The following is a 70,504-nucleotide window of genomic DNA, read 5'->3' on the forward strand; positions in this document are numbered from 1 at the left end:
CTATACCGAAAAGGTAACGACACCTCTTTTTTCATGCCGGCTTCGTACTCAAGCCTGAGAGCTCGTCACTGCATGAGAGTTCCTCCGAATGGCTCCAAACTTGTCAGCGTATATAAAAAAAGCGAAGATTTTCCCCTGGTTTACTCCTGAATTATAATCAGATTAAGAGGGCAAACTAGATTTACCTCAATAAGTGATCAATCGTTCGTGTAATCGTCTTCGATGTGGCAGTGCTTGGCGCTGGTGCTGATGTTTTCACTCTTTTTAGAAGCAAAATTAAAACCTGTGTCAGCCATGCGATGGACCACGTGACCACGTTGTGCCAATCACAGATGCGCAAGAGAGAGAAACTTGACAGTGGATGGCGACAAAATGAAAGACACTGCCTTCTCAGCACAAAGCAACCTTAAAGAGACCCTGACATAAATTCTCCACGCAATTCTCGTTCTGAGTAAAAATCAATTCAACGGCTCTTTCTAGGCATGTTGATGTTTTTCCGCCAACAAAAGACGCAGTTACTGCTGAGACAATTGGACGTTTAAAATTTCCCTCCACTTGATACAAAATCGTGACGTCATGAACAAAAAGGACTCCGTGATCAGCGACTGGAAATGACAAGTGGTGTAGCTAGCTTCAGAGATCCGCGCTAAATCTCTCTGGACGTGACTGCAGTTAGCCTGCCAAAACAGAAGATGGCGACCACTGTATTTCATTTTTTTTTTAGACCTTTTGCCTATGAAAGTTTTGTTTTCAGTGAAGTGGCGTGGCATATCGAGATAATGTGGCGATCTATCGATGCATTTGTCCTCAGTGTCTGTTTGAATAGTTCATATAGAGCAAGCGATCGCTCTACGAACGTGAATTTAGGGATAAAACAGGCGACGGCAGCATCTGGCAGCTTCGCGACGAGTGTTCGAGACCGACGAAGTGGAGAGACTGTGTTTGCCGATCGGGAAGAGAGAGGAGGAGGTGGATGTGAACGAAGTGAGAACGCCACGCGTGTTGCATAATACGTGTGTTCCGCTCGAGACACCGCACGCATGCTGCTGCGGAACCATTCCGCCTTTCTTTGCCCCCCACCCCCTCCGAGAGGCACTGCGGACGGATGGTTGTGTCCTTCCGATAGGAGATCTGGCAAGGAGGTTCAGACTGTAAATGATGCTACGCCGGTATACTGAAAAGCATTTCGTGCTTACGTCTACTATATATCGCTCACTAAAGAGGACATATTTTATTCTTTTTTTCTCGCAGAAACCCGTCACAGGATGCTAGAAGGAGGCTTCACTAGCCAGTTTAACAAATATATAGAGCCTAATGATGTTTATGGAGCGTTTAACCACTAAGAAGGGTGAAAGCACCCTGATTGGTCCATATGCTCATATGATGTTCATATGATTGGTTCCTGACCTACATTGACACGTGCGGAAATTTCCTTAACCTTGACGGAGAACTGGCAGGTTTCTTTGCTGAGTCCTAATATCAGAGGACGATCAGGTTTTACGAAACGACGGGGAGTATTCGTATCATAGAATTGTTGGGCGGTATAAAAAAGTTTTGAAACATGCTGTGTTACGATGCACCTCGCCCCCCCCCCCCCCCCACCCCCCCTTCCGTACCCATTAAATCCAGCCTTGCCCCTGGACTGCCGTCATACTGGCGCGGGTATTACGCAGCTGGTCTGGACGACAACACAGAAGCCCATCGCGACGAGTCATGGCGGGAAAGGTCGCAAACCGGAGCTTTCCCCATCTCTCTTACTCTCTTTCTTTACGAGATAACGCGGAACGATAGAAGCTTTGTATGGAGAGGTATAAGGCGAGAACGCAACAACAAACAAGCTGTAAGCACGTCAGCACCTGCGCTGTTTAACGCAATTTCACGGCGGCGGAGAGGCTGGCTGCACGTAAAGAATTTATTGCTTTCACAGAGGCCTTAGCAGTTAAATGACGTCCGACCGTGTCAATGGCGATTCGCTTGTTTTATCATCTCCGGGCTCTGTTTCTGCGCGTTTTTCAAGAAAACGTGTTGCATCGTCGTCTGGTGCGCGAAATCTTCTCAAGAACAATAGCGGCTCTTCCCCCAGTTTCGTGATGCACGTCATAAGGGACATAACTATTTTGCAAAACAAAAGTGGTTGTGGCTGATGGCTTGACCTATTTTATATTCAGTTTAAAAGCGAAACTAATGAGAACCCGCTGGTGGTGCATAGCGCAGATGCCGAGAAAAACGCTGACGTGTCCGGCAGAATGTGATAACTACAGCAAATGTAAATGTCTGGTTGGTTGGTTGGTTGGTTTATGGGGTTTAACGTCCCAAAGCGACTAAGGCTATGAGAGACGCCGTAGTGGAGGGCTCCGGAAATTTCGACCACCTGGTAAATGTCTGTTGTCTGCGATTACGAACGCTATGTTCAGTCATGGATTGGGCAAGTTTACGTAATTTCAAATAGATTAATGATAGCAGCAACGACGACATACCCGCTTTCCACACCTAGCTCAGGGTTAATGCTTCACTCATTGGTTGAATGAAAAACGCTCTTTCTTGTATGCCTTTTACATACATTTTGCAAAAAGCATCAGCGGTAGCGTGGCCCCACCGTTGCCACGGCTGCCAAGAGCACCTCCCATCATCTTCCACTTGAGAAGCGAGGAAGCGTCGAATCAGCCTGAAGCCCTCAGACATCTCCTTAAGCTCGGAATAATCTCGACCGCAATAAACTACCCATTTTCCCCCTGAGCCCAGCTATACTCCTAAAAAAGAAGAAAAAGTTACCAGGAGATCAAAGGTACAACAGCTTCCGAAATCATCTGAACAATGCTGCTAATCCGCTTCGTTAAGCATCATCGTTTTACAGCGAACCAACTTTCCTGGTGAGCAGCCAAAGTAGTTCGACGCAAATATTTATCTGTATTCCTAAGTACCAGTCTGGCTGCTATACGACCAGCGCTATGGCTATGGGCCCACACAATGATGTGGTTTCTGTGTATTCAAAGGAAAAAGGAGCTAGTGTTCTTTTTTTTTCTGGAAAGGGGGGGGGGGGGGGGGGGGAGAAGGATTACTTTGACCTTAAGCCCTGCGGACAGCCCTGTTCAACCTGTGATGCAAGTTCAGGTTCAATATTACATGTCTGGAACTGTCTTCGAGGCTGCCAGAGGAGGAGCGGCATACGCCGCGGTAATGCAGCTCATTTCGAGACAGTGATGAGCGCATGTTTGCAGCCCTACTCCTTTCTGTAAGTGGTTTGGATCTGGAAAAATGAAGAGGTGAAGAAATATGTGCATGAAGACCTTGCGCGAGTACTCGCGATGATGAAGTCCAGCACCAGGATCGGTAAGGCACTTCGTGCTTCCCATAACTCCGCGCGAAGGCCTTTCGAGCCCACCAGTTCGCACAAAAACGCGAAGAACGCGATCGGTCATCGCAGTTTAGACGAGATAGCTTCACGGGGCATTCAGTATATGGCAGGATGACGGCGGTGCGGGAGGGCAGTTTGCAGAGATAACGGCACCAGACGCGACTCTGTGGAACGCAAGGGAGATAGGGGGCCTGCGCACAGAATCCTTGTCTTGTGGAAAAGCGGAGGATCGTCGCACTCGCAACAGAAGGGTTCCGCTACTTCTTAGGACGCTTCTCATTTCGGGGCTCGGACAAGCGGCAGACAACGACAATGGGCACGCTGAAGGAAATCTGCTCGGGACTGCCCCTGGACCCTCTGCCCGCGCCCAGGAAGAGGAACCCTGAGCTCCCTCACGCTCCGAACAGGAACGTGCCGCTTACTGCGGAGGAGACCGAGGTAGGTCGTGACCGCGCGACTTTCATTTGTCATTGCGGCAGCCGGTCTACCCGAGCACACCCGCCCAATATGCTTCGAACTTTGTCATCTCGGACGATTAGTTAATCTAGGTAGCACAGTCTGCACTTACGTTGAGTCATTAAAAGAAAACAGAAAACAAAATAACAACGGGGTCGATCACGGGCTTTTATATTATGGGCTGGATAATATGAATGGTGAAAGACAAAGATATAGGAAAGCATTTATGAAAAGAATGGGTTTTCATCTACTAAAAACGCAGCCATTTGTTCAAGCAGTTTTCTGTTAGAATAGCAAATCAAATAAGCACATTTTGGTGCTGGAAGGATTATATTATGCCCGATCAAACACAAGTAAAAGAATAACTCCCAAGTTACATGAAACTCAAGATATGTAAGAGTTAACGCCGAAGGGAATAGAATGTGGTGGCGTAGTATTCAGCTATAAATTCAGCTATTCAGCTATTAGAGATTAGACAGAGAGAATTCAGCTGTTAGAGATTCACTTAATGAATGATCAAGAACTTGAGTTTCAGCGCCATGTCCTGCGATGGACTGGTTAATCGCGCTTTGAATGATGGCTTGGACAAAATCATATGTGTCATCATTTGACCATCAGCAACCTAAGGAATGTTTGTTGTTTCATTTATTTTCAGATAGCCCTCAAGAATGCCCTGAGATATTTCCCAGCGAAACATCACGCCCAGCTTGCGCCGGAGTTCACGCAAGAGCTGTCGGATTACGGCCACATCTACATGTATCGATTTATGCCCTCCATATCTATGAAGTAAGTTCTTGTTTGAAAACGCCGGATAATAGAATGGAACGTGCATTAGAATAGGCGCCACCAACAAAAAAAAAAGAAAAAAAACTAAAAGCATGCTCATTCCTGCGCAAATGATTCTCTAGTCTCGACAAACGTCCTTCGAACTTTCACCGATGCCGTCATTTGGTTGCTAATTTGAAAATGGAACGCGTCTAAATTATCAAATTTAACATATTTCAAACGCCAGGGGCTGAATCGGAACGACGCGAGTTCTCTCTATAGAGCAACCCCATTATAGGATTAGGATTTGCTAAAGATGATATATGAACAGTTAATGTGGGGTGACACTTTGATTTGTCAAAAAAAAAAAACAATCTTTAGATTTTGCGAACTTGTGATAGAGCATTTTTTTAGCATTCACGATTTCAAAAAGGCTTTTTTTTTACCTTTTTTTCTCGTCTCGCCGAGCGAGAAAGTGAGAACTTTCAGAGGCTTTATTTGCAGTTTTGTGACCCCGACCCCTTTTTTTGCTTTGAAATCGTGTTTTATACTTTAAAAACTTCTGATAGAGCATTTCTTTACGATTCAGAATATATACAGCACTTGGGTATTAGCGATTTCAAGCATGCCTTTCCAGACCTTTTTCGTTATGGGAGTGGTAGTTTGGAGTTCTGGAAAGGGGGAGTTTCCAGGGCTCTATTTGCATCTGAAATTGAGGACAACGCAGCGAGCTATGAAAAGGAAAATGATAGGTGTGGCTTTAAAGGTCAAGAGGTGGGCAGAGTGGGTCAGGGCACAAACGCGTGCTAATGACATCCTATTCGAAATAAAGAGGAAGAAGTGGGCTTGGTCCGGGCATGTTATGCGAAGTGACCGGATTCCAACAGAAGGCAGGCGTAGCAGGGGGCAGCAGAAAGTTAGGTGGGTGGGTGAGGTTAAGCAGTTCGCGGAGATAAGATGGATACAGCTGGCACAGGACAGGGTTAACTGGAGAGATATGGAAGAGGTCTCTGCCCTGCAGTGGGTGCATTCAGGCTAATTATGATGATGATGACTCGCATTTTTCTAAAAACACTATTTTTAGAGGTTTATGTACCTTCTTATCAAGAAATATACGGCGTAAGGTAACCAAATTTTCCGCAGATTTCAATCAAATTCATTTTACATGTCTGGGAGTAGAATTAATCATCTAAATCAATTGCATTTTGACAAATAAAGAAAGAACCCTTCCTGGATGGCAATGTTATCAGCCGAATAAAAAACAGAATAAATTTAGTTTTTGCTCAAAGCGCGTAATTTCAGTCTCAGCTGTGCAGTATAAACGAAGGACTTTGCACCTGGTAGACTTTAAGAAAAAGGTAAGAAAGGGTGGAGGTGACAGTTCATTCGTTGGACTATCAAAATGATTTGGTTGCAGTCTGCATTAAAATGGACAACAGCTCATACAGAACCGTGATGATAAATTCATATGTTCGAAGTTTTCCAAAATTAGTGAAATCGGTTACTAGAGAACATGTGAAAGCTTGTCACATTTTTGATGGGGTGCCGTACAGCAAAGCATACGGCGTGATAGTCCAAGTGGAAGTCCGTGACTGCTCAGATTACATGTCTACGCAACACAACGCTTTCGTCATGCGCTATCCCGCTGTCGACTGCGCGTTTCCTGCAGACCTAAGGTGGAGCCGCCCTAACAGGGTTTCCGTTTGTCGGTGCGAAAGCTGCTTTTCTTTGTAAACTTAGCGTGCGATCGAGTTTAACATCGCAACAGAACATGAACAAAGTCGCTCATGACAGCGTCCCATTGTCGAATGCAACCGCTCGGTGGCGCCACCTTCCCACTTTGCAACAACATAGGGTTTCAAGCTTTGCTTCGCCGTTATACTCGGTGAGATGCAGAGAAGCAGCAAGCACTGCCACCACTCACCCTCCTGACAGACGCTGAGGGAAAGCGGACTGAGAAGGAGTAAACATGAACCCCCACTCTGTGATCTCGTGGGCTGCTGTTGAGGAAGATATGCCGACTGGAGAGCAGGAGTCCGTCTGTTTTTGGACGGACAGCACAGACTGCATGTGCAGGGCAAACACCACTATGTACACCGTTTTAAAGAGTCCGTGGTGGTGGTTGCGCTGTTTGTATATACAGCAGGGAGTTTACAGCCTTGCACAGCAACTGCCTGATTTCAATACGCATGTGCCTGCGACGCTACGTAATGATAACCGTTCCTACAATGGGACGTGAAGTCCGAGATTCTCGGAAAGACGAGACGCAAATGAGCCGCTTCGATACCGTCACTCTGTTCGAGAAGCATGCCAAAAGGATTCATTTGCAGCGTTCGCTGCTAGGCATTTCTGTTTCAAGGCGCGAACACTCTTCACGGTGCGCATGAAAGAGCAGAAGGACTCTAAGACTACTTTGATTGCCTGTGAAATTGACGGCTCATAAATGTAGACATCCTTGTCATCGCTCGACTTAGAACGATTGTGGCACACCGAAATGCGGGAGAAACGAAACAGAAAGTACGCTTTAGGTTCGCGTTGTATTCTCTCTTCAGTTCGCCGCGGCTCGTGGGCGATGTTCGCCTGAGCTTGCAGGGAATGGTAGCGAAAGCATTTCATACATAATAGGGTCTATCAAGAAACAGAAAGCGGGCTCAGTCGCGTAGGTGGTCTACTTAATTAGACGTCATGGAGGGCTCTGAGTACCTTATTTCTGATCTGTCACCTCTTCCCAAAGTACTATTCATTACCTGTTCTCCCCACGGTTTCCACAAAGTACAGCGTTCTCTCCCTGTAAGTGTTGTTCTCCAGTATAAAGATCCGATGTGCATGGCTGCCTCTTTGTGTGCAGGGCGTACCCAATCGACGACTATCCGGCCAATTCTAAGCAGGCCGCCGCCGTGATGCTGATGATCATGAACAACCTGGACCCACAGGTGGCCCAGTTTCCCGAGGAGCTGGTCACCTACGGCGGCAACGGACAGGTCTTCTCCAACTGGGCGCAGGTAGGAGACCCTCTGGGAAGCGTGCGCTACAAGCGCTAAGAAGTCAAATAAAAAAAAACGTAGGGAACGAAGGCCGGTTAAGGTTGAACAGGGAGGGTGAAAGTTAATGCAAGGCGTAGATAGCACTACTCCAGTCTGCTAACAATTCTATCAAATTGAGCTAAGAAGCCCGGAAATGAAGGCTGAGAACAAGAACGTGCCGGGGCTTAACGGTTGGGAAAAAAACTCATAATAATCGCCGCTGTCATTCCTTATTCCTCCAATATGTCAGCAGTCAAGTGCTCATCGAACGAATGAAGGAACGAATCAACGAATCAGCGATAACGATTTCGACTTCCTGTTCTTTACTTCCTTATGACCTCATGTTTGGCTATGATCATAAGCAAAATAACACGTCCTCCCCTCCCTACCCGCTCCCTACGTCTGTCCCTGTAAGGCACCAATTTTAATTCAGAAACATTATAAAGTTGATTACCTGACGAACGAGCATATCTCAAAAACGCAATTTTGTATCGATCCTTTTTGAGTTGAAAGCTCCTCCGCTTGAATTCCAATTATATTTAGTAAAAGTAGAATGACAACGTTTTTGTACTATTCAATCACTAATATATCTACTTTATACGCACTGTAAACTGGGTTCATTGCGATGCGGTACGGTTCTGATTTATGAAACGACCACGGTTCTAAACCAGTTTCTTAAAGTAGTACCTGCACTCAAGAGCTGCCAACTCCCTAATAGTCAGCGATTCCTTCTTGCCTTTTACTGACAGTCGCGGGCATGCGCGCTCTTCTGCGAACCTTACTCCTGGCACAGTTCCGGCTGGTGATGCACTACCTGTCCCAGATGTCCGAGAAGCAGACGCTGGTCATGTACTCAGGACACCCGCTCGGCCTGTTCCCCGGACTGCAGCCCAGTCCCCGGGTGGTCATCACCAACGGCATGGTCATCCCGAACCACTCCTCACCCGAGGACTACGACCGGATGTTCGCCATGGGCGTCTCCATGTAAGGGCTGGCCTACTGCAGACTTGGCAGAAGCTGTAGCAGAATTTAGTACCTTAATGGGAAACTGCATAGGTTTTAGAAATCAACGAGCTTAAAAGGCTAGAATGTGTGAAACTTGCAGGTAAAGCATGCGAAGTCTTTTTGGGCTAGCACTTGAAATAATGAAGTAATCGCCGATTAAAATCCGGACGCCCTTCAAGCTTATCCGCAGCGCACAACGCCAAGTGGTGGGGCGCATGATGACGTCATCGAAGGTATCGGTACATTTCCAACGCACAAACGCCTGCTTTGAAGGAAATAAACAACGCCACCGAAGGCGAACCCCGCCGAGAGTTGTTTGGCAGCGTCTAAGGCGTCAGGGCAGGATGTGGCTGACGACAGCGGTAATTTGAAATCATACCTTCCTTGACGTCACGCTGACTTTCCGTGCTCTCCTCCAGTGCATTGAGGAGAAGCGCCAAATTCAATCATCGATTACGTCACTATTTTAAATGCTAGTGCAAAAACACTTGGCATGCTTTACCTACAGCCTACATAGATTTGAATCCTTGAATATCGCTAAATTCTCAAAAAAGTGCTGCAGTTGCCCTTTACTGGTAATTTTTAATGCAATGAATTACTCTTCCGTTCTAATAACTAAGTAACGTAATCAGATACTTTGGTAGTAATTTAGAAACAAAAGTAATCAGTAACTGTCGACATAACTTTTATGTAGACGGTTATTTTACGAGCAGTAACTGGTATAATGTAATTTAATTGCATTTTGCGGTTTTCAAGCTCGTAAATATTAACGTAATTTAATTACTTTCTAAAAGTAGCCTCACCACCTAATACCTACCACACCTAAACGGTATGTCACGCATGGAAGAAACACCTAGCTCATTAAGGCTGAACTTAGATGAGAAACCTCGCAGGTAGGCTTTATTCCCTGTGTTTCAGCTAAGATGTTTACAATCATCAAAAATAGGCTTTTTGGCTTAGAACAGCGCTTTTTTCGGCATAGAAATTTCAGCGGTGTAGCCCATCAAAGTACATGTAAGACGTGTTAACTAACAGGACGATTATGTAATACTGAATAGTTAGCTTTTTATCTACATACTGTCAGTTTCCTTCTTTATTGAGAGGTGTGTAGCCCGCCGCAATAATATCCGTATCAGTTTTTAGAATTTCGAAGTGGCAGTTACCCTTGGCGCTGTGGCACAAATATTTTTTGCCTACACTGCGCCAAAATAAATGCGCATTCGAAAAGCATGCAGGCAAAGCAACCCCTCCAGAGCACTTAACTCATTGAAATAACAAATAAGCCTCAACATGGCAGGGGCCTATACATGGGCGTCCGGAGGGGGGGGCAAGGGGGGGCGGTTGCACCCCCCTGGAAAATCACTCACTCGAACCGTGAGTGATGGCCGCACACCAGGGGCGGTGGTGCGCTCAGTCAAAAGGGTAAAAGCAGCCCCGCATGGTCACATCTGCGAAATGCCGCGTCCGGGCGTGCGTCGTTCCGCCGTTTTCAAACCACGCCATCGTTAGCACTACTGAAGGGCGACCTGTTCCAGACATACAGCGGCACCGGCGAGCATGTGTTTCGAGCCGCCTTGAGATGGGTGTCTGTTTCTTTGATCTCTAGAGAGATAGCGACACGGAGACAGACAGTGCGCGGGGCATCTTGTTTTCGCCTATGTCGTTACGCCGGTCACCGATGAATTCTTAAGGAGGGAAGGACAAATCAGCCGTGTCCACCCCCGCTTTGTCGGGCTGCTCAGGGGCAAGCGGGCGACGAGTTGGCGCCGCCGCCGCTCGCTGTCTCCTCCGATCCACGTGTAGCGCAGTTCGGTAGAAGCGCCGCTTTCAGAATCTCCGGCAAAGGGGATTAGCTGCTTTTGTTCACGGCGACGCAGTCTCCCGAGGCGCCCCCACACCAGCGTTCTTTGCGTCTTCTGTGAAAACCAGCGCCTTTGGTCAACGCAGCCCGATGGCGCCTGCCTGGCTCGCCTGTCACCTCTGGCTGGGCCTCAAATCACAACAGCGCCCATGTACTGTGCGTGTCAATGCATGGTAAAGAGACCCAGGTGGTCGACATTACCCGGAACTCTGTACTACTCCATCCCTCATAGCCTGAGTCGTTTTGGGGCTCTGAACCCCATAAAAACACAAAAACAAATTTTCCGACCGGAGTGGCGAGTGTCCCTTCCCCTCGGAAGTTGCGCGGCGTTCCTTTCACCCCCAAAGTGCGCATTCGGGGATACTGCGGCAAGTAAGCCCTCGCACGTGTGCGCGCCTCTGTGTTTGTGCTTGGGTGTTTTTAGTGGCCGGTTGTCAGCGAAGCTGAGAACAACCAAGACAGCGGACGAGAAAACGACGAGCGGCGAGCAGTGTGTGTGGGGTTGCTCGACTGTGCGGATGCGCAAGCAAGATGGAGCGAGGTGTATGAAGCTGCGAGCGTGCATTTATCTTGTAAATAAGTTTTCGTTGTATATATAGTCATCTTTTGTTTTCAACGTACGCGTTCAACAGTTTTTCCAATCAATGTGTATGATGAGTGTGCACCGAGAGCGTGTAATGAAGCACAGAAGTGAATTTATCACACGTGTAATTACGCAATTCGCCCAGAAAAATCCGAGGCGCCTACAGTTGCTGTTCAAGGAAGACTGACTGAGTGACTGTAGTTGCGTGTTTGCGAACATATTGTGCTGTGTGCTGGTCATCAATCCGGGTGAGTCGAGAACCCGTATGCAGGAAGACTGAGCACTCTTCTCCACGAAGTGATATAGCATATTTTTGCATTTTTTATTAATTTTAGTTCTTTCTTCGTTGATAAACTCCAATGTACCTCTCCTAGCCGCGCTTTAATTTGCTGTTTGTAATTTTTCTTTCATGTGTGCATTTTGTTTAATTTTTATTTATATATAAATAAATAAATTTACTCCGCAAATAGCGCCTTTTTGCTACGAACATACCCCCCCCCCCCCCCCCCCCCGGGGCACCAACGGGCCCCCCCCCTGCAAAAAATTCTGCGGACGCCCTTGGGCCTATACCACGATAAAAATTCTAGCAACAAAGCAAACTACTAAGAGGAGTACAGTATGGCAAGCAATGTAAGAGTCAGAAACACAACGTTGGTCCAACATTCATGCTGTCGGTTAACTGATAATGGCGCTTATAGAGCATTTCTGCGCCATTATTTTCTGCGATCTGCAACATGATAAAATTTTGCTTTTGTTCTGGAGCCATTTTCATCAAAGTATGCATGTAGCACGTTGATTCAAGTCTTTTAATACAATTTTCAATGTCAGACTAAAATTATAAACCTTTTTTTTTTCCATTGTATACATATGCCTGATAACGCTAATATGAGGCAAGACCTTTACATTTCCACCAAAACTTTCCCACACGGTGAGGTTAGTTGTCGGTACACTTAGATTTCCTTCAAAGAGGCGAAAAGGAGGCTTCAGAAGTTTGCGCTCCACACAAAGAACAGAAAAGAGAACCATTCAGGACAAAATATATGCAGATAGATTGATTGTAGCTGAGAGATGTGTCGAATATGCTAAGTCTAAGCGGAACATACATTAACAGTGTGTGAACCAGCAGACATTTGATAGATTTAGTGAACATTGTGCAGACGTCAAAGTTAGAACACAAGTTGCAGCTGCATAGCATACACAGCGAGCCTTTGACATCTACCTGGCATTGCCTTACTAATACCCGTGCCAAACGGACAGATTTAATGCCATTAAGTGCTTACTGCCTTAAGTTTTAATGGCATTCGTGCGGCGCCACACGCATAAATTTAATGGCATTAGCCTTACTGCCATTCGCGACCTACTGAGTTCGCCACAACTCATTCGCCCGTGCAATCTGTACTCTCGTTCTCATTCCACACGCAGAAAATCATGCAGCTTTGTTAGTAACAACTTCCTAACCAGTAGGAAATGGTTAATTCTTAACTTTCAGTCAGATTAGGCATCAATACCGCATTTTCGATGCGAAGAGCTGGCATTTTAACCAGCCTTATTGACAGGTACTCTCGACTTATGTGCTGACATGCAAGTTTATGGCTACTTTTTTTACTTATAAAGCAGGAACAGCCGCATTTTCTGGAAAAGCGTTTTTACATTACATTTGAACAACATTCCCGATATATTGCGCTCATTAGGAATGTTTATATTCAGATGAAACTTTTGTCTACCTTACAAGCGTTATCGTCATCGTCACTTTCGATAATGGCATTAAATGTGGACGTGTAGCACCAACTGCGAAAATAATGGCATTAACAAACTTAAGGCCTTAAGCATTTACTACCATTTCTTGTGCGCGTGTGGCATGGGTATTACAGTAAGTGAAGGTTACTTTACCTGTTATCTTAAGTTATCTTGGCTCCGGAATTTATCAGTTTCTGCGTAGGCCAGCTGCGCACATAGACCGGCGGCTGAGGTAATTAATGAAGGAGTGTATTGAGCCTTACGATTGTACCTGTTACCTTTCCAGGTACGGCCAGATGACTGCCGGAAGCTACTGCTACATCGGACCGCAGGGCATCGTTCATGGAACGACGGTAAGCGTTTTGCCATAGCGACGACATGCCTCCCTATTTAACTCCGTCACCCATGGCATTGTGCGACTAGTGGTCTGTCGCCACTGTCGCAGAATTTCTGTAAAACACCCCTGTTAATTTATTTTGCAGATTACTGTGATGAACGCCGGACGGAAGTACCTCAACCTTCAAGACTTGCGCGGAAAAGTGAGTGAGATTGTCCACTAGCATTGCTTAACCCAGAACAGTCAAGGGCGACTGCCGTTTCCACCGTTTAACGGTTTAGTTTGCAAAAAGAAAAGGGCTACGGGTTTTTAAACCGCTTCCATTACAGTAACTAATTTGTGCACTTCAGGAAGCAGGGGTACGAAAACACGAAGTAATATCAAAGAAAAAAGGCTGTGACGCAAAGCGTATTGCTTCTAAAAACTTGCATTGAAGTGCGTCACTTCGATGTGGATTGGAATTGCATTGTGGACATCCATTATCGACACCATATTCTTCCTTCTTATAAGCGGATAAGTTTTCTAGATGTCCCTTTGTCGGCGCTGTGTGTACAACCGGGTTCTGACACCTGACCACACAGCCAAGCTCCATGTTGGCGTCGTTTAGTAAAACTGAAGCTAGGCTTGGTGCTCAAATTTTCAGGTCTTTGTGTCATCCGGTCTCGGAGGAATGAGCGGTGCTCAGGCGAAGGCAGCGGTGATCGCCAACAGCATCGGCGTCATCGCAGAGGTACGTGAAACGCAAGGACACCTCACTCATTTCATCCTTCGCTGTTTGGAAACGTCGCTATCAGGCATGCGCTTACGGGGTCGGAGAGGGGCGAGGTAGCGGGAAACGGAAACGTACAGATGGATGCGAATGATGCTGAACTTACTCACTGTAAGGCCTGAACTTGAGTTTTTCAGTCATGTAATCAGCTAGAAACAAAAAAATGGCATTGGTTTATCTCTGGTTAAACCTGGTTATGTTGCGAAAGCAGCGACTGCCTGGCTACACTTAGGATTCGCTTGTGGTTAGGCGTTTTGGCAAAGCTCTATTGTTTATACACGAAGAATACACATAGTTAAGCATTAGTTACAACTTTATTTACACCAATGATTGCGCTTCGATGGTCAGTAACGGCGTCACACACAAAAAAAATACAAAAAACATTAACTCTATACGACAAAGGCAACTATTGCAGCCATTAATTCTGAACTAGCTGATTTCTGCATGTGGTTTCTCCGAGATATTTCAGCACGATCAATCGAAGATAACTGGTCCCTTTTCAGAAACAAAATGCATCAACTTATAGATAAACATGTCCCTACTATCACCATCACCGAAAAACCATCGTCACCATGGTTCAACAAAGAGCTGAAACGCCTCAGAAACAAAAAGAAAAGACTTTTTCGATCCGCAATACGCTTTGACACCGCATCTGCATGGGAAAGATATTATTCTGCAGAAAAAACATACTCATCTTTAACAGGCAAAACTAAACGTACATGTTTCTCGTCTGTTCTACCTTCCATGTTGCACACTAACCACCGCAAGTTCTGGAAAACTATAAACCCATCACATTCGAAGCCTCTAACATTACATGACGACGAAAACAATCTTATCCCGGAACACGAATCTAGCCGCGCTCTTAATAACTTTTTTTCTTCAGTTTTTACTAAAGAACCTGACGGTGACTTACCGGATTTCGCAGCTCTCGGCCACCCAGCTATGCCACAGATTACAATTGATGCTAATGGAATCGTGAAACTTATTGAATCATTGAAACTTACTTCTTCATCTGGTGTTGACGGCATAAATTCTAAAATCCTAAAAAATACTAAAAACACTGTAAGTGTAATATTGTGCCACCTCTTTCAGCAGTCCATATCAACAGGTGTCCTTCCACAAGATTGGAAAGTTGGTAAGATCATTCCAGTCCCCAAAAAGGGCTCACCTGTTTCATGCAAAAATTACCGCCCTATTTCTCTCACAAGCGTCTGTTCGAAACTAATGGAACATATTATTCATTCGCACACAGTCAAATTCCTTGTCTCCGTAAAATTCTTTCATACAAACCAGCATGGCTTTTTGAAAGGACGCTCATGTGACTCCCAATTGGCTCTCTTTATTAATGACCTAAGCTCCAACCTTGATTTAAACGTTCCTACTGACACTCTCTTCCTTGATTTCGAAAAAGCTTTCGATAAAGTACCGCATAAAAGACTGCTACTAAAGTTATCGTGTCTAAATCTTAATTCGTTAGTATTAGAATGGCTTTCTAACTTTTTGACTAACAGAGAGCAATTTGTCTATGCTAACAATCATTCTTCTCCACGTAACCCGGTCATTTCAGGTGTTCCCCAAGGTACAGTCCTAGGACCTTTGCTTTTCCTCATATATATTAACGATCTTCCTTCCAGTATTTCCTCTACCATCCGTTTATTTGCTGACGATTGTGTAATTTACCGCCCAATCACTAACAGTGCTGATGCTGGCATTCTTCAACAAGATCTTAACCGAATCCAAACTTGGTGCGAACGTTGGTTAATGTCTCTCAATATTTCCAAAACATGTTTAATCTCATTTCATCGTAGGCAGATGCATACTCCTTCTAAATACACTCTTTTCGGTTCAGAAGTATCGTCCGTCTCTTCCTGTAAGTACCTGGGTATTACTGTAACGCAAAACCTAACATGGTCATCTCATATCACGAACATCGCTAACGAAGCTAATCATACCCTTGGTTTCATACGGCGCAATCTACGTTTTGCCACCCCATCCATCAAATCATTAGCATACATAACTTTTGTCCGTCCTAAACTAGAATATGCTTCGGCAATATGGGATCCTCACCAGTCTAACCTCTCTTTAACCTTAGAAAAAATACAAAATCGAGCTATCCGTTTCATTTATTCTGACTATTCGTACTACACTAGTGTGTGTGCCTTAAAAACTAAAGCTAACTTACCCAGCCTTGAAACGCGACGAAAAATTTCTCGATTGTGCCTCTTTCATATGTTTTATCATTCATCTTTAGCAGAATCAGTCATATCACCTACTTATCGCCTCTCAAGCCGTATTAACCACCATAAGGCCGTCTACGCCCCCACCGCAAGAACTACCGCTCATTCTCGATCTTTTTTCGTCACGTCATCCCGGGACTGGAATGATCTACCACAGGACGCCGTGCATCACATCAACGCCATCCATTTTAAGAACACCATCAAGACCATTATTGTTTAACTGTCATGCCCATCCCTCATGTAATGCCCCATACCAGGGGCCTTTGAGGTATAAAAAAAAAAAAAAAGAAGCGCGGCGGCGGAATCTGCTGAGGTTGCTAGGCGACGGCTCAAGGTCGTTCGTGGAGTCGCCGTCACGGCGAAAGTGCGGCCACGCTGAAGAGGCGAAACGGTGGGCGTAGTGTTGCTTTCGCAACAAAAACAGAAATTTGACGACCACATTTCCTAACATGATTTGAGAGCGCAAAATGAGTTAGGCAACGCAGATGAAGCACCCATCAGTGCAAGAGGCATCCAGTGGATCAATCTCGACGACATATGTACTGACTAAGAAGAGACTCCGTACGCTGCATACATATATAGATGTCGAAGCCAAGCGCTATTACCGCTTACACCCATCAGTTATCCATTCCTGAGTCATCAGGACAGGGGTCCAATCACCGCTTGAGGGGGACTGTACAGAATTAAGAGTAACGTCATTATTCATACGGCAGTGCACCCGGTCAATACTAGCGATTCTGCTCTTGAGGGACGCTGGACTTTGAACTCCCTTCTGAGTATTTATTGTTAGCCTTTCAATAGATAACAACAACAACAACAACAACTAATTACTTCTTTCTCTTGCTCTTCCCCACCGTACACGACAGGTGTCCCGGGAGGCGACCTACAAGCGCCACAAGCAGGGATGGCTGGATGAAGTCATTGAAAACATTGATGAACTCATCCAGAGGATAAGGTAAACTACCCGTTTAGAACCAAAAAATGCACACGCGAACATACGATGTGATTTTACAAATATGCCTTAGCTGTATTCGTTGCACATTTCACTTTTACATTGATCGCCGTTCCATTGCCTCTTTAAACTGGGCTTCGGCATTGATTTTTCGTTTTGGTGTTGCGCGGAGGCTTTTAAAAGTTGGAGATGGGTGTACAGTCATGAGCAATATAAGAGGGAACAAAATTTTTGCATAAAATATTGCGAATTAACTGGTTATTTCCCCATTCAATTTGAAAATGACCTTTGGACATTATACACCAAGAGGAAAACTAGTTAGAGAAGAGAAAAAAACTCCGCTTGTCACATATAATTAGGGAGTAATCAATAAATGAAGTCCCAAAATCTGTTCCCTCTCGTATTGCTCACGACTGTACACCTAGAGGGTGGAGGCTCATTGGTTGGCGATGCTTTTTACTGCGCTAACAGTGCAGTCCTTTTTGGGCTAAAAGGCCACTATGTGCATGCGTGAGCGCGCGCGCGTTCTGTACGCGATGGAAGCGCGATCATTGTAACAAAACAAAAGCGAAAAGGGAAAGCATACACCATAGTTTTTTCGCCGAAAGAGAACCTAACGCAGTAAAAAAAAGGGACGCGAAATTGACAAAGCTTATGTTAACATACAGCCTTCCGCGAAAGTAATTCAGATATCAACACGGGAAGAGGAAACAGGTAAAACAATCTGCACAAATCTATTTAAAGGGGCCGGTGATCGTGTCGTCGCTATCATCTGTTGATTTTTATGAACACAGTATGTTCGGAAGAGACACTGAACGCGCATGTAATACCAGTGTAAAAGATAGCAAAGCACTTTACCGTGAAGGTGCCTTCTAAAAGACGAGTAAGCAATGCGTAAACCTGTACTCTTTTTCCAGAAAGGCAAAGAAGGCCAAGGAAATCGTGAGCATCGGCTACCTGGGAAATGTAGTCACACTTTGGTAAGTCACCTCTCTGCCCCAAGTGTTTGCGAGTAGGTGTATTCTTCGAACAGTGCTTCCTCACTTGTATATTCTCCGAAAGAGCATGGAACAAGCATGTGTTTCTGCTCACGTAAGGGTATCCACGACAAATTCTTTCTTGTTTGGTGCCGTTCTTTCTCTCTTTCATTATTGCTCTCCCCCCTTTTCTTTATTTCTCTCCTGCTTTCTCTCTTCGTTTCCTCCCTGCTTACCCTACTCCGTTCGTTTTTGTTTTAGTTTCTACTTTTATTCAACTAAACTACGTATTTCTAGCATCACTTCTCTTAAATGACGTTGTGGAGGGCTTCGGGTCGAAATTAATCTATACTTAATAAATACATACCGTATTTTACATTAGTTTACTGGGTTACATATCCACTCTACTTTTGCACACTTACTTTATACTTGGTTTACTTCACCGACTCGACTTCGCTTGCTTGATTGCTTCTTTCCTCGCACAAGCGACACTTTCATATGATCTGATGTCTAGTACAATTCTTTTTCTAACTTCCTTTTTTTTTTCTTCAGGTGCTACAGTGGTAAGTAGAGTGGCTTAACCATTAGCGAGGACGCATGTTTGCAGAAAGAGCGCTTGTCTCTGATAGCTCTCGTGTCAATGATATTTATTTGAGCTTCTTCGTTATACACATAAAATACGAAGCCAACATCAAACTTGCAAATTAACGTAACCTAATATATTACTTCATTGCATTGGAAATTTCTGCACAGGGTATAGCACCAACGTCAATAAATATTGGTTGGTTTGGTTTATTGGGGTTTAACGTCCCAAAGCAACTCCGGCTATGAGGGACGCCGTAGTGAAGGGCTCCGGAAATTTCGACCGCCTGAGGTTCTTTAACGTGCACTGACATGGCACAGCACACGGGGCCTCTAGAATTTCGCCTTCATTGAAATTCAGACGCCGCGGCCGGGATCGAACCCGCGTCTTTCGGGTCAGCAGCCGAGCGCCGTAACCACTGAGCCACCGCGGCGGGGCTCAATAAATATTGTGGTTAAGGAATCGAAAACAGCAAGTGTAACACACTGAACTTGCAAGCTCATGAAGTAAGAAAAAAGAAAACTAGAAAGGCTTTTTAATAACACTTATGTTGGTGCCTGGAATTTCCAGCGAAGCTCGCATTATGACGACCTTCGATTTGTGCATGCACCTGCATTTATGCCGTCTTTTCTTTAAGGTGCAAAACTCGCTCCCGTCTAGCAGGTCCGCTTTTGGATGCCAAACATGCGCTCGGATGCAGAGCGCATAAACAAAGCAAAGTTTCATTTTTTTTTTTCCTTGCAGGGAGCGCTTGGTGGCGGAGATGGAGAAGACAGGGGAGCTCTTGGTCGAGTTGGGCTCGGATCAGACGTCGTGCCACAACCCGTTCAATGGCGGGTACTACCCCGTACAGGTCAGGCATCTAAACGTGCATGGTTATTAATACGACACGATAAAGCACTTGACGACAGGGCCGGCAACTGTGCTCGCCGAAGCACCCGGCGAGGCCGCAAGCCTGTTAGCTAGCCAATCCACCGTCGGTAGCATTGTGTTCATCTCGAAGGATTTAAAAGGCTCACATTTCACGCCCAGGAAGAGGACTATAATGACCAAGGCCTTGTGATAGTGAAAAATTGTCATGCGCTTCTGGCGAGGTCATGATTAGTCTTTTTTCAGGGCGTTGGGCGAGTTTGTAATTCCTCCCGTTCGCGCATAAAGCGAAAGACGCGAAGCCCAGCGCAAAAAGGAGCGCCTGTTGATACACACGCTTCAAACGTTTAGGGCCTTCCGTTCTACTCGCTTTCTCGATTTAGCTTCCGGCTCCGACGCGAGCTTGCGAGCACGTAGGCCAAACAGATGGGCCTCGAAGACGGAGAGCTGGCACGCGGCACACAAATCATCCCTGCGAGCGCTTCATCACAGTGCGCCAACCACGATTTACGCCCCGTACGTGCCTATGCCACAAGAAAAAAGACCTTCCAACACTCGTTCGTTACTCCCCGTTCAACTCACTTCCTTCGCGGTCTATTTTTGCTCCGTTTTCAGCAAACGTTCTATCTTCGTCCCCTCCTCCCACTTCGCTTTTTGGCGTCTCATTTTCCTCGTTTCCTTGCTCGCCGGCCCATTGTTGCGGTTTGGAGCGCGGTCATCTGCCCAAGCCACGCCGTGCCGCTTCTTCGCGCACTCATTAAATGCCGTCGATTCAGAGCAAAACACTGTCCTCCCATCTCTCCTCCCCTCTCCCCTCTCTTCTCTGACTTGCCAATGTCAATTAAGACTGAGTTAACACTATATAGCCGCAGTGGATGTCCTTTTTAACTCTGGCGTCCTAACAGCTATTACCATCACAATATCGCAAAAATGGCGCGTGGGGGCATGTCGCCCAACTTCGTGTCTCTCTATAGATTGCACGCACCAGCTCACCTCCCACTCTTCCTCAGCTTCCCATTCCCCCCCCCCGCCATTAAAGCTAAGGACGCATAGAAAAACGCTCCTGGCGGGTGTATGTGTGAGCGCTCGTGGGGAGCCATCTTACTGTTTCATCGTGACTCACCCAACACATGAACGCAGAGTTAATTGTGACTGAAAATCTCCGTGCAGTGGGGGATCGACTTAATCATTATTTTTTTTTATTTGTCTTACTTTGTTCATGTTCTTTTTTAGCTGAGTTACGACGAGGCCAACGAGAAGATGAAGGACGACCCCCGAAATTTCAAGATGCTGGTCCAGGAAAGGTGAGCGCATACACAGGCCAAGTCTCTGTAATGCGAGGAAAAACACACGAGCACGCACGCACGCACGCACGCACGCACGCACGCACGCATGAACGCACGCACAAAGACGCACATTTACATTCATTTGCATACAGTACGGAGCTGTATGTGTATATATGTGTATATAGTTTATTTATTTACTCCCTAATTCCGTCATATGCCTCAGGACTTATCGGCGGGCGAAGAACCAGTCTTCAAGCAAAACCAGCGATACGAGCGAAAACCTCCCTGTCAAGTATAACCATGCTGCATTCAGGACACTGTCAGTTTTAGGTTTTGACGTTAAGAGACAGAGAGAGGGCAAAGTTGGTCATGGATTAAACACAGGTTAATGACATCTTAGTCGAAATCAAGAGGAAGAAATGGGCTTGGGCAGGACCTGTAATGCGAAGGCAATATAACCGATGGTTTTTAAAGGTAACAGACTGGATTCCAAGGAAAGGAAAGTGTAGCAGGGGGCGGAAGAAAGTTAGCTGGGCGGATGAGATTAAGAAGTTTGCGGCGATGCGGTGACAGCAGCTGGCAGAGGACAGAGTTAATTGGAGAGACATGAGAGAGGCCTTTGTCCTGCAGTGGGCGTAGTGAGGCTGATGATGATGATGATGATGATGATGTTGATGATGAAGCCCTCAAACGCGAAATACGCGCATACTGGTTTGAAACACGCTCGTGTGCCTATAGATTGCATTTAGAAATCTCGGGGAGAGAGGAGAGGAGGTAAGAGCAGTCTCCTTCCGACTGCCCCTTCCCCTGCGGGCCCCCGATTTCAGCGTAATTTGGCACACAGCTGCATTTCCGTTATGGAACGGGGGGCTCCACTGCGTTAAGACGCCGCAGTTTTAGTGCAGTGTTTGACGTCCAAAGCACGAATCGACGCTTACTAATTACAAAACTCATGCGTGCAGCCTCCGAAGGCAAGTGGCGGCCATCAACAAACTGGCAAAGAAAGGAATGTTCTTCTGGGACTACGGCAACGCCTTCCTCCTCGAAGCCTCCAGGGCAGGTGAGGCCCATCAAGCGAATAATCAGCCGATCAATCTATGTACACCCCAACCCGGACAGAACTCTGCACGCGCTTCTGAAACCCCGGTCGTACCTGAACTTCACGGCAATTAACAGCCGTCGACAGAGTGACACCACGGAAAAATGGGGTTATTCACAGAGAACGTAATGCACGCAGAGTAAAATTTCGCGCACATGACTTTTAGTTGTATGCATCAATGGACTGTAGTGAAGCCAGCTCCGTTCGATTTACATGAAACCGTGGCCCAATCAGCACAGGTAATCGGCCCAATATTGGTAACATATTGGCAGAGACCGGCCGTACAAAGGACCGGGGTGAAACCATCCATTCACAATATTGGGCAGATTGCCTGTGCTACTTGAGCATATGAGCGGCGAGACGCCATGCCATAGACGTGCATCAAATATTCCAGCAACTCAGCACTATACTATGTTTCGTACTTAGCGTACAACGCTGATTAAGACAGCTAGCACTCCTATTCACGCTGGCTATGCGCTCGCAAGCACAAAGTAGTTCGCCACCAGTGGAAAATAAAACCAATGACGTCAGTAGCGGGGGTACGCGGCTTGCGGACCACACTAAGTGCAGCGCTAAGGAGGGTACATGCACAGCGCGGGGAGGGACCAGGTTGCGACGCTGTGCGTGTCACACCGGCATTTTGCGTTTAAAACGTTGAAACTGGCTATGAAGACGCGTTTGTATATCGCTTTGTATTTCCTAGTAAGTATATTGCGACTGGGTACGATATAACGCGTCAGTTAATGACCAGAAACTTCTCTACCGGCGTTGAAGGTTTTCTGCATGAAGTTATGCTTCACCATAGTACTTCCCGACAATTTCTCACCGGCCGAGACCGCTATTTTCTGTCAAAAGCCGTCGGCGATAATCAATCTCATGTTCCGACGGCACAAACTGACCACAACCTATTGTCCAGAGACTAGTGGCCTTATTGAATGCCTTAACTTAACACTTACCTTTTGCACTCTTTACGTTTCAGCCGACCACAGTGGGTCCGCGATCTGCCTTATGTTACTCTCGCCTACTTTCCTTTTCGTCATTTTATCTGTTGTTCGGTACGCACCTTGCCTTACCTTTCCCTTCGGATCTCGGCCCATTGTGACCGCGCGCTGCTGCCTCATCTACAAAATAAGCCCGAAATGCCAGCGCAGAAGCCAAACTGGCGCGAAACTGCCCGCGCCCATCTCTCCATGTCACATAACCATTAGAACTCCGTTCACATGCGCTCGTAGAGGCTCTATCAAACACTCTTCTCCCTAAGCTTACACAGTCCTTAACGCGTGCTTCGTCAGCTAAACGACGTGACCGCTCGAGTATCTGACACGACCGCACCGCTCGATTCTCTGACTCCGTACTCCCATACCACGACTGATGTTGTTCGTATTGTGCGCTCCAAGCCATACCACGCAGTTCATCCGTATCTAGCTTATAACAGGAAAAGCTAGAAAAGGCGAAAAAACAAAACACAGTTATCGCCCTCCGCGGCCGATTTCGCAAGTAAACTATGGTGCGTCGGCGCAGATTTAGGTTGCGGATCCCGGAAGCCACGCTACACCGCCATTCACTTCAAACGATGACAACCCGTACTTTTCGCTAAGCACGCCACGAGTTTGAAACTACTGGTGGGAAGATATTTAAATTCCATTTCCTCGCCGATAAATGCGTCTTTTGCTGCCGCATATACGTCAACGTATATCCCAGAAGAACCAACGAATCAATTTTTACTGAGATTAATAATTTAATGCGGTTGTCTTCAGTGTGCCAGGTTTTGGTGCAGTACTTCTCCTCCAGCTATCTTTAGGCTGGAAAGAAATCAGAATTACGCCGAAGCACACATGCAGCATATATGTGATATGATACGCTTTTATGATATATTCATATTTGGTTATTTATTTTTGGGGCAATGCAGGTGCCGACGTTGGCCAGAGTGGTATCAAATTCCGGTACCCGTCCTACGTCCAGGGAATCATGGGGTGAGGCTTCTAGCACTTACAAGGCACTGCTTTAAGGCGCCTCTGATGCGCGACTGACTGACACGTTGCGACGCTCTCCTTTGGTTTCGCAGGGACATCTTCTCCCTGGGCTTCGGACCGTTCAGGTAAATCTTATGCGTCATTACTCTTGGCTCGTTTTCGTGTAAAAAGGAAATTCTAAAGCCTTCTCTCTCGCGCGAATCATAACTAGCACTTTGATTTGCAGTATTCATTCGCTCATACACTGTCAACGAACAGGCTGAACACAGAAGGAAGAATTCGTATAATTTAATATGTTTTGGCGAACAGCTCAATATCTGGAATATCCCTTGTGTCCTCAGTTCTTTTGTTCCTATGTCATTATCGACAAACGATCTGTAAGCCAAAAACCTCTAACCTTCTACTGAATCAAATATTTTAGGTACTTTGCTGCATTACAGAAGGGTCACTACGCCGCACTGTGTATAGACAAACTTTTGGGGACACATACAGCACCACAGACTGGTTATAGTACTTCCTGCCATTATCATCGTCAGCTGGCCCCCCAAAGTCGACATGAACATCAACCTCAGTCTCCCACCCTACACCAGATTTGTCGGCAACGCGCTAAAAGTAATTGATTACTTGTACGGAATTACATTTTCTTCTAGTTTTTTAATTAATTGATTTACTTTCCAAACGGTGACATTCCGTGGAAGTCAGTTACTTTCCCCGGTAATCTTTACTTTTTTACAAAGGCAAGTTGTAGTCAACGGTAGAGCTTTGATCCCCTTAATTAAATGGGCGGCAAACACTGCGTGTGTATAGTGGTTTTAACACTGCCCTGAAGAAGCTGTGTCCTATTTAGATCGTCGCTTTAGGCCTATCTTGGCAGCCGTTGCTTCTTGAGGCTTGTGGTCCAATTCATGACAACCAGTCAAGGTGCGGTGACGTCACAGGAGGAGTGCAGATAACTTTCATTTCTAGAAGGTACTGCTTCAGGGCACGCAATAGGCAACCATGTGCAAACGTTCGCAGGTGGGTGTGCACGTCGGGACGCAAAGAGGACCTTGCACTGACGGACAAGCTGGCCGCTTCGGTGCTCAAGGAGTTGCAGAAGACAAACGGTACGTGACGAATGCGCCCCTTCGGGAATGCCGCATAAGTAAAGACGTTTCCTCCAGGAACAATGTCCGTACATTCGTCGACGCGCACTGCGTCCCTACGTTTTTTGCCGGCAGGAGCGAATTCTGGCAGATTCTCCAGCGTGTGGGCAGTGCAGATGCGAAGATACAATCGTGCACCAATTTTAGCGCTGCCCTCACTTGAACAGTCAACTAGTGTCTCTCAAGGCAGCACTCTGGCGCTTGAACTCGCGTACGGAGGTTAACAATGGGGCATCGTGGTCTCAACCTTCGTCAGCTAGGAAATCCACCGTGGCGCTCCTCAAATATTTCAGAGACACAGGCTTAAGTGCCAGACTGTAAACAAACTGTGGGCCTCCCTTATTGTTTCAGACAAAAGGAAAACATCGGCATGTTCCATACGACGCATTGAACCTTTAACCCCTCCTCACATGTAGAGCATCGACAACCATGCATTGCCTGGTTAACCTCCCTGCCTTTCCTTCTTTCTATTCTCTCTCCCCTTTGACGGCACAGTGAAAAATGACAGAGGCAGCAGGCAGAAGTGCAGAGAAAGCTACCTGAGGAGCACATTGAAACCACGGGGAAAAAAAGAGAAAATTTGATCTCGAAGTCCCAGTCTGGTGCTCAAGCAATGTTTTTACCAGTCCTGCACCAGTACGTCACCGATGTGCTGTGTTAGGAGCGACAGTAAATGCTTTTTGAAAGGTATACATACAGTGATGAGGATGAAACTGATATTAAGGACTCTTTCGTCGTCAGACCTACTATGTAGTTGGCAACACTTTATACCCCATAGACACTGCAACCTGATTCGGTTGTTGTCAAGCATGGCCTTTTGTCCGCAACCCTTATAAAAATGTTTATAGACAGTCTACAGACTTCTTATTGACTCTATTGACTTCCTATAGATATTGCTTTTTGTCTATTCATAGTCTACAGACTGTCTATAAAAAAGTCTACTAAAAGTGTATGGCCATAAATCTATAGATTGTCTATAGATTGTCTATGAAATTTGTATTGCCTCTAGACTGTTCTCTAGAATTTGCCTAGAGACAGTCTATAGGCTTTATAGACAGAAGTCTATAGACACTCTAGAGACTGTCTAAAACTTTTTTTGTAAGGGAATGATGCGAAAGTTCTGTCAGACAGGCGCTACCTTTACTCAGGGCAAGCGCACTGGCCACATCATGGCGGCAATTGTGCGCACAGGACAGCATCATGCAATATCGACAGAGTGCGGAAATCTTCAGTGTGGTGTGCGTAGTTCCACACTGTCCCTGCCCTGAGAGGAAAGGTGGAGTCAATATAGCCGCAATCTGGTTGTGCGGTAGCATGCTGAATTTACTGCCTTTGCTTTCTATAGACTCACCTCCGCTCATTTTTTTCCTCCGCAATGGGCCGCAGTGCCGGAGCACGTGAAACAGCAGTACAAGGACAACATTAACTGGATCGAGAAGGCCGGAGATCACAACTTGGTGAGTGACGCCCGCGCTTCGCGCTCAAGCTTCTCGTATCACAGGTGATTCCCTCTGCCGGCGATTTGCGTTCACGCGATCCATCGTGTCGTTAATCAATTGAGAAAGAGCGCTGGCGGTTGCAGCGGCTGCAGGTTGACTCGGATTAGCAGGATGCGTTGCGAATCGCTGCCATGTACTACAGGTCTCTCCAATGAGAAAGGCGACAACCAGCTTGCTCAGACAATTTTTCAGTGACTTTAAGACATTATACGCCAAGCAGAAAACTATAAAGGAAGTAAACAGGTTTCGAAAATAAAGAAACGGATTATTATTATTATTATTATTATTATTATTATTATATTTGTTATTTTTAGAAAAGTTAAAGAAGGGGGAAAAGTGCGCTTGTCACACATAATTATGGAGTAATCATCAACCGAATGCTCAAACATTGTTCCCTTTTGTATTGGAGGGACCTGTACGATTTACAGCAAAAGTTTACGGATGCGGTTGTGCGAGAAAAAATTATTTCGGTGCAGTCCCGTAATGCATCAGGGCACTTACACGCTCCAGCTATAGTGACAACAATACCAGGAGATAGAGTCGCGAGGCAGAGCTCAAAAACATTTTTTTTTTCCAAGAACATGCATCCCGTTAATGTTTGCCGATGATAGTACCCAGAGTAAATTTACATGCACATTTACGTGTACATACATAGAAAAGACTTCAACACATAGGCCGTTATGAACAGCGTTTGCTTTTTGTTCCCCTCCCCCCTTTCCCCCTCTTCTCCTTCTGTGCTATGCATCCACATCCTATTGCGTACTCCGGAGCAGTTGTAGCGACGCATGCCTTGCTGGGAGACAGCGAAATAAAAAAAATCGCTTTGGGTTCATTCATTGACTTTCAGTGCGAGAATTTCGAGTTTCTATAGCCTCCAGTAAATGACCTCCTCTTCTTTTCATCGCGTGAGTTCTTCGCCGGTGATTACATGGCTAGCCAGTCGCTTAAGTGAAGATCCAACACTGGCAAGAATCGCGAGAGCAGATCATGGAAACATAAACCAGGAAATGAAAAAGATAGCAGTGGTATACAGACAGCAAGTGTCGACCTAACAGTTAGGCTGATCTTCACTATCCTCTTTATTGCCTTTTCATTAATCAGGATAGTTAGAAGATCAAAAAATTACCGAAAGCCATTTTGGAGATTCTGAAGTGTACTTGACGAAAGCCTTGAGGTCAACCCACTGCCGCTTCCCCGAACCGCTTGGCACGGAATCACTGGGCCGCTTCGGAGCCATGCGTCTCACTCACTCGACTGCAACGAGACGTCTGGCGAAGGAGGGGCGGTGCAGCTACCACCGCCGACGTGCGCGCGCTCGTTCTACCGCTACTGTGTGACGTCACGGTTGCTATGCACAGCTGCGCCCCCCACCGGCGCGCAGGTTGTTAAGGAGGGGAGGAGGTTGCGCCGCTGCGCGGAGGAGAGGCCACAGTTGGTACGATTCCATCGCACGGACGGACACCGCGAGCATGAGCCATTAGGGGCTTTCGCCTTAAAAAAGCTGTTCCTTGATTTCTTTGCCACCAGCGATCGTTGCCCATCTTGGCTGAACATCGCATTGGCCAGACTCCAATGACTGGTCTTTCGGCGGACTGCGCGCTTCGCAGGTTGTCGGCTCCCAGGCCCGCATCCTGTACTCGGACAAGATAGGAAGGACGCGGATAGCCCTCGAATTCAACAAGGCCGTTAGGGAGAAACGGCTTAAGGTGAGAACCTTGGCAGGCGCACAGTAACGAAGTTCCACATCTTCAATAGCTTCTTAGTGAAATACGAACTACCATAAAAAAAAATGCACCGGGAAATGTCTGTTGTGATGCCTCCTTTTCAGAGACAAAAGCCTCACGCTAGAAAAAATAGTACATGCTGCTGAAAAAAAAAATAATTTTTTTAAAGTCTAATGCGTACATAAAATCAATCAGGGGGGTTCTATAATCGCAGAGGCCTCAGTGATTCAAAAGCAAATGCATCAGCACTCCGCCCGTTGTAGCTGTAAAAAAAAAAAAGTGAAGAAACCTCCTTTTTTTCTGTGGCGCCTGTCGCATGGGTTTCTTGTCCACATCTCGGTCTTTTGCGTTGTGTTTTCCTGCTCTTCATGATTCTTCGACAACCTTTCTTCAACAACCAGCGAAAAGCTATTTCCAGACCGCAGCGTTCTCTTCCGGAGTTACGAGCGGTATCGAGCTTTGGCACCGATTCTGTCGGCAGTAAATAGCGTTCGTTTTCTCCTCGTAGGGACCCGTAGTGATCAGCCGAGACCACCACGACGTGAGCGGTGCAGACAGTCCCTACAGGGAGACTTCGAACGTGTACGACGGGTCTGCCTTCACTGCGGGTAAGCACCGGTGCCCTGCTCTTCTCGGGAGCACGGACTCCGTTATGTACAAGCCAGGCACCTCTCTCTTCCCTCTTTCGCCCCACTTCATTCCTTCTCACGAGACGTGGTATGTGTCCACACAGTGCGAGACGGTCAACGTACCTGTCCTTTCTTCATCGCCTCCTTCTCTGCTCAAGAGCTGTTCAAACCGTTGCTCTTTCAAGGCAATAGCTGTCTAGAGGAGGATTTTGTTGCGAAAGCAACACTACGCGAGTTGCCGAGCCATTTCGCGGAGCTGACGAAAGGCCATACTGCGCATGCGCGGGGAGCAGTGACATCACACGGTGCACAGTTGGCGCGCCGCCGCCGTCGCTGCGCGGGTGACTCAGAGGTGCCGCTGCCACGCTCACCAGTTGCGCATGCGCAGTAGCGGCGCATAGCTAGCGTGCCGGGGCCGCCGCCGCTGCCGCGCGCTCTCCATCGCCTCTCTCTCTCTCTCTCCTCGCTGCTTTCGCAATCCTCCAGGTTTAACCAGAGCTAAACCACTGCCAAATTTTTTTTTGTTGCATTGGCGAAACTTTCGCGAAAGAAAACTCAGTGACGTAGTGAAGTTCGCGGTGCTGTGTTTTGTTTGCTGTATCCGGTCGCTTTATGGAAATGCCCATTAAGTCCATTTTCTTGGGCCCTCCGCACAACCGCACAGAAAGGGGTCAGTGAACCCAGCGGGAGAACGGAGGCGCCGAATGGCGGGGGATTACAGGAGACGTCAAACTCCCCTCATGGACTCAGTCGTTAGGCGGCATCCTGTGTGCACGTGTGTACGGCGAGGCTGACCCGCGCCACAGTGCGTGGCTCTTTGTACCATGTCTGCAGCGGCATGCTTTGACATATTGTCACGCTAGCTGCAGTCATGAGGAGCGACGACGACAAAAGAGATGGATTGAAATGGCGTTCCTCGAACTTGGCGGCAACCGGACGTTGGGAAAGCGAGTGTTCGCGGAGCTCGCAGCGGGAAAGCATAATTATCCGAAATCGTGATGGTGGAAAGTGTGCATATGTGTACAGTGTCGCGATGAGTTACCTTCTTTCCCCAATCATTCATTGGTTGTGTTATTCTTTCCCCAACTGCTGATTGGTGGTATTTTCCTTTCCCCAATAAGTTATTGGGTGGATGTTTGTATAGTACTTCATTGGTTATTCTCCCACCGAGGGCGGGGGCATTGGTTTTAAAACCAGCTGCTTCGGCAGGACCGAGGGCTGGTTTCGTCACCTAGAACTGCGAGCCAGTCAAGTGTAAATATGTTTTCTCCTTGCTTGTATCTTCCTTTGTGCTTTTAATTGTTATAAAAAGTTAACCTCTCCAGAAGTGTCCTCTTGCAATGTGATTGAGCAAAACGAATCTTCAAGACGTCAAGAATCCTTCAATCATCATCTTTAACCCAATTTCCCTCAACGAGATCAAGAGAGGGAATTCAACTGGCGCAGTCGACAGGATTTGCTACGTCTTCCTGCTCGAGGTATCTGACGGAGGGGCGGAGGATCAAGTCGGTGGACAAGCTGCAGAGCGGTACGTCCTAAAGGAGGAACGTCAGCGTCATAGAGCGACGTTGAAAGCTTCATGAGACTGCTGGTCATTGTCAACGGGACGTAGGAGGCTCAAGTCGGCGAGGAGCTGAAGGAGCCAGGCGACCGACGCGTCGTGGAGGTGCCTAATCCGTGAGCTGCGGAAGGAACCAGGCGTCCCCGTTGAGGTTCAAGAGAAGAACCAGGAGACCAGCAAGTCAAACGAGGCAGGTTCAAGTCAACGAGCTGCTGTGAGAGCCGGGGCTCAACTCATCCGCATCAAGGAGCCCGCTGTCGTCACTCAGGGCGACGAGACTACCGTGGCAGAGGAAAGCAACCTGCGAGGTAGGAGACCTTTCTGCTTCCTCCGAATTCACCATGTCGGTGTAGTGTTTTCGTGCTATAGATGATAGCACGGAAAAGGGAGATGGCTGCCGTACGGTATAATTGGGAGGGCAAGATGCGATGTTTGGAGATTGAGGAGGCAGAAAAGCTGCTTGAAATTGAGAAGTTGAAACTTCTAATTGAGCAAGCTGAGATAGAGGAGACCCAAGAGGCGCATGAGTGTCGTGAACAAGAGTTAAGCATTCTGCCAGAGCAGGTTGGCGCTAACTCCGAGGACGCAGTAACGCTCAACGAAGAGGTGGAGCAGGCGCCAATAGCGGGAACTCTCGTTGCAGGCGACGCTAGACTAGCTCTCAAAGATGAGGTGGTCAGCCAGCCGGAGCTGACACCCTGCGCAGTGACAGCAGATGTAGCTGATGGTGTAGCGAAGTTGGTAACACCTGAGACGCACTCGCTGCTAGAGCAGCCAGAAAAAGAGCGGCTGCATGAAGAAACAGAGCAAGCTGATTTTGAAGAACATTTCAAAATTCGAGACACACCTAAGACGCCGGTAGAGCTTGAGGCCAATCCGATAGCTGCAGAAGTTTTGGCAGCAGATTGTGAGTTAACAACGAGCGATGAGGCTGCATTTGATGCCGAGGAAGGAAGTAATGCGCGTTTGATCACTGCAATGGTTTTCGAAGCTGATAAGGAATTGCAGGATTCGGATAATGCGTCTGTCCCTGTGGGTATCGACGTGGAGGAGACACAGTATGCTTCATCGCCAGAAGTGGGGAAGCAGGCTGGTGAAGGTAGTTGTCAGAAAAGAAGGCGTGACAGCACGATTTTCTTTGAAGCGAACGTCGGTGGGCAGTTGTACGAAGAGCTAGCGCTACTTGAATCTCGATGCAAAACTACATGCGAAGTAGCCGATGAGAGGCCTGACCCTACTGTGAAACTCAAAGAAGGGGAGAATGCAGACGCGAGGGCAGCAGCAATCTTCATAGCCCGCGGGGAGCAGGTGAGCTCTATTGATCCGACGGCGGCGGCAGCCTTTACAACCGGCTCTGTGCCGAATAATTGTAAATGCAGTTGAAAGTAGGGCAGGGAACGAAAGCCGATAGCGGGATGTTATTTGCAGCAGTTCAATGTTTTGACTGCATGGAATTTGGGCATCTAATGATTGACTGTCCCAAATCGAAGCGAGAACAGCATGTTCCCGTATTGAGGATTACCTGTGGGCCAATGGCTATAGGTGTGAAAGCTGCAGCGGTTAGGCAGCAGGGCCCAACCGTGTGTGCCGTGCCAGGAGAGATGGCTGAGGGCATAGGGGCGTTGTTCACGCCTGTGAAGCTCTGCCTGTCAGAGCAAACTGAGATAGAGCAGACCCAGAAGGCACATGAGTGCATTGTGTGTGAACAGGTGTACAGCACTGGGCCAGAACAGGTTGACGCAAACTCTGGGGCAGCTGTAACGAAAGGCGAAGGTAAGCTGGCTGTCAAAGATGAATTGGTAAGCCAGCCGGAGCGGACACTTTGCGCAGTGACAGCAGACGCTATAGCTGAAGGTGTAGGGAAGTTGGAAACACCTGAGACACACTTGCTGCGAGAGCAGCCAGACAGGGAGCAGCTATATGTAGCAAATGAGAGAGCATGTTTTGAAGACGATTTCAAAACTGCGCATGAGTCTGTTCAAGACAAACCTGAGGCTCCAGTGGAGCTTGAGGCCAATTCGGTAGCTGCAAAAGTTTCTGCAGCAGATTGTGAGCTATCAACGAGCGATGAGGCTGCATTTGATGCCGAGAAAGGAAGGAATGCGCGTTTGTTCGCTGCAATGGTTTTCGAAGCTGATAAGGAACTGCAGGATTGGGATAATGCATCTGTCCCTGTGGGTATCAGCGTGGAGGAGACACAGTATGTTTCATTGCCAGAAGTGCGGCATCAAGCTGGTGAAGGCAGTTGTCAGAAAAGGCGTGACGACACGATTTTCTTTGAAGCGAACGTCTCTGGGCAGTTGTACGAAGAGCTAGGGCTACTTGAATCTCGTTGCAAAACTGCATGCGAAGTAGCCGATGAGAGGCCTGAGCGAACTGTAAAATTGAAAGAAGTGGAGAATGCAGACGCGAGGGCAGCAGCAATCTTCGTAGCCCGCGGGGAGCAGGTGAGCTCTATTGCTCCGACGGTGGCGGCAGCCTTTAGAACCGGTGTTTTCCCGGATAATTCGGAAGTTGGGTCCAGTCTTCTGGGCAAGGCTCAAAAGAAACAAGTGTTGTTTCGAGATGTAGGAGGCTAGAATTTATTTCTGCCAGTTTGGGGCACCGATCTGACATGGTGAATTCTGGAATGTGCAGATTGGTTTCCGGCCTTGTGTGTGCGGGTTGAAATATCCGCTGTGTGCGCGCATGTGTGCGTGCTGGTATACTGACCGGACAGCCGGCGCATGTGTGCGTGTTGGTGGACTGACCGGACAGCCGACGTACGCGTGTGTGCGTGTGTATGTACTTTTGTTGTTGGGCACCGTGGCTGAACTTTAATGTCCCACTGACAACAAGTGTCCGTGTGACATTCTTGGTTGGGAGGAGTGAAGTTCGCGGTGCTGTGTTTTGTTTGCTGTATCCGGTCGCTTTATGGAAATGCCCATTAAGTCCATTTTCTTGGGCCCTCCGCACAACCGCACAGAAAGGGGTCAGTGAACCCAGCGGGAGAACGGAGGCGCCGAATGGCGGGGGATTACAGGAGACGTCAAACTCCCCTCATGGACTCAGTCGTTAGGCGGCATCCTGTGTGCACGTGTGTACGGCGAGGCTGACCCGCGCCACAGTGCGTGGCTCTTTGTACCATGTCTGCAGCGGCATGCTTTGACATATTGTCACGCTAGCTGCAGTCATGAGGAGCGACGACGACAAAAGAGATGGATTGAAATGGCGTTCCTCGAACTTGGCGGCAACCGGACGTTGGGAAAGCGAGTGTTCGCGGAGCTCGCAGCGGGAAAGCATAATTATCCGAAATCGTGATGGTGGAAAGTGTGCATATGTGTACAGTGTCGCGATGAGTTACCTTCTTTCCCCAATCATTCATTGGTTGTGTTATTCTTTCCCCAACTGCTGATTGGTGGTATTTTCCTTTCCCCAATAAGTTATTGGGTGGATGTTTGTATAGTACTTCATTGGTTATTCTCCCACCGAGGGCGGGGGCATTGGTTTTAAAACCAGCTGCTTCGGCAGGACCGAGGGCTGGTTTCGTCACCTAGAACTGCGAGCCAGTCACTTGTAAATATGTTTTCTCCTTGCTTGTATCCTCCTTTGTGCTTTTTATTGTTATAAAAACTTAACCTTTCCAGAAGTGTCCTCGTGCAATGTGATTGAGCAAACGAATCTGCAAGACGTCAAGAATCCTTCAATCATCATCTTTAACCCAATTTCCCTCAACGAGATCAAGAGAGGGAATTCAACTGACGTCATCACTTTTGGGTCGCGCTCAGTTCGTGACCAGAGAGAATGTGCCACTCCAGGTCTAGTGATATAAGCGGGCTTCAATGAAGAGTTTTGCAAGAAAAGAACTCGGCAGCATTTCTTTTCTTTGCCTGTCAATGATAAGTGTGAAATTCGTGTGTCTTAAATGCGTGTTATTTTATATTTATTTACTTAATTGTTTATTTTTCCAGATATGGCGGTGCAGAACTTCATTGGCGACGCGCTCAGGGGAGCAACGTGGGTGGCACTCCACAACGGTGGAGGCGTTGGCTGGTCAGTATGCGTTGCCGACTGTACTATCAGCGTCAATTGAAACGCGAACAAGCCAATTGAAACGCGAACAGCCCAACTCGCAGATATTATGCTAGAGAGGCAAAATACATGAGCAGTTGATTTCCCCATCGAAGCCGAAAAGACCGTTCTTCTGAAATGTTAATAGGCCACGCCTGTATTTCACCTCCAACCGCTCATATGCTCAATTTTTTGTGCTCGCGTTTCAGGTGTTTTGTCCGCATTTCATTTGACGCTGATAGTACGTATGGCATAAACATGCAGCCCTATGGTATATAGGCTATGCGAAGGCGTTTAGAGAATTGCCTGGAAGCGAAGAGGATTCTCTAAGCAGTTCAATCGTTTCATTTGAATGTGATCGTATGCGCGGGTAAAATATCAACACTACAAAAACAAAATCCAAAATCCAGAAAGGGTCTCAAAAGAATATCTGGTGAGTAACGTTCAATGTGCAATCCCGCTGTCAAGCCGTGCGGATAAACGAGCGTTCGGCTTATATCGATGAGTCCCGGTTACAAGCTCAGTAGCGAATATAGTGGAGTAGCCTGTTCCCAGGCGTACAATCGCTTAGGAAATTGACATTGTATCAGATAACTTTTTTTTATGGCTTAGGGGCCTCTCACAGACGTCTTTTTCCTTCTTCTCTTGCAGGGGCGAAGTCATTAACGGAGGATTTGGATGTCTTATCGACGGAACCGAGGCGAGTGTGAAGTCATTTCTTATAGTGAAATTAAAAGGGAGAAGAGGTTTAACGTTAGGAAAGATAGATCAGCTTTAAAAAGTGATCGTACAAAATCAGTTCGGGCGGCAGGCAAGTGCCACACTAGAAGAATTCTAGGAAAAAGCTTGAGATGTTAACTCTTGGTCTCTGCCGAACTGCTATCTTATTTTTATTGTCGCAGTTTTATTTCTGATCATCTGGTCAGCGCTGCGGGATGATTTGACCTACATTGCTGCACCATTCAGCGCGGTAATCACTCGTTGGAACAAATGCGGATGCCGCAAGTTCCTTAAAAGAAACGAACATCAGGTGTCGTTGCACAACAACTCTTCTCCCAAGCCACTCTCTTCCACCTACTGCCATAGGACACCTGCAATGTCAGTGCTGATGGCTAGTAAGCAATCTATATCACCAGCGAGCTTGCGATAATCCATTAATTTTACTCATTTTGGGATAAGTGGGTAAGAGAATTCTCCAGGAAATCACCACCGTTTCTGAGATCCATTTTGGAAGTTTGTCTCAATAGAGATACCACTTCTAAATCCCTCGATAGGCGATATCCGTGATGAACAGGTAACGCCGAAAGGCGTCCAGTATAAGCCTCTATATTACGTAGCAGTACATCGCCCATAAAGGTTAATGCGCTATTACGGCGTCCAGGCACGAATCTTCAGCGGTGCATTAATGACGCCAAGGCTTGATGAAGTGTTGAACTGCGCTGCTTTGTGATACCGTACCAGCATCAACCTTCCATGGATGACGCTTCATGCGGACTGAAACCACGTGGTCTGTGTTTCAGGAGTCGGACGCTCGACTGACAGCGCTGCTGTCCTGGGACGTCAACAATGGCGTGAGTATACATAGAGAAGACGATGAAGCAAACGAAAAAGTGGCGTCTAATGAGGAGCACTGTTCCTTGCTATCTTCGCAGCATTATGACAAAAAAAAGTAGCAAACAAATGAGTGTTAAGATATACGGGGTGTTTCAAATTATTTGCATAAGACTAAAAAGAAAACTCATTGTTAGTGAGTAGCGGTTTCGAGGCCGGTTTATCTGCCCAAGTGGAAACTGAAACATGATTCAGCGTCTGTGTTCTTTGGAGGAGAAATTCTAGAGGCCCGTGTACTGTGCCATGTCAGTGCACGTTAAAGAACCCCAGGTGGTCGAAATTTCCGGAGCCCTCCACTACGGCGTCTCTCATAGCCTTAGTCGCTTTCAGACGTTAAACCCCAATAAACCAAACCATCAGCTTCTGTGTTCGGATGTTGCCAGCAAAGAAAGGGTTTTTGCAACCCCAGAGTCACTGCTGTGTGTTTCGCTTTTCTAATAGCTGCCTGAAGAACTTATATGCAATACATTTTCTTTTATGCATGGCTCGCACGTGTTGTAACTTTGTAGGCTGAAGTGAATGGGTTTTTTGTTAACAAGGGAGTCAGTGAGAGAAGCATTCGCTACATGCGTTGAGCAAAAAAAGTGACTTCCGTCCTTCCCTTAAAAAAAAAGAAATTGCAGGCCTGTCTCCACTCCTGTGATGCCCTTTTGACTGTGTTACAAGGCCGTAAGCATGATATGAGCTCAAAGCAACCCGCGCAACTTTGTGAAAAGATGCAGCATATAGTCAGAAGTAGATGCCATTTTACTGTATAAACAGCAGACAATACATGACCGACAGAGAACGAGAAATGGTCAGATCATTCGAGAAAAAATTAATCGCGTTCAAGAAAATTTTTCACTTGTCTTTGAGAGAAATACCGATAAAGCAACGGGCTCGGCAAAAATGGCGCCGTCCTCAAGTTGTCCCAACGTTAACACTCTCGATTTCTGACGCTAACTGTCCCGTGTTCCCAAGGCGCAGATGAAGCCGACATGCAAGTCTCTTATTACAGGTATGCCGCAGAAGCTGGTCGGGCAACAAGTACGCCTACGAGACTATCAAGCGCGCCATGGATGACGACCCCTGCCTCCAGGTGACGCTGCCCAACGAAGCAGACGACCAGCTCGTCAAGAAAGTGCTCTCGCAAAAGAAGGCCTAGGAACAGCAGCTAGAGGCGTAGACTCTGGTTCCATCTGGTTGCATACCATCACAACAGGACAACCGCGCTGCTGTACACGTGGGAATTACACCTAGTAAAGGAATGTGGCTGTCTGAAGTGTGGCCATTCATTCTTTGGAGGGTTCACCTTTTTGAAGGGGGAGGGATAGAAGTCTCCCATGTCACATGATCTGTTTGTAAACGCACACGCGTGCGCAATCACACTCACACGCACACACGCACACACGCACGCACGCACGCACGCACGCACGCAAGCAAGTACTTCTAACCTCCTAAACACTACCTTACCCATGTAGTGAGCAAATAGGCAGGACATTTTAAAAAACTCCGGGTGCTCTAAATTAATCCGCAGCCATCCACTACGGTGTCCCTCATAACCTATGAGTCCCTTCGGGACGGAAATCTCACAAGTTAGTTAAGTTAGTTAACTGCTAGAAGTGGATATTACTGCTAGTGCGCATGTCTTCACTTCGTGACGCAGCTGTGAAAACAAGTTAGGAAAAACGCTCCCGCATGGTGGTCTGGAGGGTGACCCTTTCCCTTCCCCTCCGTTTCGTAAAAGAAGGCGGGGCGAAACCACTGCCTGACCTGAATGCATTTAAGTATTGGTCAGATACGTCTTCAAGGTTACAAAACTGCTATGATGGCTTAGCGACAGAAGACAGAGACAGTGACGCGATGCTGAGTGGCAGCGCTTCACGATTATTATGTTCTCAACACTTCGCAGGCATCCAGTGTACAGTCAACCAAATAGCAACGGATATTTAAATGAACAAAATACTGACCAGGTAATCAACAGCAGCTGCCGCATTACACGACTCAGCGACAAATTTTCAACAGCACTTCTTTCGAAATTTTGTATCGCATTTACTGATCGTAGCGAAGAAAGTCAACAAAAGCAGAGCAGAGAGAAAGCACTTCTTACGACGACGCACACGATTGATTACAAACATCTTTATTTCTTCAATATTCTCAGAACATGTGGGTGGGCTGCCTAGTCCGGTAGTCCACTGGCTGAAGGTCAAGTGTCCCTAAAAAGCCGAAACGGAAAGCGCATGTCTGTCTGCCTTTTACGTCACTGCAAGTATTGATGGTCTACAACTAGTATTGAACAACTACTGAACGCACTGAACTAGTTGTTCAGTAGGTTCAATAGTTCAGTGCTATTTGTACTGATGGGAGCATGCCCCCGTCAATACACGCAGTGACGTGAAAGGCATGGGATACAACTAACATTGAACAACTAATGATCTATTGAACATGCCACCGGCTCTTTCTTCTATATATCTTTTTTCCTCTCACTACGAAGACACGGACCTATTGTTTATGCTTACTTTTCAATTTCCCGTGTTTATTCTTGCGCGCGGTTCGACATGAACAGAATTGTGAACCAGTAATCCCGCAGCACAGCACTAGTGTGCAACCGATGCGACACCGGTGCTCTCGCAGCAGCTCCGGTGGCGATGACGATGAGGCCACCGTGATGCAGCACTACTGGCTGCAACGAAAATTTACTACCACGTCAAGCAGCCCTTCGGGAATCGGGCGATGACCCGTGTCACGTTGGAGCACCCTTTACAGGAAGGCCACCTGCCCCCGATGAGGTTGTCGTGTTCTGTCTGCAACTACGCGTGGGAAAGAACCACTGCCGCCGCCGGTGCCAGTAGAGGGAAGATGAAGAGCTTTGTCTTCTCTCGGTGTCGTCTGGCTGTCGCAGACTCATACGACTGTCTACCCCTGCCGAAGTGGCTCGCTGGCGAAGAAGGGTATGAACCCCTGCTTCCCGTAACAAAAGGGGAGAAGCCGCCGCGGCCGCCGTCCTCTGTCTGGAGTTGGCGTCGCATCGTCGCATTGGTTGACGGTCGTAAGCTCTCGGGTATGATCACAAAAAGAAGACTTGCCAGATGCCCTGGCAGAACAGCACCCCCGTTGCCAGACAATGCGCCCGGAAGATGAGCTGCTTCCACGCAGCTCAGCTAGCCTGCGTGCAAGAATGAGCTGGCGAGTCCTCAGGCCTCTTTTTATCGGCTGGGGATGTCAGCTCTAGGAATATCTCGGGACATCGAGCCAAAAGGGACAGCAAACGCCAAGCTACAAACAACAAAAGCAAGTGCCGCCTGAAACACTGAAACAGACCAAAACCACAGCAATACCGATTCCAGGGATCCCACCAAGTAAAGCCTGAAGTAAAACCAAATTTTCCCGAACGAACGCGAAGCACGTACCCATGCAAGGTTCGGGTATACGGACCTTCTCAAAGAGTCGATGGAGGGAGTAGTGTGTGACCCTAATCGGTGTCAGTGCTGCTCACGTATGTTGAGAAGTCTGCCACTAGTAAAATTCTGTCTGGACCTCACACTTGGTTTGGCCAGGGTATCGAAAGCGTGTCCTGCAAGGCACACAACGTACCTGGCTACATCATACCGCAGCAAAATCACGAGTGCTCACTCAGGCTCAGTCACAAAAGTTTGGTCCATCTATGGGCTCTGAAACTTTCTCACACACGCCCGGGCACACTCGAACTCACTTAGCCTCACAACTAATATCGACTCACTCACACGACTTATCCGGGGTCAGCTACTCATTAGACATCATTCATATCGTTTCACGACTCAGCTAGACTCACTCCTATCGACTCGCGACTCATTAGGGTTCGCTGTCTCATTTCGACTCCTGACTTATCTGGACTCTCATTCCGCGTTTATTCATCTGGACTCACTCCTCTTGGCTCATAACTCGCTTGAGCTCACTCACACAACTCACGACTAATTTGGGCTTAATCATTTCGAATCAAGACACACATGGACTCACTGAAGTGCCCAAGTGACACGTTCTCGAGTACACCCAGACGCGCGACAAGGGACCCCGTCTACCACGCAGCAACATTGCGGAACTCGGTCAAAGCTTCATACACATCCCCACGCAGCTCGTTGCCGTACTCATAACCACATAAACTAGCAAAGGGGAAGGGTCAAAACAGACTTCCTCGATTCCGCTGTATTCACTACTTCGGTCACCCAAGTCGTCGGAAAACTGCCTCGCCCTAAAGCGTCCTTGGTCTCTCCTCCCCTACGCCGTCCGTAAGCGAGGAAAAAAACTAAGCGCACACCGTGGCCGCGAAGACAGAGACCACCAACCAAGTCTGAGCCCGGACTCACGACTCAGAACATATGAATGAGTTCGGACTCACGACTCAGATCATGAGTTCTAACGACTCAGATCATATGAATGTGAACTCGTTCGCCACTAAGATGACCTGAATGAGAGTCCGAACTTTCTCACCACTCATATCATATGAGTTTGAGCCTGAGCTAGTGAGCCGCGCCCATCCGAAAACACGTTCAACTCCAGATGAACTGAGTGCTCACGCACATTCGGTCACAATCGTCCTCGATCACACCACGGGACGTTTTAAAAGTACAACGTTTACCATCCACCAAGGACCACGCAAAACTTCAAACCTTTATTCCTTCATCCACAGACGACGAGAAAACATTGTCGGTGACAATGAATGGAGCACATATTGGAGCTTTAGGACCACATAAAGGGAGGCATGATTATTGTTACATCTGCCAAGTACTTCTTGATTAAGACAGTGACAGTAGCCGAACGGCACGGTACACGAATGCAAGAACAATAATGTAACAGTTCGAACATTTCACGCTCACTCGGCGTAATATCTGGAGGTCGTTAACAATAAGCTGAAGGCGCCATTAGTCACGGCGAGGCGTAGAGATGAAAATGAGTGAACAATGATGGCAATGCGGAAACAGGCCAACAGTCTGCGGGAAGCTAGGCACCGCGTCACGTCGAAAAAGAAGTTCGCAAGTGTGTCACGAGTAGCAAGTCACTTAAGCAACACAGTGAACAAGTTTCCTCGCGAGAAGCCCAGAATCGCGTAGACCTGTGCTCATGGTCAAGGAGAAACGATAAAGAAACGCATGTCTTTGAGACATATGAACGTTGCCATTTTTGTCCTCAACATATGGAAACAAATATACATATGAGCACAGTTTCCAGAAAGAAGTGTACTGGTTGACTGCACTTTAGACCTGAGTACATGACAATCATCGAGCGATTTTTTTTTCACATGAGCGCTCACTATTTGCACGCTTACGGCTAATGTATAAGAACCAAATCGTAATTAAGGCAACCTTACTACTCAATGTCGGGCATGATTCGGTTTCTTTTTTAAATCTGAAACGCACACGACAACGTTGCAGAAGCGCACAAGTGTAATTCAGCACCAAGCAGAGCTCCGACATCTAAATTCTGACATCTAAATTCAACCAGTATTTGTTTTCGTGACCTCAGGTAACATATCATACAATCACTGTACATTATAAAGCCTGACAGCTTGCGAGAATAATAATAAAAAGTGCAGCAGAGACGAGTTCACTCGATTTCACGCAGACCGCACAGCAATGCAGACAAAGAAAAAACAGCAGTGTGACAGCGACCCAGTTATATCGACGTCTATGACGTCATTGTCTACAACGCACCTTTATACTTATGACACCACTGGTTTGCTGATTTTTAAATTGACACGTCGAATTTCTCGACGTCGCGAACGTCACAAACTAGGTCGCCGTTATCTCGCTGTGCCGTTTTAGTGGTCCCCTAAGATGGTCAGTCATACGAACAGGCACGGGCGGTTGGCTGGCATCATCTCCACTCTGGTGCAGCCGAAGGCACTGATGAACTCGGCCATGTTTAGAATGGGCACCATGCATCGGAGAGAGGTGTAGCGCTCGTCACTGTTCTGGTCGGCGTTACAGGTGAGCAGGCAGTACCTGCGAAAGAAGGTCTGCTGAGCAGTTACCCAGACGTCCTGGAAGTTTTCCGACGAGCTCACCGACGCGTAGGATGTTTGCATGACTCTATGAGCCATCTTCACCGCTCGCGTCCAGCGGAACAGGTCGAGAGCCCTGGCCGGCGGCATGTCTTTGAGGGACGTGCGTAGGATCGACTGGACCAAGGTCTCACTGCAACGCATGAAGTACTCGACGTTGTTCAAGTACCATTCCCCGCTCACTTGCATGTTGGTCGGCATGCCGGCGTTGAACACTTCCCTGGCGATAAGCACGCCCACGGTTCCCGTGTCGAACTCGATGGGAACTCGGTCCGAGTACATGATGGGGGCTCTCCGTATGGCGCCGGACAGGATCACCGCGTTCATGACTCGAGAGTACGTGACTTGCTCCGCCAGGAAGAGTCCGTTTAGAATGGCGTCGTTTAAAGAAGGCGGTTGCCTGAGCCGCCTGGAGGCCTCCGACGTTTTCAGGAACATGTACAATGCGCCGAAGTCTCCCGCGAAGTCTACGCTCTCGAAGAGCGCGACGGACTCGTTAGGCATCGGCTCCAGCGACGACTCGTGCGAAGCCAGGCGTACGTCGGCAAGAGCGTTCACTGCGTTCTCCACGTCCTCCTCGGCCATTCCGGAGATGACAGGACGTTCGGCGGCAAGCTTCTGGATCGCGTCGAAAATCGTGAACGCGCGAGATGGTTCCGAGACAGAACTGTGAGTTAGATTACTCAGCAGTCGCGACCAAGTGGGAGGCATCACGTCTTTGCTCGCGCCGATGCACAGGTGATCGACGATGTCATTGGTGTCGTAGTCCAATGGAAACCACTTCATGTATTGAAACTGGCCAATCTCCATCACGACGTGCAAGAAGACGTAGACGCGGCCATGTTCTAGGTGCTGGCGGAAGTGGTCGACTCTGGCGTTGATTGTGTCCAGTCCGTTGACGACGACTGTCGACTGGTCGCTTACTTGGGTGCCGGATGGCGCGATGGAGTTGATCACGTCCCTCCATCCATGCTCGCCGAAGTCCTTGTTTAAAAATTCGAAGCTAGATGCAGTGAACGTGTGTACGTCGACTGGGATAGGAGAGTGCGAAATAAGCTGGCTCTCAAGCTCCAGCAAAGCAGCTGCTGTTCTTTGTGCGTTCTCGTCTGCCAATCGCGGCATTAGCGGACGCAGGGCAGTCAACACTCTCACGATGAAATGCCTGGCACCGGTCCCGTTGGGCATCCTCACTCTGAGCTTCTCCGCCAGAGTGCTACCGGGCGTCAGATGGACTGATAAGACGCCGCGGTACATCACCAGGTTTGTGCTTAACAGAGAAGTGATGCCTCTGGTTAGCGACAGCCGGATTACTTGCCTCAACAGCAACGACATGTTTGGGATGCTCAGAATGTCCATGTCCCTCCGAAAGAAGTTCACCAGGTTCGCTTCCGTGTCTGTGAGAGTAGACGTTGTCGCCATGTACGTTGTTAAGAGTGGACAACGTGGTCCTGAGAGCCGGGTGTGTCTCATCGCAAAGCAAGGGATATGACGAGGCCTGGCGCCGGCGGCAGAAGCATAGACGACGACGGCCGGGGCTGTTGCTCTCCAAATCACCTAACCGATCGAAGGACGCTGTCTACCACGGGCCTGGGAGAAATTACTGTCAAACGAGTGTCGTCGTTAGGCAACGATGTGGCGAGAACTTGGGACAGCAGCAGCAACGCTGGAAGCAGAGATGCACATGAAGCACGGCGGACAGCGGTATACGTTGGCCGAGTCGGCCTTCGGCTCACCGAACGGGAAGATGCTACGCAAGGTCACGCTGAGCGAGGCTGCTAATTGAAAGACGCTGTGTCGAAGGGGTCTCGTGCTTCGGCCATCCGGCGGGGGAGTTCGAGAAGGTTCAACCACCTGCGAGGAGTCTGCGGGATTCTGCTTTCCCACGGAGGCAACGCACAGAACACTTGCGGCAGTGGTCAAGGTGACGCATCTGTGTTTGATGACTGTCTTCCCCTTCTCATCCCCCGAGCTGTGAGAGAGCGAGAGAGCTTCAGCACCGCCCAGTGCCGTGGGTGGTACCGCCAGCGTCATCAATGGCCCATCCGATTGGACAACGTTATTCGAACCAAGTTCCCCAGTCAGGGATCTAGGGAACGCGAACCGTATTTAACGGGATGTTGTTGTGTGATCGGAGGATTGCATTGCATTGCATTCGATTCGATTCTCATCTGTAAATATGTAGAATAAACCCTTCTGTACAGTTTCCTCGATAACGCAGTCCGACATCGTCATTCGGAGCCGGTACCTGCGGGGCTAAACGAGTTAGTCATCTCCAGGACCCCTCCGTCTTCAACACTGGTTCCAGCGGTGGGATAGAAGCCCCATCTTTAACACTGGTTCCAGCGGTGGATGTGTGGCCCCGTTCCCAACACTGGTGGCAGCGGTGGGATGTGTGGCCCGTTCCCAACACTGGTTGGCAGCAGCTGGGATGGACCGTGCGACATCGTACTTTCTCCACGGGTGAGCGTTTTGGCTTTTGCTATGGGATTCGCCAGGCTTTAAGATTCAGAGAATAATCTTGACTGGGAATCAGGGCTTTGTCGTTTGAGAGGGGTTATTCTCAAGGCATTGTTGTGTTAGCAGAGCCAAAGCGGAGAAAGCGTTGTCATGGACCTAATGAGGTTGTACAAGTCGGACTTGCTGTTGATATGCGAGGAACTGTCAGTTGAAGTGCCTAGCAAACTAACCAAACTTGAATTGGGCGAATTCATTCTTAAACAAGTCAAGCATAACGATCAGTTGCTGGTAGATACGTGGAATTTGGTACAAGGGGAAAAAGCCCGCAAAGTAAAAGCCGACCAGGAGGCTAAAGAGAAAGCCGACCAGGAGGCTAAAGAGAAAGCCGACCAGGAGGCTAAAGAGAAAGCCGATCGGGAGAAAAAAGCACGTAAGGAGGAAGCTGATCGGGAGTGCGAAAAAGAGAAGGAACGGGAACGGCAACGGCAACAGTGGAAGGTTGAAGATGAAATAAGGAAACTAAAGCGTATACAGCTTGAAAACGAACTGCGAAGAAAAGGCGGTAGTGTGAGAGCCGGAAGTCCTGAAAGAGCAAGCGATGCTTATGAAATAGGTCCGCAGATAAGACCCGAAAAGTCTGTGACCGTAGCCGCGTTGGTAAATCGCGACACCACGAGGGAAGTGGCAGAGAACGCGTTCAACCGGTGCGGTAGTCCAAGGAATGCCGCAGAATCCGAGACCGTGTCCAGTGTAGTTGGACGTAATGCTAAGAAAGAGCATTCCGAGATAGCGTCTCAACGACACGAGTGCGAGGATTCTCCTCCGAGTGAGGCAGGAGTGGCAACGGACAACTTTGTCGGGACTGTTACGAGCGCGACCCTTTCAGTAGAGACGATACAGGCGTCAAACCGGCAGGACCGCGAAAAGGGAGGTTTACCTATCGAAAAAGGTTTCGAGGTAGAAACAGCGGAAACCCCCTTTGAGAGTAACAACCGCAGTAGAGAATGGCGCGCAGAGCGACAGCCAGGCGGGCTCAGTTGTGGCTGAGCACTGCAATGTAGACAAAGAGCGCGCGTTTGGTTTAGACGGCACAGATGTTGTCGGGTTACCAGAGCTACTTGAACGGCGCAAAGTTCATATTTGAGACTGATCATCGTCTCAAACATGCTTATGACAGTTTTGTCCCCCCAAAAATGGTCGCTTGCTTAGACGGAGTCCTGCTCTCCAAAAACAATTTCTCGATGCGTTTCAGGAACGGAAAACCGCACGGAAATGCTGATGGATTCAGCCGATTGTTGTAGACAGGAGTACTTGGTAGGACCACCTACTGTGTGTGGGTTTTTGCTTTTAACCTTGGTCCAAGCAGTCCGTCTTTGGCGATTTCAATCGGGATATTTCGCGCTTTCTTGACACCAAAATTACGCCAAAATTCAGTAATGTTTTATTAAACATTTATGGTCATTGTGGGAAGCCTGGTGGGTCTTTGGCAGATTCCGAGCGCTTGCTTGTGGGTCAGTGCCCTGTCTCGTGGAACAGTCCACTGATGCCATTCTTTGTTGAATGTTCGAGCTTGGATGCCATTTCTGGAAACCAGCCCTTCCACCCGACTCCGGCCTCATCTCTTCCTGCCCAGCGGTCGTGAACGCTGGCCATTCGAGATTTTTCGGGCCGCGGACGAGCTGTTAAGAGTGGACAACGTGGTCCTGAGAGCCGGGTGTGTCTCATCGCAAAGCAAGGGATATGACGAGGCCTGGCGCCGGCGGCAGAAGCATAGACGACGACGGCCGGGGCTGTTGCTCTCCAAATCACCTAACCGATCGAAGGACGCTGTCTACCACGGGCCTGGGAGAAATTACTGTCAAACGAGTGTCGTCGTTAGGCAACGATGTGGCGAGAACTTGGGACAGCAGCAGCAACGCTGGAAGCAGAGATGCACATGAAGCACGGCGGACAGCGGTATACGTTGGCCGAGTCGGCCTTCGGCTCACCGAACGGGAAGATGCTACGCAAGGTCACGCTGAGCGAGGCTGCTAATTGAAAGACGCTGTGTCGAAGGGGTCTCGTGCTTCGGCCATCCGGCGGGGGAGTTCGAGAAGGTTCAACCACCTGCGAGGAGTCTGCGGGATTCTGCTTTCCCACGGAGGCAACGCACAGAACACTTGCGGCAGTGGTCAAGGTGACGCATCTGTGTTTGATGACTGTCTTCCCCTTCTCATCCCCCGAGCTGTGAGAGAGCGAGAGAGCTTCAGCACCGCCCAGTGCCGTGGGTGGTACCGCCAGCGTCATCAATGGCCCATCCGATTGGACAACGTTATTCGAACCAAGTTCCCCAGTCAGGGATCTAGGGAACGCGAACCGTATTTAACGGGATGTTGTTGTGTGATCGGAGGATTGCATTGCATTGCATTCGATTCGATTCTCATCTGTAAATATGTAGAATAAACCCTTCTGTACAGTTTCCTCGATAACGCAGTCCGACATCGTCATTCGGAGCCGGTACCTGCGGGGCTAAACGAGTTAGTCATCTCCAGGACCCCTCCGTCTTCAACACTGGTTCCAGCGGTGGGATAGAAGCCCCATCTTTAACACTGGTTCCAGCGGTGGGCGTGTGGCCCCGTTCTCAACAACGTGTAGCAGGACCTGAACAGGACGAGAAGTTTCTAGTGAAAAGGCGTGTATCTGGAAGTTTCGGGAGAACATTGCACTCCAAGTTTCACAAAAGGAAAGGGCCATGCATGTGATGACTTCGTTTGAAACAGTAATTTGTTTATTTTTGTCCGGAGTAAATACTGGCTATCAAATGAAGAGGCCCCTGCCCATCCTTTAAATCTACTTCGGTTTAAAAACTTTGCGTTGATGGTTTCATAAACCTTCCACAATTATTTCATGCAACGAAGACATGCTAAGAAATTTTGTAAAATGATTTTATACTCTGATATGCTACTGCTTGCTGCGAGACAGGCAATCATCATGTTCTTGATCACGAGCTAAAAGAGCTGGTATTTTAAGCCGAGACAGCGGCTATGAGGCACACCGTAATGGATAGCTCCGGAATAGCTTCAGAGCTATATCAGCGCAGTCCGACCACGCACTCACTAGCAGAACGGCCTCGCCGGCTGCACATTCGTGGGTTCACCTGTAGAACTTGGCGAACTCTGCGACGCCCATCTGACCATCGATACTCGCGACGAGTTGGTCGTCTTTCATGGACCAGTGGAGACTGGTGAACATTTCTTTCGTAGCCTCGCCGGTCAGATTGTCGGCGGCACCTTCGGCAACGCCGCTGGTGTAGCGCTCGACCGTCCAGCGGCGGCACACGTGACGGTAGAAGTTGCGGCACGGCTCCACGCCTTTGTCCATGAGCGAGTCGAGGAACCTGCGCGCTCGGCGGCAGTCGTGGTTCGAGCAGTGCAGGAACTCGCCCCGGGGGTGCGGAGACAGCGTAGCCACAAGCGCGATGCTGACGACCACGACTGCGCACACCGTGGCGCCCAGCGCGATGGCTGTGCGCACGTCACGATCGGTGGGCGTGGTCTCCCGCGGGAGGTAGTGCATCGTGTTGTTGCCGACTGCAGTTCGAAAGGGATAGACGCCGCAAGAGGGCGAGAAACAGGTGTGAGCGCTCGTCTTCGCTGACCCTCCCTTATAAAAATGGTCTATAGAGAGTCTATAGGCTTCTTATAGTCTCCATTGACTTCCTATAGATATTTCTTTTTGTCTAATCAAGGTCTATAAACTGTCTATAGACAAATCTCAACTAAAAGTGTATGACTATAAATCTATAGATTGTCTATAGACTGCCTATAGCAGTTGTATTGCCTATAGACTATTAATAGAGAGTCTATAGACTTTACAGACAGAAGTCTATGGACATTCTATACTAAAGACTGTCTAAAAAATTTGTTGGGTTGTCTAAAATGATGCGTATGCGTGCTACTTTAATCACTGCATTTATTTACTTCAGTTACAATCAACCATGATTTCGGGAGCATTACAGAATTGGGTAGCATAGTTCAGGGTTCGAAGGAAACCACTCTGGCGAGGGAAATTCTGCATCTGAAGAAACAAGGAATCGCCAAGGTGAATTATGAAGAAAAACGTCAATGTTATTACGTTTTTCTTCATAATTCATCTTAGCGATTGCTTGCCTCTTCAAATAAAGAAGGGGTATTTTTTTTTTTGGGGGGGGGGGGGGGGGGTTATACTCTATCTCGCGAGTTCTTCGAAAGGAATGGGAGCCAAGAGCGGGAGGCGACCGCTTCCCCAAGTGTACCGCTCAGGCGCTGAAGATCCATCGGGACACTTCTGGAAGCTACCACTTAATCACGCAAGTAACTTGCACTCCATTGCAATATCTTGCGAGGTGTCTTGGTGGCTCACTGGTTACGGCGTGCGACTTCCGAGCACGAGGTCCAGGGATCAAACCGTGGCTATGGTGGACACATTTCATTGTAGGCGAAATTCAAAAGACGCTCACGTGTGCTGTGCGATATCAGGTTTGGTTTGGTTTATGGGGTTTAACGTCCCAAAGCGACTGAGGCTATGAGAGACGCCGTAGTGGAGGGCTCCGGAAATTTCGACCACCTGGGGTTCAGTGCACGTAGAAGAATCCCAGGCGGTCGAAATTAATGCGGAGCCCTCTTTAACTCCCTTCTCGACCCCTTCTCGCACAATGCGTTTGAGATGTCCAGAGAAGTGAGACAGCCTATGAGCCTTTTAATTGTTCAAAACCATACATGCTCGAAAATGGCGTGGTGCCCCTAGCATGAACAGCTATACGCTTGATACAAAGGCTTTTTACGGGCTGCCTACCGCGGTCTACTGCCGTTCACTGGCAACCCCTGTGCAACTGGATCAAGCCAAATCTTTATCACGAATACGCAGGAAGTCCTCCTTTTAAGACGGATAATGTTTTCGCGGCTTTTGTCACAGTGGCCCCCGCTCTTTCGACGCATCGTATAGGAAGAAACCAATTCCGAAAGGTTATAAGCAACGGTAAATAAAAGGGGGTACTGCGCACAAAAAGACACTGACGAGAAGGTAACACAACAAGCGCAGTGTTGTGTTACCAACGGGCTTTACACGCATGCATTGGAGCCGGACATTCAAGAGGTTCTCTTCCAGTTTAGTGTCATATTTGTTCGCTCAACCTTACGCTCATGTTTGTGTGTAGAAGCACATGCTTTCACGTTGCCCCCTTGCGAGTTAAAGGAGCGTAGACAATTCTTGGGCGTGTGTTTGCTTCTTTGTTGGTTGGTTGGTTTATGGGGTTTAACGTCCCAAAGCGACTCAGGGCTATGAGATACGCCGTGGTGAAGGCCTCCGGAAATTTCGACCGAGTGGGGTTCTTTAACGTGCACTGACCTCGCACAGTACACGGGCCCCTAGAATTTTGCCTCCGTCGAAATTCGTCGGCCGCCGCCGGGATCGAACCCGCGTCTTTCGGGTCAGCAGCCGAGCACCATAGCCACTGAGCCACCGCGGCTTTGCTTCTTTGTAATGACGCGTGTGGTAATTTGGCAGAAAATATTTTCTTGTTGATTAATGCCTGCTTCCGCCAGTGATAATGTACATGAAATCGCAAGGCCGCAGCACCAAAATTTGGGTGACTACACAAAAACGAAGCAGGCAACCAAATACGCCGTCAACAATTGCATACGCCAGTGTGATGGTTTTCGGACTTTTGAAGTTTGCTCTGTTCTCGAATATTTCCACAGCGGACAAATATGACTGATGTGCTGTTTTTAAACAACATGCCGAGATGACAATGACCCTGTGCTTCGCTCTTACGTCAGTCGGCCCGCCGGAGACGCAATACGTAAATCGGTAAAGACTGAAAAGCACTATTTATAGCGACCATCTCTAACATCGTGCGAGGAATTTAACGAGTAGGCCATTTTTCGAGATTTCGAAGTGGCATATAGGCAATGCAACTTGCAGCGGACTGACGATTTCCGCCTGGATTCAGCCGGCACGTTCCCTTCCTGCGAAAGAATGTCGTCCGAAGCCAGCTCCGTAGGTGAGCGGTGTAGTTTCGGAGACTGAAACGAAACAAGATTTGAGAACACGTGATAAGTTCGAAGCATAGGTGTGCGTGAATTGACGGGGCATAGCACACGTATAGTGAAGTACATTTGTCATAAATCAACGAAACCACGCAAGGTATCACTAGATGGCTGAATGTTGTGGTGCCTTGAACGCTCACTGGGAATCATGGGAGCGCGCAAGTCTGTAGCTTGCAGCGTGGACCAGGAATAAAGAACACCGTAAAGTTACAGCTTGCAATTAAGGCACAAGCATATAGAAAACTGTTGAAATGAGCACGTGCCAGTGGGCGAGAAAACAAAGTGGAGAATAGTTTCGTGCTTTGGGCAGACGAGGTGAATGTTAGTTAGAACGCTGCCTAGAACGCACCACACTTCGAGAAGTTAAACTTGCTGCTTCTCAGAATATTCAGCGTATTTTACCCAAGCGCTGAGCGCAACATCGAGGAAGCGGGGAAATGGCTATAGTGCTCGCCGCAGTAACCACAAACTCCAAGATAATACTATAAGCGATTCAAAATCAGCAGTCCGAAACTATACACAGGGCAAGCTATCTCCTGGTGACCAGAGACTCTAAAGCAAACCGAATACCAACGCGTGGTTCAATTGATGTGGACCCCCGCCCACACATCCCAATTCTCGGGGCAAAACTATTTGGCAACCGAGCCGCCAGGTCCGTGGTAGGATAAAGAATGTCACCACGTCCCATGGAGGTCCTAGAACACTACGGACTAGACAGGCTGACGTACCACAATCGCTCACCAAGGCACGTTCAGTAACATTGAGAAGTTCACAAACACCTTTCCGCACCCTACATTATATATCAACATATACCCCCAAACATACCTCAAACACTGTAAGGAGTGTTATCGGCAAGCAAATCTTTTCCACGTGTTATACGCATGTCCCAAAGAACTACCAGAGTACAGCACAAACATTACATCAAAGCAGTGGGAGGCCATGCTGTCCAGCTACGACCCGGCCATTCAAGCCAGGGTCACAGCCCGGGCGTAGGCAACCGCCGAGGCTCAGGGCCTCAGGTTGGCTAACGAAACCATCGTCATCTGTCCATCTGTAGCAAGACCTCCTCTTCTATAATCCCAAGCGGCATTTTATGCACCAATAAAAGTCTTTACGCACGCACGCATACATCTGACTCGTTTGTGGTCAGTTTGAGTTTGGTTTGCGTCCTCTGCCCGAATCATCTCCATGTGAAAGTTCCTGCAATAATGGGCCAGTGGCAAGACGGTGGTCTTACTGACGGTGGAGCCTCTCGTAGAGGTAGGATCTCTGCCTATAATGAAACTTGAGGAGGTGGTTCCGTGACGAGTAGAAAGTCATCGAAGAACGCTATCGATACTTAGATTTTTAAACCACGAACGTTACAGGAGCATGTCTCACGGCCAGTTTTAGCGAATGGTGGTTCTGCCACGAAAACTGGCCAGCCATCTTCGGAGCCCTGACTGTTTTTTCTCCGACGTATTCCCGCTCTGAAGAAAGATGACTAGCTCTGAACGCAGGAAGTGGTGAGGCCTGAACATTTAATTAAGTGTAGTTTGTACTGTAAACGTCAGCCTCCATTTCTTTTTAGCTTTCCGGGATGCATGCTTTCATGTCTTCGAAATATGCATGGAAACTGAGTTCTTCACTGCACTGCACTGTACTGGCTGCTCGCAGCTACTTACGAAACACTTACCCTCGTTAGCGCCGTTATGAAGCGCGCCAGTAATGGCGACACACTGCCCACGGGACTCCGACCAGACAGCTCCGTCTTCGGCTCGATGTCCTGAGCGACGGGTTGAGCTTTGCCTTCGACGACCTCTGGCGCTGCGCCCTCGTTATTCGCACTTGAGCAATTTGCATTAGACGGAGCCTCAGCTTTCTCTCCGGCGTCCACGGGCTTTGGGCTTTCACCCTTCGAGTCCGAGGGATGTGCCTTCCCCGGTATCTGAGCACTCCCTTTGACACTCACGGGCTTTGGGCTTTCACCCTTCGAGTCCGAGGGATCTGCCTTCCGCAGTATCTGAGCACTCTCTTTGACACTCACGGGCTTTGGGCTTTCACCCTTCGAGTCCGAGGGATCTGCCTTCCGCGGTATCTGAGCACTCTCTTTGACACTCACGGGCTTTGGGCTTTCACCCTTTGAGTCTGAGGGATGTGCCTTCCGCGGTATCTGAGTGCTCTCTTCGACGTCCACAGCCTCTGGGCTCCCGACCTTCGAGCCCAAGGGATGTGCCTTCAATGGCGTCAGAACCTTCGCTTTGACACCGGTGTGCTTTGGGCTCCTATCCGTGGTGTCTGAAGAACTCTCCTTTGATGAGGCCGTTTCTGGTGGCGTCGTCCATACCGCCGTGTGCCGACGTGCTGCAAAGACGCAAGCACGCGCATGACCATGCGCACCAGACTGTCATGATATGCTCGAGAGCCACAATATATCATGGCTAATGGGGAGACATCGCACAAACTATTACAGACACCGCACAAAGTCGCATCCGACCATTTTACCCTCCGAAGTGTCGACCAGAGCCGAAAGGCAAAAGGCCGAGGAGAGTTCGAGGCGGTAAAAATTTACGACTCTACCAACAAGAGAAAAAACGTTGATATACAGAATACAATATGCCCTTATCTGACATGTTTAGAGCCATGTTTAAGTCGACGATTATCAGACTTCGTTTTGGATATAGGGCCATCAAGGAGTGTCAGTGGAGGTGGAATATAACTCCCGCATGTCTGTACGATCTGTAAAGCGCTGTCACTCATTCTTGCTTAAATACTGGAGGGGAGAGGGGAGGGGGCATAAAGCTCTAGACCATCGTCGTAAATACGTGAGCATAATTAGCAAGATCTCCTGTATTCCGTTGTTGCCCAAAAGGGCATGCTATCCAGAAGGGCCTTGAACATGTTCTTGAAAATGCGCTCTTTGTGTCCAGTAATATTCAGTGTACACTCTGCACCCAGTGAATATAGTCCACAGGGCTCAATGGGGCACTAACGCTCTCCCGTTAAAGTAACACACCAGCACTAGAGGCGAGCAAGAGAAGACTTACTGGTGGCGTAAAAGCAAAATGAGAGGAAAAAACACACTAACCATGATAAAAACAAGAATATACATTGGAGCATACGAAAAACGCTGCACGATAAGTGACAGGCACTTTCACTGTGTCAGTGCACGGGTCACATTAGAAGTTTAACGGCGCGAGGTTTCGGGGCCCACGGTACAGAAAATCCGGGCGCATAGTACTCGATTACGACCACTGCTGCTGGCACAGAGGCCTAGCCCGCTTGCTATGTCAGACGCTAGTTCCGAACCACGCTGGCATTTGCGCGTGCGCAGTCTCCCACTGTTTGCGCCGTTCCTCAGGTACCCTAGGATCCCCAGGTGCCAACCCTGCGGTAAGGTTCCCACAGGGTTCGAAAGGCCCTCTCGAGCCAGTGAGATGGAAGTGCTTAGCTTTTCTCTTTTTTGCCCACAGTAGGTTCCCACTGAGGAGAACGTGAATGACGGTAAGGGAAGGATGGGTAACAGATACTCACGTGCTGGAGAGGTGTCGGGCGCATCGGCCTGCGGCGAGAGGCTCAGGGAAGCCGGCAGCTGCGGGGAAACACAGGTCGGACCGGACGCGAGGGATTGCGAAGAGTCGGTGAGCGCTGAGCCGCTGGACTTAGAGTCGTCGTGCCGCTTGAAGCTCCTGCGCTCACGCTGAGCCTGGCGTTTGCTTTGGCTCTTGTCCCTGTGCTTGCTTTGCGCTCGTGGCGTGGCTGCCTTGGCGCTGGGTGACAAAGGGTCGGCTTGATGAGGCTGCTCAGCCATGGTGGAACGCAGCGCTTCTTCTGCTTCCTCTTCTTCTTCTCACGCGCAAGGCACGCGCTCACGCAGGGACATTTCTTCAGGAACGTGCAGTCGTCCGCATACCTGTCAAAGCGCTCGAACTCCATGACGTCTGCGCTCCGCAGCGCGCAGAGCGACGTCTAGCGGGAGCGAAGCGACTGGTTCGAGATAGCGCGTCTTTGAATATCGTCTGAGCATTAGACATGCGCTTACCTCGAACCAGGCGCTGCTGCTAGGCGTCGCTCTGCGCGCTGCGGAGCGCAGACAGCACAGAGTACGACCGCTCTAGACAGGTCTGTGGACGACTGTACATGGCAAAATTACTTTTTAAAGGTAAATAAATTACATGACTAACTACTATCATGACGATTACGAAAATGTAATTAAATTACACTGCCGATTGCGGCTCACAAAAATTAATGACACTGCATTACAATTACTTTCAGAAAATAATTAAAATTCCTTGATACAATCAAGTAATATTTTGTTCAAACGCATATCACCTAGGGGAGGAGGATCTCAGTCTGAGATGGCCAGACGTCTCGACGGCCAACACTTCAACCCGGTATACTATACCAGGCTTAGATTAATCTATTCACGAGTCGGCAATAGGCTGTGCTGGAAACGAAATGACCCTGCCAAAACTAACATCTATCCCAATTATCCAGGAATGTGCACAGCTCAGTACACTGAATAAACTTTTTGACCAGCAAGGGGCAACAAGACAGTTAAAGAGAAAGTACGTGATGCGCGTCGGAGCCGTATTGGATGAAACGAGAGCATGCACAGACACCAAAAATGACAGATCTCCCTCTGTGGACGTAGAGGACGACTACAAAGAAGACGACTAACCTCTGTCATAAAGAGCAGCCGCCACATCGAGCTGTCGTTAACTCAGTCCAGAAACAAGTACGCTTGTACGGATCCGTCGGTCATAGACAGGGCTGGTAGAACGGCTACTATAGTAGCCCGACACACACTTGAGTTCATCACACATCGGGAATATGTCTTTGACCACACGAACACACTTGTGATGGAGCTCTACGATATCCGTGATGCTATTGGGAGCTACAAATAACTTGGTGTCTATAAGAGAAGCCCCAATTTACCCAGACCCTTTAGCGGCTTATAAGCAACTAAAAAAAAAGTAAAAGACACTAATGAATTGGCATCATTACCACCACGATGCCGCTATGATGATGAATTCTTATTTTGTATTATATATGTACCTAACTTGTTCCCTTGTATTGTCTCCTTTGTATCCACTCCTGCATGCCCGAGAAGGGCCTGCAGTATTTGTAAATAAAATAAATAAATAAAACCATCACTCAAAAGGTACATGCTCTCGATAAGAGAATAACGAGACGCATCCAGATCCTCTAACCGCAAGATAGCACAACGGTGACCAGAGAAGAGCAGGCGCTCTTACGCACCAAACTTCAAAAACGAATGCCCCCAACACTAGCCTCCCTTTTGATCACGTGCTCGGATTCCCCAATGTACTCACCTCTCCTTCGCAATTTAACGAGTTTGGAGGAGGTGTCCCTTATAAGGAATAGGGCTGGGGCGGCCCTCACCCCGTCGGTGGCGTGAGGATGGCTCTCAAGAAGAAACAGTGCCTAGTACAGTCTTTCTCCAAAGTAACCAGGCTGCACGTTTTTCTTCTCAGTTGTATACTAAAGCTATTATGACAGCCATCAAGCTCTAAATCTCTGTATGGCAAGAAGAACCCCTGTTCTCACCTTCAAAGAACTTTTTGATCTTTAGGGAAGTCGTGAGGGCACTGTTATACGAATGAGAAGCAAACAATGGAGCATCACTTTTGACAAAGACGGTACATGCCCTAAATGTTCCACGAGCCGCAGTAGCTCTCAGAGCCGTACATCTGACATCGGAAATAACGACGGCGATTAAAAGCGTATATTAAGGCGAAAGCCTTTAATGTCTCATCGTTGTAAGCAGCAGTTGTCGACAGAGAATGTCACGCTTTTCAGCTGGTCGAAACGGTCGTGACGTCACAGTGCGCCAATTTCAAACGGGGTCAATTGTACTTTGGCTAGTAACCATGCAACCAATTGAAGGGACCATATAGTGATGCTCCAATTAAGTGGAACTGAGCTTAGTTAATTGCTTAATAACCCAATTGTCCTAATTAACTTCTCTAGTCAGGCCATATAAATAAATAAAACCTAGTAAGAAATTGGTCGAGCTCGGGAATCGAACCCCGGTCTTCGGAGTGCGAGACGAGCATGCTATCCACTCCGCCATGCCAGCTCGATGGTATGGAATGAACAAAGGCAAGTCTAGTGAATACGGTGTCTTCGCTCACTGCAATCCTCCTCCCTTCCCTTCCGGTGAGGTTTAGGTGTCCACCGAGATATGAGAGAGAAATACATTTCCTTTCCTCAAAAACCAATTTACCGACGAGGGAGGCGTAGAACCGAATGGGCGATGGCGTTCTATGGACTCCCTGGCAGCGTTGCAAGCCGCTCTCGCGTTCCACTCTTAGAGGCGAAGCTTAACATCTTAACCACACATCAGTGACCACACTTTAGGTCAAAAAAGTGCACCCCCCCCCCCCCCCCCCTGAATTTTGACGGGTGTCCACCGAGATATGTGAGACAGTTACTGCGTAATTTTCTTTCCTCAAATACAATTTTCATTTTCTTCATTACGGCCCATCTTCGTCTTTCTTCTTTCACTCCCACTTCCTCCGTTCCTCTACGGTGCGGTTCAGGTGTCCACCGAGATGACAGAGATTTACTGCGCCATTTCCTTTCCTCAAAAACCGTTGCGTTGAAACGGCAAGGCATCGCGCTGAACGGGTGGTGGCGTTCCGTGGACTCCCTGGCCGCGCTACAACACGCTGTCGCGTTCCACTCCTAAAGGCGAAGCTTAAGCTTAATTAGCAGTTAATTAGGGCATTAATCAGTAATTAACCATTAATTAGTGATTTGTCATCACTTAGTAATTAGTACTCAATTACATGTGACGCCACCAGTGCCACAGAAGCACTGAAAGTGGTGCGGAAAACGCTTTCGCCTCTACGCACTTTAGACAGTCAAAGTGCCCCCTGAATTTTTCGTGGCAAAGGTTTAGATGAAGTGTCTACTCGAAACCCAACCTTGTCTTTTCCGCCCATATCATTTCTGGAAGTAGCAACATAAACGTGCTCGAAGACGGATGTGTGCTTTCAGAGGAGCAACGTGTCCATAGCTGCTTCAGACGAAGCGACGCGTGATCAACGCAGATGTAAAGCGCCGCTAGAACCGCCAGCATTGATTGTCGTTCAAAGAGCGCCACATTGACGAAGGGATAATGCAAGGCAAGTTGAACAGCGTGAGGATCCCACGTGCAGGAGGCGTGCCTTTAGACAGTAATTTCCGCTTTGGCCGCGTGCTTCATTATGTCCGCACCTGTACACACTACGTAGTCGATACATAGAACGCATGCACGGTACTAACCGCTCCGCCGATACCCCGTACGCAGGCAGCCGAAACAGACGGGTCTCGAAGATGGAGAGCTGACGCGCGGCACACTTATCATTCCGGACAGCGCTTCATCACTACGCCAACGATGATTTACGTTCCGTCCTTGCTGAAAGATGTCCGAAGACTCGTGCTTCACAGCTCCCTGTTCGCCTTGCTTCCTTCTCGATCTATTTTCGTGCCGCTTTCACCGAACGTTCCATCTTCGTACCTTCTTCACACGCTGTTTCTCACTTCTTTTCTTCATTTGATTGCCTGCATGCAGGGCCATCGACGCGGGCCGACGTGCGACAGAAATTCATAGGGCCACCTAAATACAGCATGTGTTGGCAATGCGATAGCATCGAAGTTGATGCCGCCCCGCCGCGGTGGCTGAGTGGTTACGGCTCTCGGCTGCTGATCCGAAAGACGCGGGTTCGATTCCGGCCGCGGCGGCTGAATTTCGATGGAGGCGAAATTCTAGAGGCCCGTACACTGTGCGATGTCAGTGCACGTTAAAGAACCCCAGGTGGTCGAAATTTCAGGAGCCCTTCACTACGGCGTCCCTCATAGCCTGAGTCGCTTTGGGACGTTAAACCCCAATAAACCAAACCAAGCAGTTGATGCCTTTGCTTAAAGTGACGTCACTTCCGGTCTGGTAGCGCAATTTCCATGCCGCTGCCTCGGAGCGAAATATTGTTCTCTCCCCTCCTCCCCATTGCCTTGTCAACTGCAACACGTGCGTCTCGAGAAGAATCGTGTTTCACTGGCGTGTGTGCCCACGAAGCGAGAACTACCGTTGCGTTACACTGGACACCTCCTCGTACCTGTCGGCCATAACATTCTGCTGATGAGCCTTTGATTTAATATATATATATATACAGTGTTCTGCAACTTTATCGGCACAGGTTTGAAAAATTCTCCCGCCACAACCGTTGGCTCGTTTGTGGTGAAACCGCGCACAAAGCTTCCTTATTGTTGTCCGCTTTAAGGCATACTAAGTATAAAAGTGGTACTTACCAGGTTTGGTCACGCGAGATGCGAAACCAGAAGCACCCGTGTTGAGATCGAGCCGTCGTCATCGAATTTTTGCCGAAATGTACTGGTGGCGCCATCTGGCATCGCTGAAGGAAAGCGCCGAGGCGAGCGCTGCAGCGAGCGTGGCGGCTTGATTTGAATGCGTCGTTCGGGCCATGTCGTCTGCTTAAGCACGTGAATGACGACGGCTCGATCTCAACACGGGTGCTTCTGGTTTCGCATCTCGCGTGACCAAACCTGGTAAGTACCACTTTTATACTTAGTATGCCTTAAAGCGGACAACAATAAGGAAGCTTTGTGCGCGGTTTCACCACAAACGAGCCAACGGTTGTGGCGGGAGAATTTTTCAAACCTGTGCCGATAAAGTTGCAGAACACTGTATATATATATATATATATATTTAATGCATTGTGATTTAATATATACCATGCATAAAAATTGGTGTGAGAAGATTTTATTTTTTAGGGTTCCTAGATTCAATATCTATGCAATGCGAGCCTGATCAGGAAATGGATAATATAGCAAATTTCTCGTGACAGAGAAATCCAGTTGAAATTTACAAAATACCACAGTGTGCTGAAAATGCTCCAGTACGTCAGATTTTATTACTGTAACAAGCAGCAACACCCTCCTCCGTGACAAACCCATTCCGTTTGTGTCCAGCTTTGGGAGCCAGCTAATTAAGCGTCAGAACCCACCAGAGCATGTGAACTTCACACCTGCAAACATGGCTTGACCATTCTTTCTTGGGTTGTATCGAACTACAGTCCAGTGCTTTTGTTTAGACCATTAGGGAAGCTTGCTACAATACCGCAGGTAGGAAAAGCAAAAAAAAAACTGTGGTTCTGCCGGTGACATTTTAAATATACGACAGCTTTCCTTGCGTAAATATTGACTGCTATCAGTGTAATATTTGCTCCACAAGCATCTTCCGCCTCGCGCAATACAGAAGCTAGCGAAAAGCAACACTTGGAACTGCGCCGGGCTCTGTAACAGTGATGCTGAAAAGCGTGGATGTGCATTGCACATTGCATTTAAAGGATGGCATTATGCAGCTGGCTGTGGGTCATGTGTGATCATGCTGCAGTGCATGCAGCTGTTAACACCAGCATCGCAAGAGTTTGGAATGTCAATAAGTTGCTCCATTAGAACCTATGTGTGAAAACAGCACAAAATAACCGCTCGCTACCCTACCAGGCGAATTTTCGCCCACTTGAAAATAAAACAGCCGTGATAACGCGCAAAGCTCTAGCCGATGCATTAATGCATGCATTAAAATGACAGCGGCACCAATTTTGACCTTCAGACACACTTCCTACAGCCGATTAATTCTTGCCACCTTCAGCACCAAAAGCCACACTGCGAGTGAAGCTGAGGACACAGTATAAGCATGCTGGCGCTGGCTAAACGACAAAAATTTACCAACATAATTTTTAAAAGACCAGCAGCACTAGCAGTGCCGCAGTGGTAGCTTGGCTTTTGAAACTTTGTATGAGAAAGTCATGGCAGATTCACCAGTATCAAGAAAGCACGCATAGCAAAAGTATGGTCCCAAACATAGAGCAAGGAAAGCTTGGGAGAGGCCCTCGCTATCCGAGCTGCATGACAAAAAGTGTGCCAGTCACAAGTTTTTGCATGGAGTACATAGAGTCCTTAGCCGATGCTTTGTCTGCATCACCGTTGTCTGTGAATGCACAAATGCGCCCAGATAGCAGCCAACTAGCGACAAGCTGCCCTCACACCAGGCTAAAAAAAAAAATGTGACGTAATGGCTTCTCCTAAATACTTCCCTTCCTCCATGGAGGAAGGAAAGAACTCCATGCCTTCCTCCATGCTAACGGCTCACCAAGCCAAGATGGCAACCAGAAGCTGCGGGCGCGGTGTTGCAGGCACGAATGACAATATTCACTCATGATATCTTTTTTTTTTTTCACGAGCAAGAAAGACTGACTACAGAAAGAAAACAAAAAATTCATTCAAACAAACTGATTCCCAGCTTTGACAAAGCAAGAAAGCTACAATGATGTATGCAGGCTCTCAGCAACAAGGCAGAATTACAAGTTCGTTGTTGCAACTGTAAGCAAATCAAATTTGGCTCCTATTATTGTAGACCATCCATATATAAGTGAAACATAACAAACATACCCATTATTAGCCACAGTAACCACATCCTCAACTTGATTCAAGCAGTAGGCAAAGAAAAATTTCTTGTCACAAACTTCACAAGGAAGACATTCATGATGTGTGCAGATGACAGAGTTTATTTTGCAGGTGCAGCTATAGGTGTGGCAGATGCCCTTCTGAAGTTGTTGAAATGCTCCATATACTGTTGAACAGTGTCCACGGGATTGTAAAGTTCATTCATACGACCCTGAAGGTACTGAGGAGGGCCTTGCACAGCCGAGCCCATAAAGCCTTGAAGAAACTCACGCATCAGGTCCCAACAGCTTGATGGCACCACACATGGAAGGTACTCAACCTGGAAAGTTCAAGAACATGTTCAACATCAGAATCATGCACAAACATAAACCTCTGAACGTTTGCGGGAATTCCGCACGGTGGATTAAATTTATAACAAGGCAGTAATTACTTCCTTATTACAAATCTACTCCACAGTGGGGGATTCCCCATAACATTGGACCAGCAACATTCCCACTTTGAGTTGATCAATTTGCTCTCACCCTACCATATGCTAGCTGCCCCAGCTAGCTGATGGTAGAGCGACTGCCCCATTGAGTCGATGGTCCCGGGTTCGAACCCCGGACAAACATGAATATTTTGACTACAAAGTCTCTGTGGAAGCTCTATAGCTTTGTATGGCGACACTTGAGTGGATGCTAGAGAGCAATTACTCCCTATTATAAACCACCGAACTAGGCAGTTTCACCTGAGAGCACTTGTGTGGTTTGTTCTCCTGAAACGTTAAACAAACTGCATTAATAAAAAATTTCGCCTCCTGAATTCAAGCTTGAACAATCAGAGCCGCATTAAAAAACACAGTGTGTTTGCAGTGTATGTGATGCAGTGTCTATAATTTAAAATAAAGGATTTTCCTATGCGCAGCGTCTGAACGCCGCAAAAATGTTTACGTTTAGCTGAGCATGCCATACAGGAGCCTACGAGGGAACTAGTACTACCGCATTCAAACTGCTAACATGAGAGCACGCAACTTTATGCAGATCATTAGGCTAACCTTTTTACAACATCACACGTGATCAAAAGGGCATGAAGTCAATTCCCAGAGCATCGAATATGACAGCTACTCCCATGTTTTATGGCATGAAACATGTGGCGAATGAACGTCTATATGCTAGGCGAAACTTACCTCAACGAGAATGCCCCGGAAGCTCGGTCCCATCGAAACGCTACCGACTTTGACGAGAAAGTCGGCGATTTCGTAGCGAGGACCCTTGGATTCAATCTTCGTTGATTTCTTGGAACTGTAGATACCGGCCATTTTGAGCATGAGCATGTCGAAGGTGATGTCCGCCACAAGGCACATGCCCGTGTCCAGCAACGCGAAGCACGTCGCAGGATGTTCCGTGTCGTGAATTATGTTCACAGAACGGCTGGGGCCTGAACAAAATAAAGTATGTGTCATTGCATTAGTCGAGAGCTAATTTTTTGGCAATGCAATGCAACTGAACGGTGCATTTATGACTACATCATAGGAGAAAAAACGTTACTCACTAATATTAGGTGCACTATAGTAAGTCTCACAGTCAACGGTAAATATTCCTTCCCGAACAGCTCCTAACGTCTCAAGACGTTTCTGCAGAAGTTCTGTAGCTTGCTGGCCGCTTTTGCCTTCCGGTATCGGGAACTGATGTATGCTGGATGAAGCGGGGCAAACAAATCAAACAAATGGGCATTGAGGCAAAACACATCACCAATGTAAGACACAGTAAAGAACGCGAACCTTACCTTACAACACCCATGATCAGAACGGTACCAGAACGTGCAAATCGAACTGCAAAACATCCAACAAACTGTCAACTAGCACAACATACTAACCGTGTGCGCCGCCATCACAGGAGCGATTATGCCGCCACCTGAAGTTGGTTTCGACATGAACCGCACGACGCTTTACGAACTTGCCCGGAATAAAAAACAAGTAAACAACCTATTATGATTAGATAAAAAATTAGTTTTGATTACTATGATGCATTTATATAAGCTCTTTTAACAAAAAAAAAACATCGAACTGATGAGAGCAACGCGCACTCCAGAATTCGTCTGCACACTTGCTGCGTTGGCATCGGGAGTAGTTTCCGTGCTGAACAGATGTTTGCTTCGAAATACTTTAGTTATTGCGAAAAATATTCGACAAAAACTGCTTCAAGATTCATGTTTAGTTTATACACGCTCCATGTGACTATCTGAGTTTATTTAGTCAATGTGCAGTGACCGCATTGCCCGATCCGAAGCGTTCCGCAGACGTGTAGTCGGGTAACAGACGTGAGTACGTTCGAATGTCTTGTCTAGTTTCGCAGACATAGCGCGAAAACTTCAAAAATCACGACTGCACCTATTTAAATGCATATCCGGGTGTAACGACTACGTTTCAACTGCAACCGTGGCTCAAACGTTTGTTACGTTTCCATTAAGGCCAGAGGAAGTTGCGAGCTGGCGACATGGGAAATGCCGAAACTCACGAAGGTGCCCCGCCACCCGATCTACTCAACAGAGACCTTGACCTAAGCGTCAAAGTTGATGACCGCTCTTTCCACAAGGTACGCACACAGCTTTCGCAGCAAATGCATGCAGCGATCATGCGTAAAAAAGTTTGGAACCAATTGCATTTCCAACTGATTCCAACTGGTGTCAGTTGGACCAGTCCAACTTCCAACTGGTTCCAATTGTAATGGTAGAAACAACTGGAACGAACCAATTGGTTCCGCTCAGAAAGTCCAGTTAGAACCACTTGGAATGTCCCATTGGTTCCAGTTGGAATGTCCATTTGGTTCCAATGGTTTTTTTTTTTAACTGGATTCCTAACGTATGCACGTTTTATAACTTCAGATTTTCTTCCTTTTTCAGCACATCAATGGCGACCACAGCGAGAAGAGCCTTACGGACCTGCCCTGGAGCCTTAGGGACGCAGTTTCGTTGTACGAAACTCTCAACGTGTCGTTCAATGAACTTACAACGCTGCCTCCGGAGACGCCGTTCAGACTACCCCACCTTCGCGTGTTGGACCTAAGCTACAACCGGCTCAAGTCTTTGCCAGACAGCATCGGCTTCCTCTTCCACCTCGAAGAGTTGCTAGTGCCATTCAACCAGCTTGACTCGTTACCGGACACGATCGTCTACCTGAAAGTGCTGCGAAAAGTAGACCTTTCACACAACTGCATCACGCAGCTCCCCGACAACCTGGGAAAAATCACCTCCCTGGCCAAGCTCAACGTGAGCCACAACAGGCTTACGTCTCTTCCTAAATCGCTGGGCAAGCTGCCCAGCCTGAAGATTATCCTTGCTGCGGGCAATGCTGACATTACCAGTCCACCTTTGGCAGTTTGCGAAAAGGGCTCTGAAGCCACTCTCCAGCACCTGCGAAAATCGGTCCACATTCAGGAGAAGCCGACATTGCGTGCTGTGGAATGCAACCAGTTTCCAAGAGTGCGTGGTAATCAGGTTGCATCTTCAGTGCCGAATCTCCACTCAGCGCAAGCACAGTACTTGCAAATCCAGACTGACACAGTGAACACTGCGAGTCGCATTAAGACTCCTCTGCTCCCACCAATTGGTGCTACAAAGTTGGAGCCCAACGTACTGACTGACAGGATAACAGGTCTGTTTTCACTGTGACCTAAAGAACAAGTGCTTTCACACTGGAGTTTTTCTTGTGCAGTGTACGTCATAGCTTGTTTTCTGTTGGAGTCGTTCTCTACAATATGAGTTGTCTTAAGACATTCAAGTCACGGGGCGCTTCACCTTTTACACTAGATATGATAGTCTGATACGACACTGGACCGCAGTTCCAGTGCCTATGCCATTGTGGTGATAAGGCATCAGGAATGTGTTATCAGTTAAACCATGTTTTTCCTGCACCATGGCTTTGTGCTAAAGTATATGCATTGTAGAGGAGCAAGTGTGATGATCTTGTGACGCATGTTACTAGTTGTCAAGAAAACACCCAAACTTCCTGAACAGTAGGAGCAGCATTAAGTGGGATTAACATCATTACATCCATCTTTTATGCTGACTGTGTTTTACCTAACCTTGTTACAGCACCCAGAAGTTATAAAACTACACTATTTGATGTTGATTATAGAAATATATTTTTTTTGCAGGTCTCCTGTATGGGGCCGCTATAGGTGATGCTATTGGTGTTGCCACAGAGTTCATGACTGCAGATGAATGCGCTTTCTACTATGACCCACAGTGCCTAGAATATGCGTGTATTAGGAGGGATGAACATAGAGTGAGGTGGAAGCAGGGAGACTGGACATGCAATGCTGATCACATGGCAAGTACAACTCTTTCCTTTATAGCCTCCCAATGTGTAATCTGAGTATAGAAAGCAAGCTATTTAATGAAATGTAGTAGGCTGGTAGTGTTAGTACAGAAGCCTGTATTGATGACTCCTGCAGTCATGCATGCATGTTGGACACAACAAAAACACAGAGGAATCGCATTAGGAAGGCAATTTACAAGAGCTGAAATATTAAAGAAAATGTTCGTGCCTGCAGTGGCATTTGGTCATCCTTTACATAACACAAATTTTTTTAGAGGCATGCTGACGCTGCTCTGGTTACTTTTGGCAGTGTGCCTTTTTATTTTTATGTTGTCATTTCAGGGCTTTTATTTTGTATAATGCCCATAAGGTGATCAGATGACTAGCTGTGGAGGCTTAGTGTGTCTTGGGCTGTCATGCATGCAAAAGCCGTGTTCTCTGGTATTCATGTCTCTTATGCTACCCATTTCCATTAATTTCCTGCAGTTTTTAGTCCTTGATTCGCTGTTGCGGTGGGCTGGTGTTGTTGATGAACTCGACTTTGCTAAGCGACTGGTGTCCTGGAAACGGTCCGGTGTGCCAGAGCTTGGTGATTCTGAAGGCTTCCTGCTGTCTGACCTCACAAAACTGGTTAGCCAATGTCCTGCCAACTCACTCTGTCCTTTTTTTGACAATTAGCCCTGGTAGGTGTTTACATTTAATAAATTAAGCATCATGCAAGACATGGTGCATCAGTGTATATTCTAAAAAAAAAAAAAAAGAGACTGTTTTGAGCAAGCCTGTATGATATTGGTCTGCTGTGACTGTAGGCTACTCCTAAAATGTAAAAATGTGGTACTGGTCACCTGCAGCCTTCCAAAGAATTTATAAGTCTCCTGCTGACCTTCTAGTCTCCTCAATCTACACCATTCACATATACTGCCTGTGTCCTGGTTAAGTGTTTTAAGAAAAAGAGGCATGCATAAAGATGCACTCATAACTCGTTTATAAAAGTGCATTCCAAGCCAGTCAGGTGAAGATGTACTGTTCTCAAGCTAACCATTCAACACAAACCTGTTCAACACTAGAAAAGGGTGGAAAGTTGACGCAGACAGTAGTTAACCCAGGCAGTATATATTGCTTTCAGAGCACAAATCGAAAACCCAGCTGAAAAAGATGACAGAAAATGGATGCAAGAGGCAAAAGAGCACAGACTCGTTTGTGTACATTTGTTTGTGGTACGACAAAACAAGAAGCAATGTTGGACTAACTAGCCGTGTACTATGGATTAATTCAGCCCGTCCTGTGTAGTACACCTCTCTATGTCGGTGTTTTTTGGCTTGGTTTTTGTTCTTCAGAATAGTTCAGTGCGGTTCTTACACTAATGCAAGTTGCTTCTACAAGTGGGATTCACTAGGTGGTTACTAACAGCTCTGCAAAACATTCCTGATTTCTGACTAACTTTCTGGCCTCAGGAAGACCCATGCTAATAAGCTGCGTCTCGATCAGGTGCTGCAGGAAGAGGGCTACATGAATGCTCCACACCAGGTGGCACTGCAGGTCTTCCAGCGAAGCCAGCCAGCCTGCAACAACGGCCTGGGCAAGCTGCACGAAGCCAGTGCACCAGCTCTGGTTGACAACGGCTCCTTGACCAGGGCCATTGCACTAGGTGCGCTCCACAAAGCATCACTCATCTCTCATCTGGCTGCTTATACCACACTGTGACCAGTCGCACTAGCAAGTTTGAAGCAGCACAGGTTGAAGTATACCTTTGTAAAAGCGGTACAGTACAACTTGAACGCTGCAGGAAAGCACAGTATGATGTAAGCCTTTAGCATATCTCTAAAAGTACACAGTAGTACGGTTGCCGCCGCGGTGGCTCAGTGGCTATGGTGCTCGGCTGCTGGCCCGAAAGACGCGGGTTCGATCCCGGCCGCGGCGGCTGGAATTTCTTTGGAGGAGAAATTCTAGAGGCCCGTGTACTGTGCGATGTCAGTGCACGTTAAAGAACCCCAGGTGGTCGAAATTTCCGGAGCCCTCCACTACGGCGTCTCTCATAGCCTTAGTCGCTTTGGGACGTTAAACCCCATAAACCAACCAACACAGTAGTACGGTGCTTTGCCAAGAATTTGGCCAGTGCCATTATATGAGAACTGTCGGAGGCACCGGACCAGCAGCTAAAGACATCAAAAGGACATAATTTAAGAAGGTGCAGAAACATTGATTTGTGCTATCGCCTAAATGTTGTCCTTTTATGGAGAGGAATGACGGAGGAAGGAATGGTGGATGTTATATGTACGACATGCAGCCATGTAAGGCAGTTGAATTGAAAAAATGTGCACTGAGCAAAGAAAACCGCACTGCAGGTACAATGAAATGTTGGAGTGACACTGTAGTCATGCTGGTGCTGGTAAATACAATAGGTATAGTAGCGTGTAATTCACAAAATGTGATGCTGCTTGTAGTTAGCGTAGCTCATTTTGAGAAGTACAGCCTATCACCATCAGCTGGCCTATTGTTCACTGCGCAGGCATACCGGTGTTCCACAACCTGTCAGAGGTGGCCTCAAACTCTGTCCGCATATGCCTGGCCACTCACCCAGAAGAGCAGTGCAAGGCGGCATCTGTGGCCATTTCGACAACCCTGGCAACCATATTGCAGGCATGAGGACCGCGCCACAGCTATAGCGGGTACAGCCTCGGCCAAAAGTCTTCAGGGCTTACTTTTGAGCCACATGTTCGAATAGGTACAGCACACATGATGCCAAAAAGTTAGAATTGGGGACAAGAGTGTATTCCTCCACCTTTTGGAGATGCCCAGCTACACAGCTCAAAACCGAACCCCATGGCCCCAAGTCTTTGACCTAGGCTGTACCTGTTTGTAAGGTATGCACGTTTGCATGTGTTGTGTGAGCATGACTACCTTAGCTTTCGTTTCATTCTTGTAGTCTGGAGTGGTCCTGTCATCCGGAGTAGCACGACCAAGCATTCAAAGTTGCCTCTCTGTTGGGCACTGCAGTTGTGCCCACAAAAATGTTTGGACCACTCATTGCCTTTCGTAAATGTGTACAGCAAAGCCTTCACTCTAGTCCTAGTAACCTGCCCTCTGACAGGAAATTTGCGGTGCAACACCTCGGCTGCAAGACATTGGGGAGAAGTGGGCAGCTAAATCTAAGAAGTGCTACCACACAATGTTTAGATGCAGGAGGGCTTAGTCATCTATACAGTTATATTCGTGTCAATTTGGAACTGACAAGCGCTGCCAAAATTTCCCTGTCAGACAATGTAACTGGCCATGCTGAAGGTAATAACAAGCCCCAAGCTCCTGTACTTTGGTCATGTCTTCATTTAATGCTACTCACGACTCAGACTCCCAGGATTATTCCTGTGACAAATAAAACGAAGTCATGAAGGTGAATGTGTTTGGTCGCTAGGCCTCAAGAATCGTGACAGAAGTGATTGCGGTTTGAAATCACTCATTTCATGCTGCCTCTCCCATTGGCAGGGCCAACACAACCTCTACAGCCACCTGGATGTGGACAGACTACTCCAGACTGTTCATCAGCTGTCAGTGAAGCAGCTGACAAATGAAAGCAGCATCACAAACTTCAAGAAGTGCTTCGAAGCTAGCAGTTTTGATGAGTGAGTATCTACGCATGGTCAGCTAATTGCAATTAATCACACCTGATTACATTCAGCGCTCTATAGTCGCCATGCACTCACTATTAGCGCTACTGACTTGTGACTAGTTTCAGAGGGTTCGACATCGCAAGTCACACCTGCTGGTAACTAGAGTAAAAGGAAAAATAGCAAACAAAGAAGTACAAAGAGCTGTATTGCAAAAAGTGTGTCTAATAATGCATCCTTTTTTTGGAAGAAAAAACAAATGTTGCAAGTGTTGCACACCTTTGTGCATTTGCATTGTCAACTTCGCAATGAAAAGTTGCTTTGTACACTCTTACACAAGCAAAGAAGGGCATATTCATTCTTAGCACCTTCATGCAGAGGAAACTTTAAAAAAGAAAAAAAAAACTAACCACAGCTTTAAACATGCAGGCTGCATCTGAATGATCAGCAGATGACCAGTCACCCATTCAAGTCCCTAGCAGCAAGCATTACGGCTCTCAAGCAGTGTGCTGATTACAGGTGAGACCTTGGCATTTGACTTCCAGATCAAATGGAGAGGCTACACCTGAATGCAGCGGTGACACATAGATAGAGCATTCACCTCAAGTGCAAGAAGCCTATGGTTTGAATCCTGCTGCCGCAGCAAAAGAAAGAAAAAGGAGACCTGAGTGTTATGGAATCGAATAATCAGGCCTGGGGCCTGAACCTGCCTACCAGAGCAGACAGTGCACCCTGTCACCAGAACAGAATTTGGCCACCTCTTGTATGAATAGATGAGGATTGAGTGACTGCGGATTTGCCCTGCCGCGGTGGCTCAGTGGTTACGGCGCTCGGCTGCTGACCCGAAAGACGCGGGTTCGATCCCGGCCATGGCGGCTGAATTTCTTGAAGGCGAAATTCTAGAGGCCCGTGTGCTGTGCGATGTCAGTGCACGTGAAAGAACCCCAGGTGGTCGAAATTTCCGGAGCCCTTCACTACGGCATCTCTCATAGCCTCAGTCGCTTTGGGACGTTAAACCCCAATAAACCAAAACAAACCAGTGACTGCGGATTTGATGAAAGAGTGGGACGTTGTGCTATAAAAACTTGCCACCCCGTATACGCATGCCTCACATCTAGCTTACTTGAAAGAACACTAAAATCATCTTAATTCATAAGAGGGGGTGGGGGGGAATCAAGGACTTGAAAAGTTACAGACCAACCAACTTACTGTCCATTGTTTACAAGGTGTTTACTAAGGCAAACCAATTAGACCAACATTAGACTTCAGTCAACCAAAGGACCAGGCTAGCTTTCGGAAGGGCTACTCAACTAGAGATCACATGCACGCCATAAATCAGGTGATAGACAAATGCAAAGAATATAACCAACTGCCTTATATATAGCCTCCATAGAATACAGAAAAGCATTTGACTCTAAAACCTCAACAGTCACGTAGGCATTGTGTGACCAGGATGTAGAAGAGGCATATGTAAACATACTGGAAAATATCTATAGCGGTTGCA

The 70,504-nt window shown here is 47.7% G+C and overlaps 4 protein-coding genes across 6 annotated transcripts in view; 2 read left to right on the forward strand and 2 right to left on the reverse strand.

The window, feature by feature from the left end:
* Positions 1-3,506: 3,506 nt before the first annotated feature.
* LOC149358763 (urocanate hydratase-like) lies at positions 3,507-37,348 on the forward strand. Its single transcript, XM_089570948.1, has 22 exons — positions 3,507-3,793; positions 4,467-4,597; positions 7,425-7,578; positions 8,393-8,583; positions 13,072-13,138; positions 13,268-13,324; positions 13,766-13,852; positions 16,995-17,083; positions 17,998-18,060; positions 19,385-19,493; positions 20,744-20,814; positions 21,759-21,856; positions 23,805-23,868; positions 23,961-23,993; positions 24,886-24,974; positions 26,400-26,470; positions 28,120-28,218; positions 28,745-28,844; positions 34,377-34,458; positions 35,128-35,176; positions 35,997-36,047; positions 37,085-37,348. Exons 1-22 carry the CDS (start codon positions 3,668-3,670, stop codon positions 37,229-37,231), a joined length of 2,028 nt encoding a protein of 675 aa, XP_089427074.1. The 5' UTR covers positions 3,507-3,667; the 3' UTR covers positions 37,232-37,348.
* Positions 37,349-41,357: 4,009 nt separating this feature from the next.
* On the reverse strand, positions 41,358-54,506 carry LOC149358764 (uncharacterized). The gene is made up of 6 exons (XM_089570949.1): positions 54,139-54,506; positions 52,301-52,968; positions 50,499-50,601; positions 47,697-48,129; positions 47,191-47,200; positions 41,358-43,528 (listed from the first exon to the last, which is right to left on the reverse strand). The coding sequence occupies exons 1-6, from the start codon at positions 54,413-54,415 to the stop codon at positions 41,885-41,887; spliced, it is 3,135 nt and encodes a 1,044-aa protein (XP_089427075.1). The 5' UTR covers positions 54,416-54,506; the 3' UTR covers positions 41,358-41,884.
* A 6,670-nt stretch (positions 54,507-61,176) lies between these two features.
* MED20 (Mediator complex subunit 20) lies at positions 61,177-63,008 on the reverse strand. Its single transcript, XM_089570954.1, has 4 exons — positions 62,863-63,008; positions 62,629-62,771; positions 62,264-62,514; positions 61,177-61,417 (listed from the first exon to the last, which is right to left on the reverse strand). The coding sequence occupies exons 1-4, from the start codon at positions 62,874-62,876 to the stop codon at positions 61,199-61,201; spliced, it is 627 nt and encodes a 208-aa protein (XP_089427080.1). The 5' UTR covers positions 62,877-63,008; the 3' UTR covers positions 61,177-61,198.
* A 164-nt stretch (positions 63,009-63,172) lies between these two features.
* Positions 63,173-70,504, forward strand: part of LOC149358766 (uncharacterized) — a 12,437-nt gene continuing 5,105 nt past the window's right edge. Inside the window, exons 1-9 of one of the 3 annotated variants that reach the window (XM_089570952.1) lie at positions 63,173-63,400; positions 63,547-63,671; positions 63,979-64,729; positions 65,232-65,407; positions 65,882-66,025; positions 66,884-67,043; positions 67,905-68,035; positions 68,879-69,015; positions 69,430-69,519. In XM_089570952.1, the coding sequence (XP_089427078.1) occupies positions 63,573-63,671; positions 63,979-64,729; positions 65,232-65,407; positions 65,882-66,025; positions 66,884-67,043; positions 67,905-68,035; positions 68,879-69,015; positions 69,430-69,519 (1,688 nt within the window). In that variant the 5' untranslated portion in view covers positions 63,173-63,400; positions 63,547-63,572. Of the gene's footprint in view, positions 63,672-63,978; positions 64,730-65,231; positions 65,408-65,881; positions 66,026-66,883; positions 67,044-67,904; positions 68,036-68,878; positions 69,016-69,429; positions 69,520-70,504 lie in introns of all 3 variants that reach the window. The other 2 variants (XM_089570951.1, XM_089570953.1) reach the window with 2 other exon arrangements.

This window comes from Amblyomma mixtum, chromosome 2 (assembly GCF_055824585.1).
Source record: "Amblyomma mixtum isolate Tamu chromosome 2, ASM5582458v1, whole genome shotgun sequence".
In the NCBI taxonomy this organism is placed as follows: Eukaryota; Metazoa; Arthropoda; class Arachnida; order Ixodida; family Ixodidae; genus Amblyomma; species Amblyomma mixtum.

What these genes read in the sequence shown, in the direction of transcription:
- LOC149358763 (XM_089570948.1), top strand. Translation starts at nt 3,668, where the DNA reads ATGGGCACGCTGAAGGAAATCTGCTCGGGACTGCCCCTGGACCCTCTG. An exon ending in GAACTCATCCAGAGGATAAG is followed by an intron (nt 17,084 to 17,997) that starts GTAAACTACCCG and finishes CTCTTTTTCCAG; the next exon opens with AAAGGCAAAGAAGGCCAAGG. An exon ending in AACGGTGGAGGCGTTGGCTG is followed by an intron (nt 34,459 to 35,127) that starts GTCAGTATGCGT and finishes CTTCTCTTGCAG; the next exon opens with GGGCGAAGTCATTAACGGAG.
- LOC149358764 (XM_089570949.1), bottom strand. Translation starts at nt 54,415, where the DNA reads ATGGCTGAGCAGCCTCATCAAGCCGACCCTTTGTCACCCAGCGCCAAG. An exon ending in GCCCGACACCTCTCCAGCAC is followed by an intron (nt 52,969 to 54,138) that starts GTGAGTATCTGT and finishes GCGTCTTTGCAG; the next exon opens with CACGTCGGCACACGGCGGTA. An exon ending in GCGGAAATCGTCAGTCCGCT is followed by an intron (nt 48,130 to 50,498) that starts GCAAGTTGCATT and finishes TTCGAACTGCAG; the next exon opens with TCGGCAACAACACGATGCAC.
- MED20 (XM_089570954.1), bottom strand. An exon ending in CTATAGTGCACCTAATATTA is followed by an intron (nt 62,515 to 62,628) that starts GTGAGTAACGTT and finishes TATTTTGTTCAG; the next exon opens with GCCCCAGCCGTTCTGTGAAC. An exon ending in TCCGGGGCATTCTCGTTGAG is followed by an intron (nt 61,418 to 62,263) that starts GTAAGTTTCGCC and finishes TGAACTTTCCAG; the next exon opens with GTTGAGTACCTTCCATGTGT.